This window comes from Balaenoptera ricei, chromosome 5 (genome assembly GCF_028023285.1).
Source record: "Balaenoptera ricei isolate mBalRic1 chromosome 5, mBalRic1.hap2, whole genome shotgun sequence".
Classification (NCBI taxonomy): domain Eukaryota; kingdom Metazoa; phylum Chordata; class Mammalia; order Artiodactyla; family Balaenopteridae; genus Balaenoptera; species Balaenoptera ricei.
This window is the reverse complement of record NC_082643.1, coordinates 56,250,117-56,322,205: the sequence shown is the minus strand read 5'-3', so window position 1 is coordinate 56,322,205 and position 72,089 is coordinate 56,250,117. Positions and strand designations below refer to the sequence as shown.

The window sequence follows — 72,089 nt, the reverse complement described above, 5'->3', positions numbered from 1 at the left end:
ACCCAAATATTAAAAAATTCTAACAATTACCAAGGAGACAATCCTGTTTAATTTGTATAGAGAGATATATACCAGATTTTTAACATTGTTTACTTGGGGTGGGTGGGGCAGGGAGGCAAGAAAGGAGGTACAGTGAAAAATGGGGTTGAAGAAAGAAAAAAGAAATGTACAAGTTAAGTAAAAATGTATTAGTTAAGGATCTAAAGCAAGAAAGACATTTCAACACAAACTAGATGAAATAAGTTAGTAGGAATGATAGAATAGAGAATCTAGAAATTTACTGAACTATTCTCTCAGAGCTGCTAGTTAAGGGTTATTACCAGTAACTTGGAATAAGTGGAGACTGAAACCAGAACCCCATATGTATTTATCATGGTTAGTTCTATTTAACTATATCCAGTAAATGATAATTGTTCTCATAGAAAAAAAGTAGCTTCTAATGAATCATGGACCAAACCCAAGATTAGTTGTTTCAAATGCTCTTGAGTAACATTTAGTTACATCAATATATTTTTAAAAACAACATCTTGTACTCAAACCCATCTGAACTTAATCCTAGTGGCTTCTTGCCCAGATTTTCCAAAGAAGCAGGGGAAAGAATTGAGATTCTCAGTATCATTTTCCCAGGATGATTTTGTGTCATAATGAAATTAGCAGAGTTCCAAGATCTCTGACACTAGTGTTTTTGAAGCCTACATAATAGAATATATTCCTCAGAACTTAGTAAAAATGCTGCAGATATATCTCTCACCTTGGGAAGCAGTATACATAGTGGGGTGTAAACACTGTTGAAGAGATCAGAAAAGCTACTTGACATTAGGCAAATCCCTTCTCTGGACTTCAGTTTTCTCCTTTGTCATTGAATGAAGAAACAGTGAGTTTCCTTATCACCTTCACAGTGTTCTTTCCTTTTCCCTGCTTCACATGGATGGTTCCTTCCCTCTCCATGACCACTCTGTTAGGTAGATTCTCTCATGTCTACTACACACTCTCAATTTTTGCAAACACTTTATTCCCTTAAGAATGTCTGCTTACATGTTCCTTATCTATCTCCCCATCCCCACATCACCTCTCTCCCCTCCCCAGTAGACTAAGCTCTGTGAAAGAGGCTGCGGTTGAGAGCACAGATTCTAAAGTGGACTCCATGGGTTCAAGTTCCACTTTTGCCATCTACTTGCTGTGCGAACCTGGGAAGTTACCTTACTTCTCCTCATTTCCTTATCTGCAAAATAGATGTGACAATAGTACCTGCACCTCGAGGTTGCTGTGAGGATAAATAAGTTAAAAATTTGACATTTGACCCTATGTCAGTGTGTGGTCAATCAAATAAATGAGGGGAGGGACTGATTGTGATTAGTTCTCCATTGTATCCCCTGAAGTTTTTGATGGTCTGTGTGTTAAGCGTATCTGCACAGTGAGAGGGTGGATTAGGTGATGGAAGTGAGACCCTGTCTACTCTGTGAACATTGCCATGGCTTCTAACATGGGCATGAAGATCCATACATATAAGAGATTCCTTTCTGTCTCATGAACAAATGTATCTATTTATTCAGGGTTTTTTTTTCTATTTTTTTATAAGTAATATAGAAAGATAATATAGTACAATAATGCCAATCACAAGTTTTGTATTCAGACAGACACAATGTGACCATATGCAAGCAACAAAAGCTGTAGTTTCCTCATTCATAAAATGGGGATAATCACATGCTTCAGAGGGTTGTGAGAATTAAATGGGGTCCTGTTTGTAAAGTATTTAGAACTCTGGCCTGTATTCAGTAAGTGGTAAATTCTACATTCCTCTTTTAGGTAGAACCCAGCTTTAGCTGCAAATAATATCATTTTTTTGTAATGGCATTTTGTAAGAGTAAAAACATTCTTCAGCATCACAGAATGTTAGCAGTGGAAGGGAACTTCAGGAATATCCACTCCATCTTATCCATTATCCATATGAATCGACTGATCTAAAGAGAGATTAAGTGGTGGTACGAGATGCCTCTGCATTTTTTTTAATCTGTGGTTTTTTTCTGAAGTTTATTTATTTATTTTTCAACCCAGGACACGGTGGGCACTGTATTAACACAGTGTTTATTGAATGAGTGGTGGAAAAATCAATAGATATTGAGTACTTATTATGCCATTCTGCTAGCCACTGAGGACTTTAAAACAATGGCCAATTGTCCTTGCTTTAAGGCACTCATGACTTTCTGAGGGAAGATAAGATATAGCCTATTAGCAGGATTTCACACCCTTGACCACTCCTTTTTATTGAAACACTCTCTTTCTATTAATTTCCATGATTCCACACTCTTTTTATCGTTTTGACTCTTCTTTTAAATATCTTTTGCTGGTTGCTTCTCCTCTGTTCAAACTTAAGAGTCTAGTGTTGCTCCATGCTCTGTCTTTGGGTGTTCACTTTTCTCTCTAGTTGATCCCATTCAGTCAACTTCAATTACCATCTAAGCTAGCAGTTCTCAAGTTTTTGTGTGTGTAAAAATCAGTTGAGAAGTTTGTAAAAACCATGGAACTGGATGGAATCACACAGAAAGTAAGCAGAGCTACAGAAGAAAAGAAGTTATACCTCAAATTACTTAGAATTTGGACAACAGTAAAATAAGAAGTATCCAGTAACATAAACTCAGAAAGTTTGACCAGTGGGATAGGAGAAAAATCAAGAGAATGATGTTTTGGAAGTTTTGTGAAGACTGTTTTTCAAGGAGGGACTGATCTGTTGTGAAGCTGTTAAGTAAAATGAACTCTGAGATCTGACCACTGGATTTTGCATGATCACTGGAGAGCTAGACAAGAGCAATTTGAGAGCTGTGGAGATGAGAATCTGTTTGTAATGGGAAAAGAGAGAATAGGTTGAAGATAAACATGCATACATTTTATGGTCCAGAAAATTCATTTTCAGGAACATACCCAAGAGAAATGCTTGCACATTTGTACCATTGGACCCATTCAAGAATGTTCAGAGCTGTGTTATTTGTAATGGTAAAATCCCCAAACAGTGGATATGTAGGTTATATTATACTCCTACAATGGGATATCATATAGCTGTGAACACGAACAGGTTATTACTATACATCTTATAAAACCTAATTTTGAGCCCATGTAATGAATTTAAAATATAGGTAGAACTAAACAGTATGTTCTTTAGGGAGATATATATATACACACACACACATATATATATACATATATACATATATATATATGTACATATATATATCATAAAGATAATCAAGGAAATTTAGATACCATGACAGATAACAGTTACAAGGGCAGTGTTGGGGGAGGGCAGTTAGTGAACAAGATGTAACTGGGGAGGGGCCCAGAGGGTCTTCTAAAGTACAGTGATACTATTTTTCTTAATAAATGCTGAGTACTCAGAGGTTCATTTTTAAATAAGTCTTTATGTGTGATATATTTCATAATAAAAAATTTTTTAAGTAAAAAAAGTGAATGGGAGAAGAAAACAGAAATGGAGGCAGTGGGTCTAAACAAACTTTTACAAGAATTTTGCTGTTAAGGGGAGAAAATGAGAAATGAGGCAATAACTAGAGAAGAGTTGTGGATCAGGGAGGAATTTTTTTTTTTAAACTGAAGATAGCATGGTATGTCTTTATACTGATAGGAATATTCCAGCAGAGAAGGAAACTATATGTTTTAATTTGTTTAATTCAGAATAAAAAAATGTCTAGGTTAGAAAAATGTTCAATGGATCTATTTATCCACTGACTTGAAATTTGAGATCACATATCCTTTTATTAATCATTGATACACTTGTTTATACTTCTAGCACATGGATATTGAAAATATCGTATTGAATCTGCCCTTTCTTTCTGCTGAGTTATTCATCAGTGTAAACTTTTCCAAAGTCAGTTTTATTTTCAATGATCTTAGTTACCCAGTGAATGATTTTAGACTTGGGATGGTACTTTAATTTTATATATCATGAGCACATGCTAAATTTAGTCTTAAAGAATACTCTGAAAAACTGAAATTATGGCAAGTTTTCTTTGCTCAGGAGAATGAGACCCTTCAAGTTGGAGCAATACCTTTTAAAGAATTGGATTGGGTATCTTTAGTTTCCCTTACAACAACAGATACTGATTCTTGTCCTCATGACTTATTTTAGGGGTGTCAACCGTAGCCACCCCTATGATGGCATGGAGTGGCATGAGTCAGATAAGTAACAAATTTCTGAGGAAGTAACTTGAGTTCCTTCTGGAGGACAAATTGGCAGTGGATGTAAGAGAATTTGCTAGAAAATACATGATTCTAGGGGACTGATTGCAGTCACCATGTATTATAATGCCATCACCACTCCCCAGCCTGTACCAACATTAGAAAAACAGTCTGGCCAAATGGGCAACTGGTTTAGCATGTGGCTTGAGGCTTTTATGGGCAATACCTTGTACTTTAAATGTACCATTTTGGGCTCCATGACTGTAAAGGTAAGTTGGTATCCACTTGTCTAATTTCTATTAAGAAATATGTCCTTTGCCTACTGATTTACAATTTTAAGCATGGTTTTTGAAAATTAAAATAGCAATTCATAAACCAGAATTGAAACAACAGGAAGAATTTGGAATACATTTTTGACAGTTACAGCATTTTTTTTTCCATGGCATTTGATTGGCTTTGGCATGTCTCTCTGGTCAGTTAATCATATCAAGAGCACAAACAAAAAGGAAGAAAATGGAAATAAGATTTGTTATGGTGGGAGGAGTCCTGCTAAGACTGTCTGTTCCTGAGCTGAGATATGCTCATTTGCCTTAAATCTTTCCTTAAACTACATTCTGAATTCCAGCTTTTAATCTTCATCCTGTTTTCCAAACTTCATCTCATACTTTTTATGTAATCCAGTGCAAAAGACACTCTCTTAGAGGACCTAAGAACATCTGGAATACTTAAGGATTTGAAATGAATAATAATTATATCATGATAACAGAGCTGCCCAGGTTCCTGGGTCCTCTGATAGGATTTCCCTCTTCAGAGAGGGGTGAACAGATAGGTAAAGAAAGAAACACACCATCTTTGCAACCTTCAGGAGAAGACAACCTAAAAAAGGTCTGGAACTTTAATTTATACATAAAAGTAATCAAACCATTCAAGAGACCCCATTCTCAACAAAAGGTATCACAGAATTACCTGAAGATTTACCTAAAATTACCTAAAAATGACGTAGAATTACCTAAAAACATATTACTTTAATTTCCCTTCCCCTACCCAATTTGGATACCCTGCTCCCTCAGAGCATATGGAGGAACTGGAAAATAGTGAAGTTTGACTTTTTTCTTTTAAATTGAAGATAGCGAGGTGTGTCTTTATGCTGATGGGAATATTCAAGTAGAGTAGGAAACTATGTTTTAATTCATTTCTTGCACTATTAAACTCAGGCATGTGTCCTGTCAAAATAAAAATTTGGGATTTCCCTGGCGGTCCAGTGGTTAAGACTCTGCGCTTCCAGTGCAGGGGGCGCGGCTTCGATCCCTGGTCAGGGAGCTAAGATCCCACGTGCCTCGAGGCGCGGCCCAAAAAAAAAAAAAAAAAAAAATTTGTCTATTTTAAAATTATGCAAGCCATTTGAGTATACTCTCCTCTTCCCACTAAAAATTCTACTCTTTACTCATGTTGACAGAAGGCATTGTTTTCTAGTCATGGGTCCTCAAATTGATGAACAAGGTCCATAAGTTATTTTCAAAATTTCACCAATTTGTCACAGTGACTCTGATTAACTTGTTCCGATAAAAATCAACCAACCGGGCTACCCTGGTGGCGCGGTGGTTGGGAACCTGCCTGTCAATGCAGGGCACACGGGTTCGAGCCCTGGTCTGGGAAGGTCCCACATGCCGCGGAGCAGCTAGGCCCGTGAGCCACAACTACTGACCCTGCGCGTCTGGAGCCTGTGCTCCGCAACAAGAGAGGCCAGGATACTGAGAGGCCCGCGCACCGCGATGAAGAGTGGCCCCCACTTGCCGCAACTAGAGAAAGCCCTCGCACAGAAACGAAGATCCAACACAGCCATAAATAAATAAATAAATAAAATAAAATAAAAAAACAAAAACAAAAAAACAGGTTGTTCTTTAAAAAAAAAAAAAAAAAAAATCAACCAACCAACCAACCAATGAACAAACCTAATTGTGAGCTATATATTTTTAGGTTAATAAAAAAGGAAAAACTGATTATATGTAGATGCAGCTTATTTTTAAGAGATAAAATATTTCAAAGTGTGATCCATAGAAACCAAGTTGCAAAGAAGAGTTATTTGTAATTTTAAAGTTTGGTTCTGATTGAGTGTAAGGATGGATCAATTTAGAAATTAGCTTGATTCAAGGCATTATGAAATTGTACATCACTTTCATTACTTCCATTATTTACATGTTTCCCTTTATTTTCCTTTGAATGACATTTAGCTGTTTATGAGATTCAATTTCTTTAAAAAATCAGAGAAATTTCTTTGCAAAATTAAAAATGTTTCAGCAAAATACATTTCAAACTCTATTGTGTTTACCGAAACAATACCAGATTGTTATAGGAGGTTTAGGAATAATGGGGAAAATATAATTCATAAGCTCACCACTGTAATACAACAAACATGATTAGTATTTTATATTTCTCGTAGACTTTTTCAAATGTATAGTTTTACAAAGTGTTAATCAATGAGTGAATACAATTTTGTGATTTATTTTCACATAAAATGAGAATACATAATATATAAATAATTTCATAGATTTTAACCTATTTTAATGGGTTATTAAACCTATCCCTTCTATGAATATGAAATAATTTATTTTTATTATTTTCTTATATTATTACTTGTTAATTATTTATTTTTGGAAAATTAGATTGCTATCCATTTTTTATTCTTTTATATATATATTCTAATGCACATAATTGTACATATATTTTATTAAAATTATTTGAATTTTGATTGAGTTTTCTAAAGTTCAGGAGATTTAAAATAAACACAACTACACTTAACATGGCCAACAGATTGTCCATATTTTATTTATTCCTCTTTTAAAATGACTTACCAGTATCATACTTTTCTTTTTCATGGGAAAACAAAATGAACAATATAGTCATAGATGCAGACACAAACACATCAAATTATGTAATTTTGAGATTGTACCATCTAACTCTAGATTGTGCTACAATTTGTTTCTTTTTTTTATGTGAAAGTGTATGATCATAAGTAGCTATTAATTGAAAAGAAAACTAGGCAAATACTATTTTTTTCTTAAGTATCAACAAGAACTTACTTGAAATTAATGATATCATAGTATATAATAGGTAGACAAATATAGTCTTTGCTTTCTTAAAGAGGACTTCAGGATTCACTGCATATTTAATAGCTAGTAATAATATTGCGACAGGAGTGAAAATAGAGAATCCTTAAAAAACTTTAAACAACAGAGGAATTTTTTACTGATTACATTTTAAAAGCCACACATCAGTTTTTTGAAAAGTTAAATATGAGAAAACAAAAACACTTCCTTATTCAAACATGTTTTCATAACGCTAAGCCATCTTTTTAGGTTTATTCATTTTGTTAAAAATTCAGTCAAGCAGTCAAGCACCTTATTTAAACAATATCAAGCATGTTATCTAAACAATATCTAAGAGTTTCAATGAAGTTTTGACAAAAGTAACTAAAAGATTGCTAGGCACAACCAAAATTTCTTAAGCTTCTGTACATTTTTCAAATGCTTTATGATAGAGTCAAAATTTCAGGACTACAATGGCAAAAATAGGACTTACCTATACATTTTAATCCTGAGTAATAAAGAGGTCCTTTTTTCTGCCTGTCCAACTGCTCTGAGATTTCCACTCAAATGAATGACTCTTGTGTGTTATATGTGATCTATGAAAGAACTGAAGACAAAGGAGGAAATCCCACACAATTAAAACCTAACTTGTTAAACAAGTCTGAAGGAATCAACTTGAACCAATCATGTGACTTGTGGAATGGAATCAGAAATAGACAGGAAATTTTACAAATCAGTAAAAATTTTATTTATACTGGTAACTTGTGATTACACATGATAACAGGTGATAGGTATTTTGTGAAAGCTTGAAACTACTCCACAGGCTGTAGTGTCATAGTTTTTAATTTAAAAAGGATGTGACACTCGCCCATATTATCATGTTGTCATACAACTTATTCTTTGCCACAGCAAGCCAAAGACTATCAGAAAATACTTTCCAGATATTAATTGGTAGTACTACCTTTGAATTCTCCCTTCTCTGTGATAAAATTCTGTTTTTCTCATAGCACTTGAAACAGAGATTCAGAGAAGTAATTGATTACATATACAAACTTGTGGGATAAGCAAGCAGAACAGTTGGAACTAAAATTCACTTTGTCTTTTTCACTATGCCTTTTTAAAAAAATATTCTAACTCAATACTGCTAGTGGATGAGTGGACAGCAGAGTATAGTACGAATATTCCATGTAGAATAACATGGAAGTGAGAAAGGACATTCCTGTTTATTGTGCTGGGAAGGACAGGAGATAAATTTGGAAGGGTATGCTGAGGTTACTTTGGGAGAAATAATGAATGCTAAATAATTGGAATGTGTAACAGAATTAGGAAATTTGAATTTTGCTCTCAACTTTTTCACCAACTAGTTGCAAAGCCTAAGCAAAAAATCACTTATTACTCTATGAGTCTCATTTACCTACTGAGAAAATGAGAAGCTGAATCACTTGGTTTTAGAGGACGTTTTTATCTCTAAAATTCTATGACTTTATCTTGTAAATCACTGATAGCTAATGTCTAATGAATTCACTCCAGGACTTCAACTCCAGAAGTGTTCAATTACTTATGCATTTTTTATATAATGTGCATACCATACAACAGGAACAGGAATGCATGGGCTCCTCCCTACCCTTGCCCCCTATATATTTTCATCAGATCCTATTTCTCATGCCTGATATTCTGACCTTTTTTTTTTGTTTCGTTTTTAGTAAAAAGAATAAAACAATATATTAAAAACATTTGAACAAAGTTACCTAAACAAACCATTTTCATTTTATATGTTAACTTTTAAGTACTTTTCACATGTACAGCTCTTTTTCACAAGTTATATCATAGTATATAGCTTTGTATTGTGCTTTTTATTATGCTCAATGTTATTTCATAAGCATATTCTTGTGTTACTAATTTTTATTCCTAGTAGTTGTATATATTATTTCTGGTAGCTGTGTATCTGTCTAATGGCTGCATAGAAAGTATAACTTTTTATTTTGATATAATTTCAAACTTACAGAAAACTTGCAAATATAGTACCTAGATTCATCAATTATTAAGAATTTTAATGGCTGCATTTTAAAAGGTGAATCATATCACACTGAACAGATACATCATAAAATACGGAAACCGTCTCCTAATGTGAAGTATTTTGACCACCTTCACGAACGTAGTCTTTTTTTTTTACCCTGCTGCTGAATTTTTCATTGAAATAAATGAAAAAGAAAAAATGGCATACTGGGGCAAATTATTTAAATATTTTAATGACCTTTAAAAATTTGCTTTTATTTTAATAATTTTTTTAAAGATGTGAAGTATATTGTCTTCTGGTTTTTGTTGACAGTACTTTCCCCCAACTATGTGTGCTCTTTCTTCTCCATCTTTGTATTTCCTGGAGCAATCAGCAAAGCCCTTTTTAATGAGAAGGTACTTAGTCAACACACATTGTTTGAATGTCCAGTAACTGAATGAATTAATGCAGATCCTGGTTTCGCAACACTGTTCACAACAGAACTTGGGAATGCGTCAGGGGAGAGGCATGGGGTAAACTGCATTCAGTCTGAAAGCAACTTCCTGCTTTCCTGTGATGAGCTCAACACAGGAAGAGAGGTGGGGCATGAAATTATGCTTTGTGAAAGCAGAAATAGAGTCACAGATGTAGAGAACAAACTTATGGTTACCAAAGGGGAAAGGGGGGCAGGTAGGATGAACTGGGAGATTGGGATTGACATATATACACTACTATGTATAAAATAGGTAACTAATGAGAGCCTGCTGTATAGCACAGGGAATCTACTTAATGCTCTCTGGTGACCTAGATGGGGAGGAAATCCAAAAAAGAAGGGATGTATGTATATATGTATAGCTGATTCACTTTTTTGCACAGCAGAAACTAACACAACATTGTAAAGCAACTATACCCCAATAAAAATTAATAAAAAATAAAAAAATTATGGTTTGTGAGGCAAAGGAATTGCTCTTAACACGGACTTATTCAAAAGATGTTGACTCTTAATTTTCAGATCCTCAGGGAGTGGCAGGATAGGCCTTGACCTTTTCTATTCTATAGGGGAAGCCATTGCAAGAATAAGGAATGTAGAATGACATTGTACAAAAAATATCAGAATCCTCTTCTTCCCTGCCATAGGCTTGATTTTATTCCTCCAGCTGTACATTCACAAAACCAAGACAATGTGACCTAAGACTGACAGGAACAAGCTTCAGGGAAATATCAATAGAAGAGATCATTTGTTGTGATGGAGTATAAATCATGTAGTGTAAACACTATCAAGATTGGTTCTTTTGCCTGCCTAGGCTGAGGGGGGAGATGATGGTAAAGACAATATCTCCAAATACATGAATGTCTGAAAATAGACCTAGCTTTAAAATAAGTATGAGTCATTCAGTGGAACCCGTCACAACAATATGAGCAGAAGAAAACAACCAAAAGGCAGATGATGTAAGAAGGCGTGGGCCAGAGTGTTTTCTTTGAATTTGGAGATTGTTTAGTCATCATGTCCAGGGCAGCACTGTCGTATGGCTATGGCTGGTAATGAATTTGTCATGACCTCCTTCACAGAGTTATTATATACATAGAAAAAGAAACATAATGGATGTGCCCACCATTTGAAAGTTGTAAAATGTTGTTTAAATAGAAATATTTACATTTAGTATAAGTGTAAATTTAAAAGTTGGGTAGTAATTGGATTTTCTAAGTGTGGCCAAGTCTATTTTATTTTATTTCTTACTATGTGCAGGTTCTTTTGTTTTTTTAATTAATTTTTATTGGAGTATAGTTGCTTTACAACGTTGTGTTAGTTTCTGCTGTGCAGAAAAGTGAATCAGCTATACATATATACATATATCCCCTCTTTTTTGGATTTCCTCCCCATTTAGGTCACCACAGAGCATTGAGTAGAGTTCCCTGTGCTATACAGTAGATTCTCATTAGTTATCTATTTTATACATAGTACTGTATATATGTCAATCCCAATCTCCCAATTCATCCCATCCCTCTTTCCCCGCCTGGTATCCATACGTTTGTTCTCTATATCTGTGTCTCTATTTCTGTTTTGCAAATAAGTTTATCATTTTTCTAGATTCGACATATAAGCAATATTATATGATATTTGTTTTTCTCTTTCTGACTAACTTCACTCTGTATGACAGTCTCTAGTTCCATCCATGTCTCTGCAAATGGCACAGGTTCATTCCTTTTTATGGCTGAATCGTATTCTATTGCATATATGTACCACATTTTCTTTATCCATTCTTCTGTTGATGGACATTTAGGTTGCTTCCATGTCCTGGCTATTGTAAATAGTGCTGCAATGAACATTACAAGTGTCCTTTTGCATTATGGTTTTCCCAGGGTATATGCCCAGGAGTGGGATTGCTGGGTCATATGGTAGTTCTATTTTTAGTTTTTTAAGGAAGCTCCGTACTGTTCTCCATAGTGGCTGTATCAATTTACATTCCCACCAACAGGGCAAGAGGGTTCCCTTTTCTCCACACCCTCTACAGGATTTATTGTTTGTAGATTTTTTGATGATGGCCATTCTGACCGGTGTGAGGTGATGCCTCATTTTAGTTGTGATTTGCATTTCTCTAATGGTTAGTGATGTTGAGCATTCTTTCATGTGTTTGTTGGCAATCTGCACGTCTTCTTTGGAGAAATGTCTATTTAGGTCTTCTGCCCATTTCTCGATTGGGTGGTTTGGTTTTTTGATATTGAGCTGCATGAGCTGTTTATATATTTTAGAGATTAATTACTTGTCAGTTGCATGATTTGCAAATATTTTCTTCCATTCTGAGGGTTGTCTTTTGATCTTGTTTATGGTTTCCTTTGCTGTGCAAAAGCTTTTAAGTTTCATTAGGTCCCATTTGTTTATTTTTGTTTTTCTTTCCATTTCTCTAGGAGGTGGGTCAAAAAGAATCTAGCTGTGATTTATATCATAGAGTGTTCTGCCTATGTTTTCCTCTAAGAGTTTGATAGTGTCTGGCCTTCCATTTAGGTCTTTAATCCATTTTGAGTTTATTTTGTGTATGGTGTTAGGGAGTGTTCTAATTTCATTCTTTTACCTGTAGCTGTCCAGTTTTCCCAGCACCACTTATTGAAGAGGCTGTCTTTTCTCCACTTATATTCTTGCCTCCTTTATCAAAGATAAGGTGACCATATGTGCATGGGTTTATCTCTGGGCTTTCTATCCTGTTCCATTGATCTGTATTTCTATTTTTGTGCCAGTACCATACTGTCTTGATTACTGGAGCTTTGTAGTATAGTCTGAAGTCAGGGAGCCTGATTCCTCCAGCTCCGTTTTTCTTTCTCAAGATTGCTTTGGCTATTCAGGGTCTTTTGTGTTTGCATACAAATTGTGAAATTTTTTGTTCTAGTTCTGTGAAATATGCCATTGGTAATTAGATAGGGATTGCATTGAATCTGTAGATTGCTTTGGGTAGTAGAGTCATTTTCACAATGTTGATTCTTCCAATCCAAGAACATGGTATATCTCTCCGTCTATTTGTATCATCTTTAATTTCTTTCATCAGTGTCTTATAATTTTCTGCATATGGGTCTTTTGTCTCCTTAGGTAGGTTTATTCCTAGATATTTTATTCTTTTTCTTGCAATGGTAAATGGGAGTGTTTTCTTAATTTCACTTTCAGATTTTTCATCATTAGTGTATAGGAATGCCAGAGATTTCTGTGCATTAATTTTGTATCCTGCTACTTTACCAAATTCATTGATTAGCTCTAGTAGTCTTCTGGTAGCACCTTTAGGATTCTCTATGTATAGTATCATGTCATCTGCAAACAGTTTCACTTCTTCTTTTCCTATTTGGATTCCTTTTATTTCTTTTTCTTTTCTGATTGCTGTGGCTAAAACTTCCAAAACTATGTTGAATAATAGTGGTGAGAGGGGGCAACATTGTCTTGTTCCTGATCTTAGTGGAAATGGTTTCAGTTTTTCACCATTGATGACAATGTTGGCTGTGGGTTTGACATATATGACCTTTATTATGTTGAGGTAAGTTCCCTCTATGACTACTTTCTGGAGGGTTTTTAACATAAATGGGTGTTGAATTTTGTCGAAAGCTTTCTCTGCATCTATTGAGATGATCGTATGGTTTTTATTCTTCAGTTTGTTAATATGGTGTATCAGATTGATTGATTTGCATATATAGAAGAATCCTTGCCTTCCTGGGATAAACCCCACTTGATCATGGTGTATGATCCTTTTAATGTGCTGTTGGAATCTGTTTGCTAGTATTTTGTTGAGGATTTTTGTATCTATGTTCATCAGTGATATTGGCCTGTAGCTTGCTTTCTTTGTGACATCTTTGTCTTGTTTTGGTATCAGGGTGATGGTGGCCTCGTAGAATGCGTTTGGGAGTGTTCCTCCCTCTGCTATATTTTGGAAGAGTTTGAGAAGGATAGGTGTTAGCTCTTCTCTAAATGTTTGATAGAATTCGCCTGTGAAGCCATCTGGTCCTGAGTTTTTGTTTGTTGGAAGATTTTTAATCACAGTTTTAATTTCAGTGCTTGTGATTGGTCTGTTCATATTTTCTATTTCTTCCTGGTTCAGTCTCGGCAGGTTGTGCATTTCTAAGAATTTGTCCATTTCTTCCAGGTTGTCCATTTTATTGGCATAGAGTTGCCTGTATTAATCTCTCATGATCCTTTGTATTTCTGCAGTGTCATTTGTTACTTCTCCTTTTTCATTTTTAATTCTGCTGATTTGAGTCTTCTTCCTTGTTTTCTTGATGAGTCTCTCTAATGTTTTATCAATTTTGCTTATCATCTTAAAGAACCAGCTTTTAGTTTTAATCTTTGCTATTGTTTCCTTCATTTCTTTTTCATGTATTTCTGATCTGATCTTTATGATTTCTTTCCTTCTGCTAACTTTGGAGGTTTTTTGTTCTTTCTCTACTTGCTTTAGGTGTAAGGTTATGTTGTTTATTTGAGATGTTTCCTGTTTCTTAAGGTAGGATTGTTTTGCCAGAAACTTCCCTCTTAGAACTTCTTTTGCTGCATCCCATAGGTTTTGGGTCGTCGTGTTTTCATTGTCATTTGTTTCTAGGTATTTTTAAATTTCTTCTTTGATTTCTTCAGTATTCTCTTGGTAATTAAGTAGTGTATTGTTTAGCCTCCATGTGTTTGTATTTTTTACAGATTTTTTTCCTGTAATTGATATCTAGTCTCATAGCATTATGGTCGGAAAAGATACTTGATATGATTTCAATTTTCTTAAATTTACCAAGACTTGATTTGTGATCCACGGTGTGATCTACCCTGGAGAATGTTCCATGCACACTTGAGAAGAAAGTGTATTCTGTTGGTTTTGGATGGAATGTCCTATAAATATCAATTAAGTCCATCTTGTTTAATGTATCATTTAAAGCTTGTGCTTCCTTATTTATTTTCATTTTGGATGATCTGTCCATTGGTGAAAGTGGGGTGTTAAAGTCCCCTACTATGATTCTGATACTGTCTTTTTCTCCTTTTAAGGCTGTTAGTATTTGCCTTTTGTATTGAGGTGCTCCTATATTGGGTGCATAAATATTTACAATTGTTATATCTTCTTCTTAGATTGATTCCTTGATCATTATGTAGTGTCCTTCTTTGTCTCTTGTAATAGTCTTTGTTTTAAAGTCTATTTTGTCTGATATGAGAATTGCTACTCCAGCTTTCTTTTGATTTCCATTTGCATCAAATATCTTTTTCCATCCCCTCACTTTCAGTCTGTATGTGTCCCTAGCGCTGAAGTTGGTCTCTTGTAGACAGCATATATATGGATCGTGTTTTTGTATCCATTCAGCCAGTCTGTGTCTTTCGGCCGGAGCATTTAAGCCTTTTGCTTTTAAGGTAATTATCGATATGTATGTTCCTATTACCATTTTCTTAATTGTTTTGGGTTTGTTATTGTAGGTCTTTTCCTTCTCTTGTGTTTCCTGCCTAGAAAAGTTCCTTTAGCATTTGTTGTAAAGCTGATTTTGTTGGTGCTGAATTCTCTTAGCTTTTGCTTGTCTGTAAAGGTTTTAATTTCTCCATCAAATCTGAATGAGATCCTTGCTGGGTAGAGTAATCTTGGTTGTAGGTTTTTCCCCTTCATCACTTTAAATATGTCCTGCCATCCCCTTCTGGCTTGCAGAGTTTCTGCTGAAAGATCAGCTGTTAACCTTATGGGGATTCTTTTGTGTGTTATTTGTTGTTTTTCCCTCGCTGCTTTTAATATTTTTTCTTTGTATTTAATTTTTGATAGTTTGATTAATATGTGTCTTGGTGTGTTTCTCCTTGGTTTTGTCCTGTATGGGACTCTCTGTGGTTCCTGGACTTGATTAACTATTTCCTTTCCCATGTTAGGGAAGTTTTCAATATAATCTCTTCAAATATTTTCTCAGTCCCTTTCTTTTTCTCTTCTTCTTCTGGGAGCCCTATAATTCAAATGTTGGTGTGTCTAATGTTTTCCCAGAGGTCTTTGAGACTGTCCTCAATTCTTTTCATTCTTTTTCCTTTATTGTGCTCTGCAGTAGTTATTTCCACTATTTTATCTTCCAGGTCACTTATCCATTCTTCTGCCTCAGTTATTCTGCTATTGATCCCTTCTAGAGAACTTCTAATTTCATTTATTGTGTTGTTCATCACTGTTTGTTTGCTCTTTAGTTCTTCTAGGTCCTTGTTAAACATTTCTTTTATATTCTGCATTCTATTTCCAAGATTTTGGATCATCTTTACTATCCTTATTCTGAATTCTTTTTCAGGTAGACTGCCTGTTTCCTCTTCATTTGTTAGGTCAGGTGGGTTTTTACCTTGCTCCTTCATCTGCTGTGTGTTTCTCTGTCTTCTCATTTTGCTTAACGTACTGTGTTTGGGGTCTCCTTTTCTCAGGCTGCAAGTTCATAGTTCCCACTTTTTTTGTGTCTGCCCCCAGTGGCTAAGGTTGATTCAGTGGGTTGTGTAGACTTCTGTATGGAGGGGACTAGTGCCTGTGTTCTGGTGGATGAGGCTGGATCTTGTCTTTCTAGTGGGCAGGTCCACGTCTGGTGGTGTGTCTTGGGGTGTCTGTTGACTTATTATGATTTTAGGCAGCCTCTCTGCTAATGGGTGGGTTTGTGTTCCTGTATTGCTAGTTGTTTGGCATAGGGTGTCCAGCATTGTAGCTTGCTGGTCGTTGAGTGGAGCTGGGTCTTGGCGTTGAGATGGAGATCTCTGGGAGATTTTCACCATTTGATATTATGTGGAGCTGGGAGGTCTCATGTGGACCAGTGTCCTGAACTTGGCTCTCCCACTTCAGAGGCATAGCCCTGATGCCTGGCTGGAGCACCAAGAGCCTGTCATCCACATGGCTCAGAATAAAAGGGAGGAAAAAAAAAGAAACAAAGAAGATAAAATAAAATAAAATTAAAGTTATTACAATAAAAAATAATTATTAAAAAAAATTTTTAAAGTAATAAAAAAAGAAGAAAGAAAGAGAGAGCCACCAAACCAGAAAACAAATCCACCAATGATAACAAGCGCTAAAAATCATACTAAAAAAACCCCAAAAAACAAAAAAACAAAAACGGACAGACAGAACCCTAGGAGAAATGGTAAAAGCAAAGCTATACAGACAAAATCACACACAGAAGCATACACATACACACTCACAAAAAGAGAAAAAGGGAAAAAAATACACATATCGTTGCTCCCAAAATCTGCCTCCTCAGTTTGGGATGATTCATTGTCTATTCGGGTATTCCACAGATGCAGATACATCAAGTTGATTGTGGAGATTTAATCTGCTGCTCCTGAGGCTGCTGGGAGAAATTTCCCTTTCTCTTCTTTGTTCCCACAGCTCCCGGGGTTCAGCTTTGGATTTGGACCCGCCTCTGCGTGTAGGTCGCCTGAGGGCGTCTGTTCTTTGCTCAGACAGAACGGGGTTAAAGGAGCAGCTGATTCGGGGGCTCTGGCTCACTCAGGCCGGGGGGAGGGAGGGGTACGGATGCAGGGCGAGCCTGTGGCGGCAGAGGCCGGCGTGACATTGCACCAGCCTGAGGCGGCCGTGTGTTCTCCCAGGGAATTTGTCCCCGGATCACGGGACTCTGGCAGTGGCAGGCTGCACAGGCTCCCGGGAGGGGCGGTGTGGAGAGTGACCTGTGCTCGCACACAGGCTTCTTGGTGGCGGCAGCAGCAGCCTTAGCGTCTCATGCCCGTCCCTGGGGTCCGCGCTGATCGCCGCGGCTCACGCCCGTCTCTGGAGCTACTTTACGCGGCGCTCTGAATCCCCTCTCCTCGTGCACCAGGAAACAAAGAGGCAAGAAAAAGTCTCTTGCATCTTCGGCAGCTCCAGACTTTTTCCTGGACTCCCTCCCGGCTAGCTGTGGCGTACTAACCCCTTCAGGCTGTGTTCACGCAGCCAACCCCAGTCCTCTCCCTGCGATCCGATCCGACCGAAGCCCGAGCCTCAGCTCCCAGCCCCCGCCCGCCCCGGCGGGTGGGCAGACAAGCCTCTCGGGCTGGTGAGTGCCGCTCGGCACAGATCTTCTGTGCGGGAATCTCTCCGCTTTGCCCTCCGCACCCCTGTGGCTGCGCTCTCCTCCGTGGCTCCGAAGCTTGCCCCCTCCGCCACCCGCCGTCTCCACCAGTGAAGGGGCTTCCTAGTGTGTGGAAACCTTTCCTCCTTCACAGCTCCCTCCCACTGGTGCAGGTCCCATCCCTATTCTTTTGTCTCTGTTTTTTTTTTTTTTTTTCTTTTGCCCTACCCACGTACGTGGGGAGTTTTTTGCCTTTTGGGAGGTCTGAGGTCTTCTGCCAGCGTTCAGTAGGTGTTCTGTAGGAGCTGTTCCACATGTAGATGTATTTCTGATGTATTTGTGGGGAGGGAGGTGATCTCCACGTCTTACTCTTCTGCCATCTTGAATCTCCCCCTACATAGACCTTTCATAGAACTTGGGTTTTTCCTGCTTTGGCCCTGGGAATGGTCAAAGCAAATTTCTTGATTTTGTTTTGTTGGATTTGTTTTTGTTGTCATTTTGAATAGGTTAACTTTCCATTTCTTTTTCTGTTTGTTTACTGCTAACTTCAAGGCAATCTATTGATTTTCCCCTCAGCTTTACTGAGATATAATTGATATATAACATTGTGTAAGTTTAATGTATATAATGTGATGATTTGCTACACATATACATTGCAAAATATTTACCACAGTTAGGTTAGTTAATACATCCTTCACCTTACATAATTACCATCTCATTGTTGTTGTTGTTTTGGGAACATTGAAGCTCTGCTCTCAGAGCAACTTTCAGGTGTATAATACAGTATTGACTATAATCACTATGCTGTGTATTAGATCCTGGAGGTTATTCATCTCATAGCTAAAAGTTTGTACCCTTTCACCCAACATCTCCCCATTTCCCCTGCCCCCAACTCCTGGCAACCTAATGTTTAGCATAGTGACTATAGTTAATTATACTGTATTGTATACTTGAAATTTTATGAGAGAGTAAATCTTAAGCATTTTCACTCAAAAAAGAAAAAAAGTAACCATGTTAGGTGATGGATGTGTTAATTAACTTAATGTGGTAATAATTTCACAATGTATATATACAATCAAGTTATCGTGTTGTATACTTTAAATACATACAGTTTTTTCAATTATATTTCAGTAAAGCTGGAAAAGTGTTAATATCACCCAAAACACCCTCACAGAAACATCCAGAATAATGTTTAACTATTGATACATATCTGGGCACTGTGGCCCAGTCAAGATGACATGTAAAACTAACCATCATAGAGCTCAAATAACACACCCATAGTCACTCAGCTGGTAGGCTATGGAGCTGGGATTCAAATAAATTCTTTTTTTTTTTCTTTAAATAAATTCTTTTTAACTTCATATTGTTTACTTCTGTGTTTTGCTACTCACTATCCAGCAATTGTATGATTTGGTAGTGTAATCTTTTACAAACATTTTGAAAGATTTTTTAAACCTATATTTAATAATCCAGTTGATTCAAATGAGCATCAATGGCCAGGTTTTGTATTAGTGTTGAACTCTTTCACCAATCTGTGAAATATGTGATTGTAGGGAGGTACGTGAACAGAGTTTGAGGTCATTTGTAACCATGAAAGTGCATGATGACATCATTTTGACACAAAGATAACAATTCTCACTTACTGTTCGAAGAGAAAGTACTTGAGTTGTTTTTTTTAGTAATACTGGTGCATTTCCGTGATTTATCCTTATTTGTTTTCCAAGGCTTTTGAACAAGAACATTTAATACTATGATAGTTTTGAGGATTAGGAATAGTCTGTAGTCATGGAACAGGGAGAAGCTACCAGCTCACCTTGGAATTCAGTCTGTGTTTTTTTTTTAATGTTTGCTTTATTTGTCTTGTGCTTGAGTCTGTTAATCTGATTATTTTTTCAGAGACATCTAAATGAGAAGGAAATAAGGAATGTGGCTCAAATAGGAGATGGTATAATTATCTCCTATTTGATGGTTAGGTTCTTAAAATGGCCCAATGAAAGGCAATGTGAGGGCTAGGCTGTATTTAGAGTGGTTTTCATGGAAAGCCAGAAGTAAAGTTTATGCTTTTGCACCAAGAATACTGTCCATTGCCTCAGACACCATGAGAGAGAGGAAACAGAGCTGTGGTCAGCTGTGGCATGACTTCTGACCTAGAATGGTCTCCATCCTACTTCCCAGTTGTCCATCCAGGGAAAGCAGGAAGAGTGTTGGAGGCCTAGCTAAAGGTTTGTGCTGGACCACCATTGTGTAGTGTATCATGGAGCCAGATTATGTTACCACTTTTAGTACAGTTTCAAGAAGAGCACTGACAGGAACCCTGAATGTTCTCTCTATCCAGACATGATCCCAGCCAGAAAACTGATGACAGTTTTATAAGTGGGAATCTTCAAGGTTGGGCAAAAATATTTAAGGTCCCCCAGTGATTCATTTCATACTTTTCTGCCATGGTCACTTAAACAAAACAAAACAATAACAAAACTTTACATGGGAAGGAGGTTTGTCTGGAACCCCAGAGACAACTGTGTACTTTCTATAGACAATGACAGAAATTACTCCAGTCTCCTCCTCTAAACTCCCCCTACCTTCTGTCATTGAAATTGGACTTTGCTCAGGGACCAACATTATATATGATTCTCCAGGAAAGCATTCCCACGAAGGTAAAATACCTTATTTATTCAATATCAAGCACACTTTTAAGATTTAGAACTATCCCTTTGAGGGGGGCCAACATCATGTCTCTAGACTTTCATGGCTTGTTCTACCATGGTTACTGCCGCTGTCCTTTTTGGTGAGTTGCTTTTGCTGAAGTAGATAAAGCAAACCTGCCAGATGGCTCCTCTAATCCTGGAAGCCAGGTTAACAGAGATTGGTAAGGGAAATTTTTCCTTGGGAAATCTTGAGAATTTTGAAGTCATCTAGTTCCCAGGTTCCAACTAAAGCACATGATCCCTTAAAGGATAGCAGGAGAATCATGTGGATAATAGTGCCTCACTGAATGGCAGAACCTCCTGAGATGGCCCTGGGAGGCACAGGGTACATAGGTGGTCCACTCTATGAGGGCAGTGACCGCATAACTCAGTCAGAGACGTGCTCAGCTTAGTGTTTTTTCTGTACCATGTTGTTACCACAGTTGATCATTGTAGCCCATACAGAGTGTTCAACAGGTTATGCAGGAATTTTCAGGGGCCCTGTATATGACATAATATCATCTATATGCCTAAACCCATAACACCTATTTCAAGGCTAAACACAGTTTAGGGTAATCTGAGGAACTGCTGTTCATTTGTTTCTTTTCTTTTTTCTGACTCCTGAAAGCCTGCATTTTAATCTTTGATTTTCCCTCACTAACATTGAAGGTCTTCACTACCTTCATGAAGTTGTTAATCCCTATACTGAAGGTCTTCACTACCCTCATGAAGTTGTTAATCCCTGTACTGGACCTCTATCCTCACCATCACTATCAGTTTCCACAGAATTTTTAAATATAATTTTCAGCTATTCATTTAAGAAAGATACGTTGAGTTCCTCTTTTTTGCCTATACCGATTGATAAAAAGACTTTCAGCTTGGTAATTAGAAAACTCTCCTGTTGTATGTTTCCTGCAAACAACACAATTCAGCTACAGAAGAATTCCCTTATACTAACTCCCTGTGAGTCAGAACTCAATATTCCTTTATATTTTACCACATCCCCAAGGGCCTCTGAGGCTCTAGCAGCTTTTGTTAAAAAATAGAGAAACAGCGTTTATATTTAGAGAAATTTTAGGTTCACGGCAAAATTGAACAGAAAGTACAAAGAGCCCCCATATACCAGCTACCCCCTGATGTGCACAGCTTCCCCACTATCAACATCCTGAACCAGAGTGGTACATTTTTTACAATCAATGGACCTACAGTGACACGTCATTATCACCCAATGTCCAAAGTTTATATTAACATTAACTCTTGGTTTTGATAATCTATGAGTTTTGACAACCATTAGAGTATTATACTGAATAGTTTTACTACCCTAAAAGTCCTCCATGCTCTACCTATTTATCCCTCCCTCCCCTCAATCCCTGGAAACCACTGATATTTTTACTGTTTCCATAGTTTTTCCTTTTTCAGAATGTCATCTAGTTGGAATCATACAGTGTGTAGCCTTTTCAGATTGGCTTCTTTCACTTAGTAACACACATTTAAGCTTCCTCCACGTCTTTTCATGGCTTGATAGCTCATTTGTTTTTATCACTGAGTAATGTTCCACTGTCTGCTTGTAACACAGTTTATCTATTTACCTATTGAAGGTTGTCTTGGTTACTTCCAAATTTTTGTAACTATGAATAAAGCTGCTATAAATATTCCTGTGCATGTTTTTGTATGGACATAGATTTTCAACTCATTTTGGTTAAGTACCAAGGAGCACAATTGCTGGATTGTATGTAAGAGTATGTTTAGTTTTGTAAGAAACTGCCAAACTTTCTTCCAAAGTGGCCATACCATTTTGCATTCCGCTGGTAGCTTTTTAGCACTTGAGAAATGTACAGGCCATAAGGAAGTGACACCACCGTAGTCTCCATGGCATCAAGATCAGGTGCAAATGTTCTGGCATTTGTGTAGCATCTTTAGGGATGCAGAATTTTTAAACTTAGGGAAGATTACTATGTAGAATATACTCTTTGATGTCCTTCTAGCCTGTGTTATGTTTTAAAGTTCTGTGGGACTGCTTTGAGGTGTTAGTAACTAATAATATTAATCTCATAACTTTCAGCTTCAATTTGCCTCATTCATTGACATCCCTCCTTTCTTCCTCAGCTCTCCCCTATGCCAATTAACTGCTCTCCCCTATGCCAATTAACTAAGACCCCACTATAGCTTATACCGACATATCCCAACAACATTAACCTGAGGCAGAAAACCCAAGTATGTGAAGAGGTTCCCAGCTGACTTCTATTTTTGTCTACTGAAAAGTGTACAGGCTGGAGGAAGATGCTGTTGTAGCACCAACCTTAGAAATGTAGCAAGCACCTTTGGGTTTTTCAATGGATAAACCTGAGATAGTCTCTTTAACTCATCCATCATTATTTTTGCAAATAATATTGTTACTCTAGTAAAATCAGCTTCATTTTTCCATTAGTTGGTCTAATAATTAGGTTTTGAATTTCCAAACTTTCCTTTGAACTTATTCTCTTTCAGACTTTCCTTGTTTCTGTCTAAGTGGATTTGTATTTAGATTCCTCTCCCCACTGGCTTTAATCTTCAGATTAAAAATCTATAAGATGTCTTTCGATTTGGCTTCTCCCTAAATCAGGACCTCAGAAATTCCAACTTTAGCTCAAAATACCACAGTTCATGGATAAGTTACTGAGCCTAAAATGTAGCATCTTTATTCAAGCTTAGATGTCCCAGGCATGTACTTATACAAGCAGTCTTGACACTCTTACTGTCTCTCCTCTTTTAGCCCATGAGCCCCTGATCATTTTCATTAGTATGTATTTAGATTTCAGTGCGACATTTGGGATTTTTTTCCCTTTATTTAATTTAGTGACTTCAGGTGTAGGAGGAGTCTCCTGAACTTGGAAAACAACAAAATCAGTTTTAAAAGGTTAATCAGTTAAATCTTGATTACTAATGGATATGAAAGGACAGGCTTATGGATAATTAAAATCACTGAACCAAATGTCATGTTTTTCATGAAATTCTAATCCTTTTATTTCTGTGAGCTTTCAAAAATAGATATTGTATATGAGTTTTAGTTTTATCTCCATTTTTTCCCATTGGGCAAATTCAACAAAGAAGGGCTTTGATCAGAAAAATATAACCATGGATATCTAACAAGGCTTTTTGGAAGTACCCAGACCTCTTTTGTGACGTCCATGAAAGAAAAAGGAGGAAAGGACTGTCCTTGTAGATCAAATAAAAACAAAAAAAGGAAATGAGAGATTTGCTTTTTGGCCTTATTTCCAAATATCCCTATGGGTTTGGAATGTGCTCATTTAAGGGATATAGGGAAAAGTTTTTGATTTAGAGGGGGTCCTGAAATGTCAGAGACTTGCCTTACTGTATTTTGATTGCTTCGGGTGTAGGCAGAGAGCAGGAGACCTTTAGAAACGTTCAAGAATATGCAAAGCAGGACCAGCACAGATTGGAAAGCAGTGTAAAAGAAGGTGACCTGGGGGAAGCAGTTAACAACTGAGAACTGAGGTGTCTTTCCTTCATAGAAATCATAATTAACCTCTATTAATTTATTCTTTCACTAAACACAATATATACAGCATATTGTCCTAAATACTGTAGGGAATACAAAAATGAGCAAAGCAGTCTTTAATGGAACTTAAAATGTTTGCAGAGATAATAAATTTACATATAAGCTGTAATACAGAGTAAAGTACGAGAAATGCTCTAGAAGAACAAAAACATTCAAAAAGAGTAATTTTGTCTGGGATAATAAAGGTATTCTCAGTAGAGGTGATATTTGAGCTAGATCTTGTAGAGTGAAGAGAACATTGCATGCCCCACTATATATGTGTTCAGGAAATAAAGAGTAACATTCAGTGTTATAAGAGCACTGAGTACAAGTGAAACAAAAATTTTATTGGTTGTTGGCAGATTGTAAAGGACCTTACAAGCTATGGTGAAGTGGATTTAGACTCTATTTGTCAGGCAAAGGGGAAATCAGTGAAGATTTGAGTGCGTGAGAATAGCATTATTCAATAGCATTATAATCTAGCTACAATTTTCTAAATGGAGTAGAGAGATGTTGAAGGTGGGGAACGCAGTGGGAAGAGGTGAGATAATAACAATATGGTGTTAATAATAGTGAATGATCATTCCAGAATGTGTTATAGGAACTGCAGATTCACAATCTGCACAAACTGACTTGTTAGATTGTGAAATCAATTTAGTTGGTGGGGCAAGCATTTAAAAAAATGAAATAGAATAGAAATATTAGATTTTATTGTATTTAATAAGGTAGGTATTGTTTTATGAAACTTCTGTTTCATTTTTTCATACATAGTATTTTGTTACATATTTATGGAGCTGTGATGTAAAATATATTTCTTGCTGTGGATTGTGGTCAAGATAGAGAAACTCTACTAGAGGGTATATTCATAGAAAACCTATCTTCATAGCAGTGGCTGATGGTTTTCTATGAATATACTGTAGGCAGGAGTATGAGAGAAACGCTAGGCACATTGTGTGTGGGAAGATCACTCTGTATTTGAAACAGCCACTGACTAGAGCATCAGTCACTTATTCTGCTGTTTCTTTTAGGAATATGATAGTGAACATACAGTTTGACCAGGAGACTATAGTTTTTGAATGCTCAGTGTCATAATTTTGAGATATCGCTGGCATTTCTGAAAATAATCAAATGTCTTTGGAACAGTAGATCTCAAAAGGGAACAAGTTCACCCCTTAGGAGACATTTGCCAATGTCTGGAGACATTTTTCGTTATCATAATTTGGCGGGAAGGAGTGTATTTCAGGCATCTAGAAGGCAGAGGTCAGGGTTGCTGCTAAAATTCTACAATGCATGGAGTAGCCACTTAAAACAAAGAACTATCAAGACCAGAAGGTCAAAAGTGCCAAAGTTGAGAAATTCTGCTTCAGAGTGACCCAAACTAGTTTTTAAAAGAAATGTAATTTTTAACAGAAGTTGAAAGAAAGATTCATGCTATTGGCCTAACACAGATTCAATGATATTATTTGTAGAATGCTCTGATCACCAACTTTATTATTAGATTTTAAATGATATATCAGTATTTGTTTACATGTGACCCAGGATTAAGTGCTTCACAAAACAGTTTAGAAATATAAAGTTATAACTCTAAGATCATTTCTTGAACCTTAACACTAGAAATCAGAATTATATCTTGCCACCATAATATTGAATAATTTATATGCCTATGTGTATTTTTATATAAGAAAAAGCAGCTTTATCTTGAAGTGAGTTCAGAGAATTGGCAGCCAGCCCCCTAAGTGAATCACACCGTTTAAAATTCTTGAGTTTCTTACTTTAAAACAGATTCAATAGAACTCACTGAAATTTTTATACAGCTGATGATTCAATAAATATAGACAGTCATAAAGATACTTTGTAAGAAAAGGGCCTGTGAAATTTGTATCTGGGTTCTAGGCCCCCTGGGGATACAAATTACCTACAGCTTCACAAAGTTATTTACTTTTCCTGGCTTCAGTTCGCTGAACTCTAAGTGTACTGGCCCACATGACGTGTAGTCTCTCCTAAGCTTTAAAATTCTGTGAGTCTAAGTTATGGATCAATTTTTATGGTGAATAAATTTTAAATCTCTTTTAGATTATTTTAGGATTTTTAAAAAATTTTTATTTATTTAATTTATTTATTTTTGGCTGCGTTGGGTCTTCGTTGCTTTTAGGATTATTTTTATGCCTTATCAATAGCACATGGGGGAGACTGTTATAAAATAACTCAATTTTCTAACAGTTTGGTTTACATTTGGACTGCATGCGTAAACGACGCCCCACCTATAACCCTGATGTTTAGTCAGCATTGTCACACAGAGTAACAGTTTCCACAAAATCTTCATTTAATTGTATCATGGAATACATGAGCCTGACTCACCCAATGTCTTCATGAGACACTTAGGGGGTTCATTTAATCACTTTGTTCATGTGTTCTGTATGGTTGGTCCTCAAAATTTATATTTATTAAACTAAAACAAAAACTGTTGTTTCGTGGTTGCAATAGTCAGGCTATTGCTGCAAGCCTTAGGAGGTAATTGGCTGCAGCAATACAAAGGAATAAACTTTTTCTTTCTGTGTGGAAGGATAATGCTCATTAATTCTTCAACATATTAACAAATTCTCATTTTTTTCTAGGCATTTAAGCTTACAACAGTAATGTACAAAGCTGCCTCCTGGTGGTCCAAACATGTAAACGCATCTATAAAATATCCAATTTTTGTGCCATTATTTTCGGACTGCTCATGAAGTTACTATCACCTTCCCCCAAATTTTTGTAACAAAAATACATCTTTGATTAGCTAATTACTGTATATATTCATTAAGCAGGCTTTTTCTGGGTATATCTGAAGGTAGGGATATTCTCTGTGCGTGTGTGTGTGTGTGTTTGTGTGTGTGTGTGTCTGTGTATGTATGTTAAAGAATCACTGAAAAATTAGGGAGATTTTGTAGCAGACAAAAGTTATAAGATCTCTGGCTTGATTTATCACCATACTTTGTTTCCTAGGTATAACTTTTTTAAAAATTAGGATCCCTCCAATGGATTTATAAATAGAAAGTACAGAAAATTTCTTTGGAAAACCTGTAAGAACTAGAAAATGTATTTGTGACCTCTGGAGAAATGATAGAAAATTATATAAGGGTTTCCTAAACTCTGAGATTTCAAAAAGTTTCTCACTTAAGGGAAAAAGACACTCTAAAAATCTTACAGATTATCCTAAAAAATTTGCATTGCTCCTCTTTTATACTCTAGCTTGCTGATTTAAAGAGCACAGTATCTCTGCTGTATTTTTCAAGCCAGGCTAAACTGACCCACTACCTTATCAATTTAAATCCTTTACAAATTGGCTATGGGATTTTGATTGATTAAAGTGATTCTGAAATAAATCATATCATTTAATCTCACTTCATTGTACTACAACAATGTAGTACAATATATGGATTCTCATACATGTATGACCTGCATACAGCTCTCAATGTTTAACTTGTATAGTGAATTAGAGGCCCGTTCTTGAAGTAATCCAGTTTCGGTAATAAGCCACTTTTGTGTAGACTCCAGGTTTGTTCTTTTGCCCACAGTTATCTCCCCAGCTCACAATTCCAATGAGATACCAGGTATCTTTAAGATCCTTTCCAACTAAAGGTCCCCCAGAATCACCCTGAAAATAAAAAAAGAAAAAAGAGAAAGAAAATTAGCTAAATGTAAAGCTTATTACTTAAGATATTTTGATGAACCACATATTTTATTATTAGACAGTATATGTATAGATTACCAATTCTAGGATAATTAGTTGAAACATGGGTTTCGAAAGTTATAAAAGCCTTAAAGTTCAATTTCCACATTTTATTTTTTTAACTTTATAGATGTATAATTCACAGATAAGCTTATATATATTTAAAATGTACATCGTGATAATTTGACATATATACTTTGTGAAATGATTACCACAATCAGGTTAATTAACACATCCATCACCTCACAATACTTTGTGTGTGTGTGGGGGTGTATGTGTGTAGTAAGAACGCTTAAGGTCTACTCTTAGCAAATTTCAAGTACACAACACAGAAAGTCAATCTGATGTTAGTTTTTTCTGACTCCAAGTAAAGTGCCTGGGCTTCTGTTTTATCAGACAGACGAAGCACCTCCTGATGTACCCCAGTAGCAATCCCTGTATTCCTGCTTAGACCCCTGTGCCTGAGTCACTTCCTCGATAACTTCTCCAATTTTTCTATGACTAGAGCTTTGCCTTATTATGCACTGAACAGTCATGGGGCAGGAATCTTACCTCTGCTTCCCAGTCCAGTGAAAGCTCTTCATGACCACCAATCTTTCCAGAGGCTTATCACTGATCTCACTGTTCATCTAGATTCCCATTTTCAGTGTGTTCCTCTCACCAACTCCCACTTGCCTGTCATGGCATGAACCTCTCTTTGGATTCCCTGAATTCTAGATACCTCCTCCACATTCTCAGCAACCAGGGCTAGATTCTGCTCTTGCCCAGCGTGTATGCTGCAAAACTCCCTGCTATTTTTCTGACAGAGGTTGTCTATGTTGTGTCATTTGTGGGACTCTGGGCAGGGCTTTCTGCCACCTGATAACAATACAATTCCCATCATTTTAGCATGTGGAATCACCTCCTTGGAGTTTTCAAGAATCTCACATTATAAAGCAAGTGCCTCCAGGAAAAAACACACTTTACTCCTTTGTCCAAAAATATACATGCAGGATAGACGCTGGACAACACAGTAGGCCACTGGAAAGGGGACTAGATATTCACACCATTGCCTAATCCACCTTCTCAGCATTAACAGCTTCTCACCTCTCATCCTCCTTAGGCTGAGACCCAACATATTACTTGGAGTTGCCTTAAATATGAATTATAATTTCACACCTTCAGAATTTTAGCTATGCTTTTTCTCTTTTCTATAATAGTCTCCTCTTATTCTATAGGGTAAGTGCTCTTTATCCTTCTGGCCTCATTGAAGTATCATCTCTCTAATACTTGTTCCAAAAATGTTCCTTCAAGCTAAAAGTGTTTGTTCTCCACACTTGAAACTAACACAATATTGTAAATCAACTATACTTTAATAAAAAATTTTGTTCTCCATTATATAATTTATAACATTACACCGTAGTTCATTGTTGATGATTGTTTCCTTTCTAAATGTGAGCTCTTTAAGGAAAGGGACTCTGCTTTATGAACCTGTGGATTTCTGGTATTAAGAAAATTTAATTTTATTAGTTGTTTGATAGCATCAAAGAAACTCTTTGCTTATTTTGTTTTGCTTAATAAAACATTTAAAAATATGTTTGTGTTTGAGATTTGCATTTATAAATTTTTGAACGGACAAGATCTCTGTATTTTACTAAAATAAAGAGCATTTTGAGCCAGATAAATTTTTTGAGTTCATGATATCAAAATAATCTCTCTCCACCTACCCCACAGGCATCATAAATTCCTTCCAGATAGCCAGCACAAAACATTCCAAATTTTATATCTCTGCCATACATATGTGGCTGCTTGCACACATCATCACTTATGATTTTCAGTCTGGTTTCTCGAAGATCATTTTGGGATTCCCCTTAAGGAAAAACAAAGTAATTTTAGTGTTTACAATAAACATCCTTAGCTAGAATGAAGTGTGGACCTTTTCCTGATTTTTTTTTATACTAAAATTGTTGATACAGAATGAGGTTAATGTAAGCAGTTCCTAAAGAAAAAAATTCTGTTTAATATCTGTCATATGTAAATGATAATCGTCCTTATCTCATTTTTATAAATACCTATACTAGCAAGAAAAACATTTTGTTTCTTTTTCTGGAAAACCTTTGTACCTTTACTTAAAAAACAATCAGTTAATGTATTTAGGAAGGCATTTTAAAAAAAATAAAGTTTGTATTTGTAGATTCCAGATTGTTCCCAGAAACTTTGCAGGCCTAGTTTGCTCCCCTGGCTTGATAAAATAACTATATACATTTATTTTATCCTTTACATTTTATGAAGAACTTTCACATACATAATGACATTTAAAGGCAATGATTTCATTACCTCTTACAATTTTGGGACTCCAGATCATAAACTAGATCCTGAGTTATAGAAACCAGTATTAATGCAGAAGACAACTATTTATGATGGAAAACAATAATATCACAAGCATTCAGGGTTTCTTTATATCAACCATACGCTGATTGGGAAACTGACCGTGTAGTAGACAGAATTCTACTATGATCCCCAAGATTCCTATGTGATCTCCTTTCTCTGAGGTATGGGTGGGATATGTGAATATTATGGATGTCATCCTCATGATTAGGTTATGTTCTGTGGCACAGGAGAGGGAATTTTGCAGATTAATTAAAATGTAGTCAGTCTGACAGTGAGTTCATAAAATGGGAGATTTTCCAAGGTGGGCCTGACCTAATCCTGTGAACCCTTTTAAAAAGGGCTTAGGCCTTCCCTAAGTTCAGAGAGTTTTCCCTAATGGTGTTGGAGAAGCAAGATGCCATGAGCTCTGCAGCTGCAAGAAACTGAGTTCCATCAACAACCAGCTTGGAAGAGAACTCAGAGCTGTAGATGAGACCACAACCCCAGCCAGCACTTTGATTGCTGTTTTGTGAGACCCTGAAAATAGAACCCAACTAAGCTATGTCTGAACTTCTGACCCATGGAAACTGTGAGATAATAAATGTGTGCTCTTTTAAGTTGTTAAGTTTGTGGTAATTTGTTACACAGCAGTAGAAAACTAATATAGACACTAATTTCTGTAGAATGCCAATTCAGGATTTATTTCTGGACAGGTGTGTTCGCTAAAATGTTTAAAAAATGCTCAAATTATTCTGTTCTTTGAATATAATTGGTGTAATTTTTTTTGCCTACTACATTATCGATTAAAAATAATTCATGTCCAGTGCCGGGAAGGGTAAGATGAAATGCATATTGTAGGTGACAGTGTAAATTCGTAAATTTTTCATAAAACTAGTTGGCAAAAAGTTATAAAAAGTATAGTCTAACACAACATTGTAAATCAACTATACACCAATAAAAATTAATTAAATTAAAAAAAACCCATAGGAAACAAACAAACAAAAAGTATAGCCTATAAGTCCTATACATCCGTGAACTGTTTCTCAACTATTGTGGGAATGCTTAATGACATTTCTCAGAAAGTGTTGATTTTTTTCAAAGAATCAGCTTTTTATTTCATTAATTTTCTCTATTTTTTGCTTTTGATTGAATTCATTTTCACTCTTACCTTTATTATTTCCTTCTTCCTGTTTATTTTAGGTTTATTTTGCTCTTCTTTTCTAATTTCTTGAAATGAGAACTTATGTTATTGATTTGAGACCTTTCTTGTTTTCTAATGTATGCATTTGCTATGTTTCCCTCTCTCTTAACTGTTTTAGATGCATCCGGCATGTATTGATACTTTTTCATTTTCATTTTATTCTATGTATACTTACAGTTTTCTTCAAGGTTTTCTCTTTGACCTATGAATTATTTAGAAGTGTATTGCTTAATTTTTAAGCATTTAGAGATTTTCCTGTTATCTGTTACTCGTATCTAGTTTGATTCCATTATCATCAGAGAGCATACTATGTGTGAGTCCCATTCTTTTAAGTTTGTCGAAGATTGTTTTATGGACCTAGATATAGTCTGTCTTGGCGAATGTTCCATGGGTGCTTAAAAAAAGTAGGTATTCTGTTGCTCATTATAGTGTTCTACACAAGTTAGATTCTTTTGCTACTCAAAAACTATTATGGCAGGTATATTTCTATGCCAACCTCAAACTCCAGGCCAGAAGTGATTCTTTCCATCAAGCCAAAGGGAATCTGAGATGCCCCTCCCATCAAGCAAAGAATGCAACTCTATCTTAGGAGAAAATCCATCAGAGAGAGTGAAGACATAGTGGTGTCAGGCTCACAGCTCTACTAAGTCAACCTTAGGATTATTAAGCTATGGATAATAATTTCTGTGATTGGTAATATGACCTTAAAGAAAGCAATACATATCTCAGCTTGTATAATATGGAGTGAAACCACATGGGACATCTGGAGAAAATCTAGAGACCATCAAGCCCATTCTCAGCCACATTAGTGAAAGGTATTCCTGGTTCCTTAGTGGAGAATGAGAACTAAAGGCTTATTCTTTAGAGTTTATTGTATATAAATTGTACAGAGCTCTGTGAATGAATTTTTTCATTCTCAAAAAGTCCTTTTTTACCTCTCAAGCCCAGAGTTAAAGAAACCCTCTGGCTGTTGTTACATGTATGCCCCTGGCCCAGATTTTAGAATCCAGAGTGTGTCTGACCAAATATGCCCCTAAAACATTAAAACATGAAGTTATTTTTATTTCTTAGGAGATTAAGTTAGTATATCAAGTTAAATCATTTTAGAGAGGTCAATGGAAGCTTTATTATGAGAGATGACATCTCTATACAGTATTCTTATCCCTGATAACACCTAATTAGCCTCTTTAGTTCTGAAGCAGATTTTGCTGCAACTGAAGATTGTAGCTGAGCAAAGAAAACATTTTTGAGGTGATTGAGGAAACTGAAAAAGTGATGGAGCAAACTAAGGGGAAGAGGAGATGAAAAAAGGGAGAGGAGGCTGACAGAGGTGGGGCTCAAAGTGAAAGAGTCTTGGAGTGGAGGTGGGCATGAGGGTCATAGCATAACCAATATATACCTGGCATTGCATAGAGAATGGTACATAGAGATAGATTTTAGTGTTGCTGAGGGAACCTCTTTTCCTTTATCTTCCTTGAAGCTTTCCCTTTGGAGCTGTCTTTCCCTTGTTCCATGTGATTCTGACTAGGCTGCCAATCACACACCTGCCTTTCTTGCTATAGGCGTAGGAGTGAGTATTTGAGTCAGCCAGTCAATCTGGTACTCCTGGACACAAGCTGGGCCAAAAGAGACCTTTTCAGGGATTAATGTAGTTCTGGCAAAGAGAAGGCACATGCTCTTCCCTGGCATTGACTAGGTGAAGATGTACACCCTGAGCTGCTGTTGGCTACCTTTACCACTATGTGGAGCTAGAATCCCTCTATATGAAGGTGACCTGGGGAAAACAGAACCAAGTAATGGAAAGACTCCGAGATTCAGAGCCTTATGACATCATACAAACTCCTGAATCCAACTGTATCTGAAGCCAGACTCATCTCATCTCTTGACTTCCAAATGACAAGGGCCAAATTTGCCATTTTATTATTATTTTTTACTTCAGTTAATTTGAGTTGAGTGTCTGTCACTTGTAAAACAAGAGCCCTAACTAATCCAACCAAACTGTGTGGAAAAGTCTGACAGAATAATATTGATGGACATTAAATCACACTGCCATAAATAGGGCTTAGTGCTCCATGATTCATTTTGGGATACCCACCACCATAAAAAAGTGCTCCAAATCCTGTGACATAGACAGTTGAATTTGGTTGGAAGGACACAGAGGCTTCTGGCAAACAAACTCTTCGGATCTCATCAGTAAAGGTGACGCTGAGTGATAATTGCACAACAGCAATGTCGTATTCTCTTGCTTGGGAGTGATACCTCTCATGGACAATAATTCTTTTGATATTTCTTTTCATTAATGGAGGGTTGATTGTTGTTCCAAAGCTAACAGTCCATTGATGTGGATTTGCTTTACTGGAAAAGGTTAGAAATGAACAGAATATATGAACTGCATTACAATAATTGCATGCAGGCTAATAAAGGAGAAAATTCCACCCTAAAACACTTGATTGCAATGATAGTTTTCTTTGACCATATAGTCTTTTGCTACTGTTTTGAAAGATAAAATATATACAAACGGCATCTTTGAGCTGAAATTCAGTATAGAATTATTGAATTTTAGAACTGTAAAGCACATAAAATATTATTCATTTATTTCTTCAGCAAATATTTGTTAAACATCTGCATGTTGAACCTTATATGAAGTTCCGGGGATAAAGTGGCAAACAAGATAGAAAGGTCCCTGCTGGTGGGTGTATTTAATTTCAGTGAAGGAAAAGGAGCAAAACAAATTAATGAATAGATAAATAATTTCCCACAGTGATAAGGACTATGAATAAAATAGGGCAATGGAATAGAGTACAAGGGGGTAGTTAGATAAGTCTCTTGAGATCATGGCATTTGGGTTGAGACATGGTTGATGAGGAGTCAGCTGTGAGAAGATGGGGTGACAAGTTTTCAGGCAAACATCTCAAGGGCTTAGACCAGACAGGCTGCAGTTCAGGACACAAGGGAATTATGGTGGGGGATGAGGTCGGCGAGGTAGGCAGGGACCAGATTTTAGAGTGTCTTATAGGTCATGAATAAAGTGCTTAGATTTTATTCAAGTGATATGGCAATTCACTGGATGATTTTAAGCCAAGCACAATGTAGTCTCATGTTAAAAAAAAATCACGTTGGTTCTTTCCAGAGAGTAGATTGTTAGAGGGCAAGAGTGAATGAGGCAAAGCTGTCAGAAGTCCTATGAGAGATGACCAAGTGTGGGTGACTTCTAGCTTATGGGCTTGAGCAGCTGGTAGATCATGGCACATACAGGGACTGGGAAGGTCATCTAGTAATGAAAGGTCCTCTGATAAAGGCTTTGTTTTATACTTAAGGAAAATAGGGCCTAGATGGTTTAAATTATATGCATAGTATCACATGTCTGTTTGTCTCTCTCTGTTCTTTATAGGATACCATCTCCCACCAAAATGTATTATTAATAATGAGATTAATGTTCCTTAACTAATTAATTGAACTAACATCATCCAAGAGGGATAAGCAAGGAGACAGATACTGCCTATGTAGATACTTGTTTCTCAACCTAATTCTTTCTTTTTTTTTTTTAAATTGAAGTATAGTTGATTTATAATGTTTCAGGTATACAGCAAAGTGATTCATTTTATATATATATATATTTATATATATATATTCTTTTTCAGATTCTTTTCCATTAGAGTTAATTACAAGATATTGAGTATAGTTCCCTGTGCTATACATAGGTTCTTGTTGTTTATCTATTTTACATATAGTAGTGTGTATCTGTTAATACCAAATTCCTAGTTTATCCCTCCTCCCTTTCCCCTTTGGTAACCATAAGTTTGTTTTCTATGTCTGTGAGTCTATTTCTGTTTTGTAAATAAGTTCATTTGTATCTTTTTTTTAGATTCCACATATTAGTGATATAATATGATACTTGTCTTTCACTGTCTGACTTACTTCACTTAGTATGATAATGTCTAGGTCCATCCATGTTGCTGCATGTGACATTATTTCATTCTTTTTTTATGGCTGAGTAGTAGTCCATTGTACATATATACCACATCTTCTTTATCCATTCACCTGTCGATGGACATTTAGGTTGTTTCCATGTCTTGGGTACTGTAAATAGTGCTGCAATGAACATTGGGGTGCATGTATCTTTTCGAATTAGAGTTTTCTCTGGATATATGCACAGGAGTGGGATTGCTGGATCATATGGTAGCTCTATTTTTAGTTTTTTAAGGAACCTCCATACAGTTTTCCATAGTGGCTGCACCAATTTACATTCCCACTAACAGTGTAGGAGGGTTCCCTTTTCTCCACACTCTGTTCAGCCACAGTTTCTTTATTTAAAACCTTAAGGACCTGATACTAGGATAATGACTACTACCCCTACTGACTTTCCAAATAAGTGTAAGTATAACACAATTTTAGAAAAGAAACTGAAAGAAGTTTTTCTCATTTTACCTCAGTAATATTTGGGGACATTGATTATTACTCAGAAGATGATAAAACTCAGAGTTTTTTTTTTAAGCAGTAGTAGTAGCAGTAGTAGTAAGTTAACGTCAATCACTTACTTCTTAAAGCAGTGTGCTGCAGTAACAAGCCACGTATTACTAATCAGGGTGGCCCCGCATTGATGTGTGTTATTATGCTGAAGGGAAGCTTGCCAAGGCCAGGCAGACTTGACCACAATCTCTCCAGACATTATTCTGTTCATTATTAATGGAACAACTCGTTTACCACAACCTGAAAGAGATGAGATCATTAAGTTGTAAGAAACATCTCTATAATCCCTGATACAGAGAAACTAGTAGAGTACTGCAGTGCAATATTTGCATGTCATTATGTAAACATGTACAGTATTAATATCCATCCTCTGTATTTCCTGATAGTTGATATTTTGCTTACTCCCTCCCTTTATAGATGTGGATATATATTGCCTACTGAAGCTATGTAAGGTTGTAAAGTGTTGACACATCACAAAGTGTATGTCCTGAGGACCTGCAGTGTCAATTATCCAGATGTTCTGGGAGCTCCTACTAAGATTATTGTTTCCCAGTTTTAGATGTTCCCACCATGTTACTTTGACATGAAGTCCTCACCAGAAGAACTAGTCAGAGAAGTAATTGCTAATTCCTTGGAACTCCCACCCCCATACATTTTTCTGAGTGACTAGTTCCTAAAGTGAGCACAGGTTAATGTATCATGACCAGTCTCTTACTCTTTGGGATGGAGGGTTCTATGTTTCCACATAAACATCACATTCACTATTGGTAGGAATAAATATGTACTTTATTATGTGCATCAGATCAGAGATTAGTTTGATGCTTAGGGTTCCTGCTAAGAATTAAGCCTGTTTAAAGCATGGTGCTCATAAAGAAAACATGGTAGGTTCAATTCTTGTTCCAACAAATTAGGTATCAAAAAGGAAATTCACTTTACTGGTACTGATTACACTCCTTCTGTGGCCAGTCATTTTAGAAATCCCCATCACTCTGCCATCTCTAGTTTAGACTACCATTTTTCTCATCTGAAGGACTGCAATAACTTCCCTGTTCATCTACCTGCCTCCAGCTTTGCTCTTGCAGTCCGTTCTCCACACTGAAAACTGAGTGACCTTTCTGATGTGTGTAAAACCCTTCAGTGACTTCTCGTTGCCCTCCAAATGAAGTCGAAATGTTTCAGCATGGTTCTGGTCCTTGATCGTTATTAATCACACCCCTTTCCCATGCCCACCCCATTCTATATTACAGCCACACTGATATTTTTCAATGACAAGAAATGACCGTGTTCTTGCTTTTCTGAAGACATTTTTACATTCTGCTCCCCCTGCCTGAGACACTCATTCCACTTGTCACTTGATTTTCCATCCTTCCTTTCTCCTCAAGGATCACTGTCTGACCCCACAAGACCAGGTTAGCTGTCTCTGATTGACTCTCATAGCACTGTGCTCTGTCTCTGTCATAGCGTTTATCACACTGTTTTAACATTTCCTGATTTATTTATGTCTTCCCCTACCTTCAAACTGCTAACTTTAGAGGAGGAATCATGTCTTGTTGACACTTGTATTCACTTTCTGGCACTTGGTAGATGTTAAAAAATTATTTATTGAATGAATGAATAAAATGTATAGTATGTTTGCAAGACACAGATGAAAATGAATGAACAACTTTCCTAAAATTCATCACTGCTATTATAAAATATTTCAAAATTTAGGTCACACTGATATAGAGTGAGTGAGTGGAGCTGCTGTCAACCATCAAGATGGGTATAATAAGTAAAATTTATAGGTCAGTCACAAATTATGGAGTCTATCTCTTTCCCATTTATCACTTTCTCATTTTATTTCTCAGCAGAAAGCATATTTCATAGCATTCAAAAAATTAGCAAGGCAAGTTCATTTATTGCAAACCAGAAATATATAATTTCTTCAAACTGCCCCCCAATTCCCACCACGTAAAATGTTTTTCTTGAACATTACAAAAAGGTCGGTCTTAGGGAAAAAAGTATTTTCATCTCTTAATTGTTGTTCTCTCCCAAAGAAAATATGGGACATGGGTGGGAGATTATGAGCTAATATTTGAAGATATTATCCTCCCTGATATGGAAATTGAACTTGTTTTTATAAGCTAACTAGACTTACATGCTTGGACAGTTAGCTTCCCTGTCGATGAGCTCATTGCTGAAAAACAAAATAGAGCAAAGAATGATAATTTGATATTCTTCTGGTTGGTCTCAATGATCAGAAATTATCAGAGGATACTGACCGCATATGGATTCTAGAAACTTGAGCATATAGATCAGTCAGGAAAATGGTTATCTGATATAACAGAATATGTGTACAGTTTTTGTAGAGATTTATAGGCAACCGCTAATTAGGTGGGTAATACAAGCAGTAGGTGATTAAGGCACAAATATTGTATGATCAAAACCCACAAATCATTTGTATTAATACAGAACAGTGGTTTTCCAATGGTGCAGGATAAAGCTTCTTTGGATTTTATTTAAGGAAATAGAGAAAGTGGGGAAAGAGGGAGAAACTAGATGGGGTCTTCAGGTTCAAACCCAGGCTCAACCAGAACAGGTCTGCTTTTTCTCTTCTCTTTATTTAAGATTTCGCATAAGCCTTTCTTTGGTCAAAGGGTTTGGGAATGGAAAAAAAAAACTTTGAAAACTACCACATAAACTATATTTAAAATACTTCTAAAACACGGTTCCTAAATTATTAAAATGATTTTTTTCTGAGGAATAAACTACTGTATATTCTTATCAAACTCCTTCTGGATATTGGTAAAGGCCAATTATTGGACAGAATCTAAGATTAAATTCTGTCATTTCCAACAAAGTTAGGAATCTGATAAAGGAAATACAAACATTTAAACTTAAGCTGATGGACGGTTGCATGAAAACTGTGATGGTTTTCAAAATAAAAGGGCTTAATGAGTAGAATGAGGGTAGATTGGTTTTACTTATTTCTACCAATGCCATGTTTCTCAGACTCATATTCTTTGTATCTAATTTCTCATTATGCACAATAAGAATGTTTCTTTCTACTTACCTTCTATAAATTTCACTTGGGAAACTAGTGATGATGAACTCTACAAAGTGGGAGCTCTTGAGAATATCCAATTCAGGGATACCCTTAAAGGCATACCTAAATCATTATATGGTGAAGAATCAATTTCTCAGGTCAGATTCTCAGTACTTACTTATGAAAGGAACTCAATTTTCAGTCAAATATAGTTTTAAGGTAGTAAATTTCTTATTTTATATTTTTAAATGTAGGCATACCTTGGAGATATTGTGGGTTCAGTTCCAGACCACTGCAATAAGGTGAATATTGTAATAAAGCAAGTCACAAATTTTTTGATTTCCCAGTGCAAATAAAAGTTTACTTTTACACTATACTGTAGTCCATTAAGTGTGCAATAGCATCACATCTTGAAAAAACTATATATATATATATATATATATATATATATATATATATATATAATTAAAAAATACTTCATTGCTACAACATGCTAAAAATTATCTGACACTACAGGGTTGCCACAAACCTTCAATTTATAAAAACACAACATCTCTGAAGTGCAATAAAGGGAAGTGAAATAAAAAGAAGTATTTTAATATGCCACATGTTAGTAATAAATTAAAATGGAAAATAGTATAATGTTAGACTTCTTCAGTTAAAACTTCTTCAGCTGAGTTTGAGCAAGATGCAAATCACCCCTTTCCAGGAATGATACCAGGGTGAGTGTAATAGTTGGGAGTGTAATTGGATTTTTAAGGAAAGAGTTTTAGAGAGAATGATTACACCTGTAACTAAACTACCCCTACACAAGTAACTAGCTGTTTCACATTTCCAGTTTTGACCAAATACTTTTACTTTCCACATCTAGAAGTGAAAAGAAACATTAACACCTTAGTTTTGAAAGTGACCCTCTAACACACTTCTGAGTTGGGAGTAATCATATTCAGGTCAGTACATGCTACACGTAACATGATGATAACTGGAACCCACATCAACATGTAGGCGGTGAGCCGCTCTTCCACAGCCATGGTGTTTGCAATTCAAAGGAGCTGATTTTAATTTTGCTCCGACACATTACATCACATGAAAGACCCACACCACACACTTATTTGTCAAGCCAAAACACAGATCCTTGACAAATTATGGATAAATCTTGGGCTGCAGTGTTGTATCTAGACTTGGTCTAGAATTTCTGCAGTTCTCCATTCATTTGAAGTCCCCCAAATTAAGTTTTGCTGGAAAGCAATGTTTTTGTCTGTAAGAATTGCCTTGAGGATTCTACTGAGCTTTCTACTAAATGGGCCTTTCCTAAGTGCTAGTAAACACTGCTCTTTTTATATTTGGAAATTTGGAAAACTTCAAGGTTATAGCTTTTTCTACCACCAGTTACTCACATTAATGCTTTCAGGTTTCCAACGCATATGCACAATTTGCTAGCTTTCTAAGAGGTAATGGCCTATAGGTTCCATATTCTATTTTCTATTTTCTTGTGTATCTTCATGCTATTTCTGTGACTTCAGGAATAACAAACATTATCATTGCAAGTTTATAGATGAGAAGATGGAGGCAAAGGCATGGGCCAATTACTTGGGTGTTCCTGCAGTGACTCAGTGGAGTTAGAATTAGGTAACTCTCAAATCAGGTTCTCCATCAGCACATCCTGCCCTTTAATCTACTATAGTCATTAAACTAAGCTGCAGGTCACAAACTGAACCTATAAGAAACAAAAAGCCCAGACAACTGATGACCATTTCATACTTCATTTCTGGTTTCAGATAGCTCAGGCTTTTAAGTTCCTGGCAAATTAACTGGTTGTTGGAAATTACATAGAACACATCATGTAATTTATCAGAGCTTCCACTATTTCACAACCTCGATTCATTTGTTTCCCCACAAACAAGAAAACAAAGAAGGTGGATTAAGCCCATGACAGGTTCTTCCCTCCTGGGTTGGGAGAGGTCCCCAGGTTTATTCCTTGACTGGCTGACTCTTTGTCTCATCAGCAAACTTCTGCCCATCCCATTCCTGCAGATTTTCACTTCCTGGTCAGGTTTCCTCTTAAAGGGTCAACCAGACCCTTGCAAGGGCAGGGCCTTCTGTTTCACATCTGATATTAATCACACCTACTCTGAATCTCTTCTGTGACCCATAAGTCTGGTGTCCCCTGGAATTTGTACGGGAAATCTGTACTTGTCTTCCAGAAATAGATGCTTGTGGAAGCAGCTTAATGTACACGGTTGAACAGGTTTCTGTTTAGCTGGTCTCCTCAGAGTCTTTAGTATGCTAATATAAGGGATGAATTTCCAAGAGGTGAATATCATAGACTGAATTTCTGAAATGCGTTTGACCACACCCTTTTTTCACAAGCCTTTCAAGAAATTAGTAATCTAGATTTGAATGTTTGCTCCTTTTAAAAAAAAAGTTATTTATTTATTTATTCATGGCTGCACTGGGTCTTCGTTGCTGCACGCGGGCTTTCTCTAGTTGCAGCGAGTGGGGGTTACTCTTCGTTGTGGTGCACAGGCTTCTCATTGCAGTGGCTTCTCTTGTTGCTGAGCACGGGCTCTAGGTGCACGGGCTTCAGTAGTTGTGGCTCGAGAGCTCTAGAGAACAGGCTCAGTAGTGGTGGTACACAGGCTTAGTTGCTCTGTGGCATGTGGGACCTTCCCGGACAAGGGCTCGAACCCATGTCCCCTGCATTGGCAGGCGGATTCTTAACCACTGCACCACCAGGGAAGTCCCGAATGTTTGCTCCTTTTAATTATTGGAGTCCTTAACCTTTTTTGCCCCTCTTTCACATCTATAAAGGTGAATTTGCCTAATTCATAAGAATATAGAAATTAGATGCTGCATGTAAAGGATATAGAGAAGTGCCTTGATAAAGATTACTTCTTTTTAGAGAAGCAATAATGGTATAATTGTTCCTATGATTTCTTTTCTAGTTTAGTGATTTTTAAAGCATTACTTATAAGAAGGCTTCAGTGGCTCCAAAGTTGATTTACCATTTTCTCAAATGCCCATAGGAAAAAAAGTTAACATAAACTTCATAATTTCACTGTTTACAGAAACTATTCATATTTTAAAAAGGCAACAAGTGAGTTTATGTTTTAGAAACAGAAAAACAGTTTTTGCTAAACACTTGGTATTTTCACTTGCTTAGTCATGGAGGAAGTGGCTGGCTCAAATTGACTCTCTGTTAGTGGTAAAGGTTTGATTTTATTTCTGGATGAGTGCCAGTCAGTTACTACAGAAAAAATCACTTGACAACTAACTTCAGACGTGCTTTCATCAGAGGATAATAAAACCTTTAAAAGTCACTTTTTTAACTTGAAATTTTTTCCATCTGAATTCTAGCTATTATTTGGAATGGAAATAATGGTAAATAAGTTTATGATTAGACATAAAATGGACTTAATAGAGAACTTCACATCCCATAGAAAGGTACCTACTTACCATTAACTTCAACTGACGAGGCATTTATTGACAAAGCTCTGGTGTTACTTATCTTCTCATTTAAGATGCTATGGATTTTCCTTTTTCTCACTGCCCTTAACTCAGCAGAGGGGAACTGGAACACCATAATGACATCTGCTGTCACACCATCTTCCTCTGGACTGTGACACACAAGAGAAAGGTACTTGTTCAAAGAATACATCCAGTATTATCTAACTCTCTTTTCTGTATTGTCTTCTCCTGAATTATGCCTTAGTTGTTGAAAGTGTCAAGAACTAATCATCTCACATTGATAACTCATATATGTCACTTTCTGACTCAAGATCATTTCATATGTTCCCTCTTCAAGTTTTCATTATGTTCTGAGTGAATTTTCCCCATTAATTTGAAGGCTTGTTATAGCATTTGAGTAAGACTCAGACACCAAAATTTTATCATCAAAATTATAAACCCTGAGGATTGGAAAAAACTTTAATGGTGTTGTTGGCCAGTCCCTCGTGTGATACCTTCATCAGCTCTACAGCCTCCATGATAAGTGGTCATCTAACCCCAGCACAGTAATTAAAAAGATTTACTTCTCTAAAGAGGGTATTTCTCTTTGGTCAGCTCTGATTTTAAGAGAGCTCTTCACTTGGAGTTGAAATATGTCTCCCTAAAGCTTACGTTCCATAGGCTTAGGTCTACCACTTGGGACATACATAAAACATCAGTTCCCTCTTCCACATAAAATATTTGAAGACAGTGATATTCTTGGTGTCTGAGTCTTCTCCAGATTACACATGTCCAGTTCCTTGAACTTTTTTCATATACACAAGTTCAAGCCCCTTCACTTGTGGGGTTGAATTTTTCCATACTCTTAAAGTAGGAAAACCAAACAATTAAAGAGCTTTAAGAAAAATGGAAACCTATGTGTTGATCTGCCATGTCTTTTATTTTAACATTTCAAAAGATCCAAGCTCTAAAAAGCACTGAAGCCCTATTTTCCTGAATTCTTTGATTTAAAAAAAGAGGGAATCATATCAGTTTGAAGGCATTTTATATATTGTGGTTCATTTAGGCTTTGGAATGTGAAGATATAAATAAACAGAATTTTATGTCAAATTGGTAAATATACAATCTAGTAATTTTCCCTCTTTTTAAATCAGAGGGAAAACATTGTTTACCAAGTGGGATTTCTCTGGACCCACACAAAGCTTACAAAATGATAGTGGCTACAAATTCAAAGGAGTTCATAAGGCTATGAAAATTTTGCTAGGATGCTATGGCAAGTCAGAATTTAAAAATGGAGGGCATGAAATCTAGAAAATTTCAGAAAATACATGCTTTTTATCTCCTAAATATTGTAAAATTTATCCAATATATATTGTAAAATCCTTCTGGAGGTCACTAGTTACTCGATAAAGGTATAAGGAAATTGGAGTAAGTCTGCCAATAAAGCATTAGCCTATTGATGAGAAAACCGATTATTATTTCCTTCAAATAGATCTGTCTGACTATATTCATTTTCTTTAAGAAGATGAGTCACACAGGCCCATATGTTTGTATCTGTTATGTATATGTTCTGCTATGAGCTTTCCAAATAACACAATTGAAACCTCTGAGCAATTTCTGCAAATGACAGGAGACTTCCCTCTCCACCACAACAAGCAGAAATTCATTAAAACAGGAACATCTTTTTGTTTGGGCATGGCTCCTGTAACTAGGGCTTCATTACAGGTAAGACTTATGATCCCATTTTGTAGTCAACCTTGCCTTCTTAATACTTTTGAAATGACATGTGTATTGAAAGAATACAACTTGGTGCATGCAGTGACATGCTGCTGGGTTTTCCCAAAGCTATGGTTTCTGGTAGTCCCAGGCCTTATAATCAGTTGATGGGATTTGAATCCTGGTTCTGTCACTTGTGGAATTTTGAACATATCACTTAACCTCCCAGAGTCTTAGTTTTTGTGTTTACAAACTGGTGGTCGGCCCTGTATCTCGAGACTGTTGTCGAAATAATATTTATAAGAAATCCTAGCCAAAAGCCAAGCTCATAGAGGCAACAGTATATGAGGGTTCCTATCTCTTTTGCCCTTTGTCACTCCAAGATGTGAATCCACCTTTGCCCAAACATACATACGTCAGTCTGACTACTTGGTTCTTGATATAATGCTTGTTCAAGGCCGAATCTATAAATATCTCATCCACCTGTTATTACAATAAGAGAGAAACTATGTGTTAATAAGATATTTTATAAGAAGAATATACCCCTGATTAAATGTTAAAGCGATAGAAAAATGTTTTAACATGAGTTATATCATGATTTAAACCAGTGGTTCTCAATTCCAACTGTGCAACAGAATCATTTGCAGAATTAAAAAAAAAAAAAAAGACTTAAGATGCTGGGGCCCCTCTCCCAGAATTTTGGTTATAAATCGTCTGGACAGAACCTAGGCATTTGTATTTGTAAAAATCTCCCCAGGTGACTCTAATGTGCTGACATAGGTATCTGGGGTAAAGGTTATCTTCCTAAAGCTCCACAGAAGGTGAAGCAGAAAGCTGCAGAGCAGAGATGGGACATGCAGGGAGGCCTTGAGAAGTGGTGGAGAGAACCGTGGCTCAGTGCTGGGTTTGAAGCCTGCTTATCCTGCTGCTCATGAACTGGGTGACCTTGGAAAAGTTGCTGAACCAAGCTGAACCTCAGTATCTTAACCTCTAAAACAAAGATATTGCTATGCTACTCATAGGGTTGTAAGGATTAAACACATATAAAATGCTGGGTATATTTTGGTAGTAGACTGCCAGTGGATCAGGTTAGTCCCCATCCTGGCATCACAGGTCTCAGATTTCTCTGCAGGTCTTTGGCTGTAAGTACAGGGAAGAGGCATTAGAGATTTAGGAAAGAGCTAACAATTTTCTAATTGTTGTTGATTCTGAGCCCTAGGGTAGGTCAGGAAGGAAGAAAGAGTAAGGTGGTTTTACAGGTTTAGGTCAAAGTTGTGTTCCTCAGTTTATGTCAACAGGGGAGGAGAACAAAAACTACTGTTTGGGGTCCATTTGCACAGAATTTTAATTGCCTGCCAAGACGTTATGATGCTGTGACTTTTCACACCTAGATTTTTGCTTGCAGTATCCCCTAGTGACCACTTGGTGGCAACAGTGTCATCTGAATGCAGGCACTGCATTTCATATTTGATAGTAGATGAGCCAAATGTGCAAAAATTATGTCCTAAATCCTTAAGAAAGAGACAAGAAAACCAACTCTCATTTTGAAAAACCCAAAGAATAGAAATAAAAAAGAAGACTGTTTCAGAGATCAAGGAACAAGTTGTGACTTCCTTAGCAGTATCAGGCATTTGTAAAAAGCTTAATTGGGAAACAAAATATATATCCCCCTTACTCCTTATAATAACTGTATGAAATAAGAATTATTTTGATTCTTATTTCATTTGAAGAGGAAACTGACACTCGGAGACATCATGTGAATTTCCCTAGCATCATGTGGATTAATAAACTGGGACTTAAATCTAGGTCTTCTGTCTCTAGGTCCATCTCTTATCAATCACACAACCTCCTTGTTAAATGTGATGTGCATTTTACTTCATTTTCTTTCATAGAACATATGACAATAAGTTATAACATAAACAGTCGATTGACTTAAAGTATAAAACTTTTAAACATAAATTTGGTAATATATTTTTGAACTTTAGATCAAAGACAGTATTTAGCAAATAGAGAAATTGCTTGTATCCAGAATATACACTTACTTGTATTTAAATAAGAAAAGCTTAAATGGGTTGAAGAAATGTGGGGTTTATATGTTAGAACTGAAATTATTTTGTAAGATACGTTTTTGCAAGACCGATAATTGTTTTAATCATTTCTCTTCCGACATACACAGCCAGTCCTATTACTCAGTATCTGGGGGAAATCCAAAAGAAAAGAAAAGACTAACCAAAACAAAGGGGAGAAAAATGACCAGTATTAAAAGGAAAAAAAGTAAATAGTGTTTGAGTATCTAAAGAAGTTTGGTTTGTAATTATCCCCTGAAATTCTACCCGCAATAGATCCCTTGGCTGTTTGTGACTTGTTGGTGAAGGTACTGGATTAAGTTTTTGACTCTGGATGACATCATTCATCTGGCAGAATGCCTGCTGAGAAGAATATCTAGCTCCAGCGTCCATTCCATCTTTGAATAGTTCAGGTGTCTGGGAAGATAGGAGCTGAAAGGATAACATAAGAAGAATCTAGGTAGAAGTAACTTTGGTCATCACAGAAATATAGAAGTCTCTTCTCTATATTTCAAATTCCAGGACCGTGTCCCTATAAAGCCTCATTGGTTGGGTCTGGGGTGAAGCCCAGGATCTTTATGTTTTCCTAAAAAATGCTGGGGCACAGAGACTAGCTAACAGGGTTCCTACACTAAAGGGATTTAAAACAGGGGAAATTAGAGAAAGCATGAATGTAAACTTTATTGCTGAATGGAGTTTATGTAAGAACTAGCTTTCTAGAGACCCCCCCCCCCCCAAAAATGTTTCCCTGGCAGATTAAGGCGTATTTCATCAGAAACATTCTGCCAGCACTTTGGCATTCTAATTCTAAATTCTCAGAAGTTTCAAAGGACACTTTTTTTAAGCTGTGTGCCAGCTTGTTCTAAGTTGATTATTTACATATCTTAATAGAGTTAGTGATTTATAAATCTATCTTGCTCCCATTTGGAGCCATTTGTAGAGTTTTGTAGTTGGAGTTAGTCCCTCATATTGAACAAAAGACCTCCTTTCAAGGTAGTGCCTCTTTATGTTTGATGATTTTGAAATGCTGGAAGTTGCACTGAGACTAAGTTCTAAGAGGACAATTGAAGGTTAGTTGGGTGTTTAATGGAAGAGTTAGGGAGAGGCCTTCAATTCAAACAAACAGACAGGCCCAGCCATTTAACTCTCATTCCTAAACTACCTCTGTTCACACACATAGCCTGCATTTCAGTTTAGATGCTTCCCAGCTTGCTCCTCTCACAGCAGTCTTTGTATTCACATAGGGGTGTTTCAGAGCTGAGACCACAAACTTCAGAGAGATATGCCACTGAAGACTGGCCAATGGAATATGAAGGCAGTTTCTACCAACATCACACCAGATCAGAGTGCCTGAGAACTAAAAGTTTAGAGCCAAAACATGCCAAGAAAAAAATTCAGATCCTGTTGCTTTCTCCTAGTTATAATAAGGGTGGCACACAAAGGATGGTATAAGAGATGCTTTTTAAAAAACACACCTTTAACCTCAAATAAGGTTTAATTGAAGTTGCTTTACTCCAGGGCTGAACTCAAGGTAGAAATAGAGATTAGAGCACAATTGCATTTGAGCCTCTGGTCACAGAGTCATATGTTCAAGGGCCTCACCATCTCTCATTGATCCCCGCACCCACAACCCCCATCAACACCACCATTACCTTTCATGCTTGGTAGTGCTGTTTGCAGGCATGTCTTGTTTCCCTGTGTACTTGCCCTTCTCAGGCTATTCCTTTGGTCTGTAGTCCCCTCTCTGATTCTGCTGGCTCTGCTTTTCTGAATCACAACTCTCCTTCAAAGTCTATTTCAGATAAGACCTACTTTGGGTTTATTCCTTGAACCTCAGAGTAATCTTTCCTCTTCCTGTCCTAATTGTTCTTATTCCTCTTATATCTTCTACTCCTTAATATAGTTATTTATGAAAATATATTATCTCCTCTAGTAAACTGCAAACCTTTTATGGATAGGGACAGTCATTCTTCTTTTCATACTCTACAATATGTAAGAATTCAGCATGCTTTTTTGAATGAATTAATAAAAGGAAGTGAAAATTTATTTATCAGAAAGCCTTGCATTTATCAGGAAGATTTTATTAGTGTTTTTAATGAAATTTACATCAGATTGAGATCAGTGCTCCTAGAGAAAAAAGAAAACTGCCCATGAAGTATTTGAGGGGAATTTTTTCTCCTTGTTGACATTTTCAGTAACTTGATTCCTATGGACTAAGAGCTCCTACCCACTGATATGTACAAGCAACATGTAATGGTTACCCCTCTCCAAAGGCAGCCTATATTCTTTGCCCTCTAAAAATAAGGACCATAATCTTGATCGTTCTTATTGCAATCCTTTAAAGTTGTTATTCTATCTATTTAAAATCCAGATTTTTGGCAAAACCCAGGATTTAAGAAGTCAGCTGTGAATCATTATCCTAAGTTTATGTAGAACATGGCCAACCTGAGCACTGATGGTGCTCACAGGATTTTGAGGCTTATTGGTCTTTTGATCTCTTTACCCCTCAAGGAACTAGAAAAAGAACAAACTAAGACCAAGGCTAGCAGAAGGAAAGAGGTAACAAAGATAAGAACAGAAATAAATGAAATAAAGATCAGAAAAACAATAGAAAAGATCAACAAAACTAAGAACTGTGTTTTTGAAAAGATTAACAAAATTGACAAAGCTTTAGTGAGACTATCTAAAAGAAAAAAGAGAGAGAAGACTCAAACAAAATCAGAAATGAAAGAGTAGACATTATAACACAAAAATACAAAGGATCATAAGAAACTACTATGAACAATTATAAACCAACAAATTGGATAATCTAGAAGAAATGGATAAATTCCTAGAAAAATACAACCTACCAAGACTGAATCATGAAGAAATAGAAAATCTGAGACCAATAATGAATAAGGAGATTAAATCAGTAATCAAAACCCTCCTCAAAAGGAAAAGCCCAGGACCAGATGGTTTCACTGGTGAATGTTACCAAACATTTAAATAAGAATTAATGCCAGTCCTTCTCGAACTCTTCCAAAAAATCAAAGAAGAAGGAACACACCCAAACTTATTTTGTGAGGCCAGCATTACCTTTATACCAAAGCCAGGTAAGGACACTACAAGAAAATAAAACTTCAGACCAATATTCCTGATGCAAAAATTCTCAACAGTGTATTAGCAAACTAAATTCAACAGCACATTAAAAGGATCATATACCATGATCAAGTGAGATTTATCTCTGGGATGCAAGGATGGTTCAACATATGCAAATCAATAAATGTGACACAACACATCAATAGGATGAAAGCTAAAAATCATATGACCATCTCAATAGATGCAGAAAAAGCATTTGACAGAATACAGTGTTCTTTCATGATAAAAACACTCAACAAATCAGGTATAGAAGGAACGTACCTCAACATAATAAACTCCATATATGACAAATGCACAGCTTACACCAAACTCAACAGTAAAAGATTGAAATCTTTCCCTCTAAGATCAGGAACAAGATAAGAAGGTGCCCACTCTCACCACTCCTATTCACCATGTTACTGGGAGTTCTAGCTAGAGCAATCAGGCAAGAAAAAGAATAAAAGGCATCAAGATCAGACAGGAAGAAGTAAAATTGCCTTTATTTGCAGATGATATAATTTTATATATAGAAAATCTTAAATATGCCACCAAAACACTGTTAGAACTGACCAATGAATTCAGTAAAGTTGCATACATATCAACAGAGAAATCAAACATATAGAATCAACATTCATAGTGTATAGAAATCAGTTGTGTTTCTATACAATAACAACAATATATCTGAAGAAGAAATAAAGAAAACAACCCGATTCATAATAGCATCAAAAACAATAAAATACTTTGGGATAAATTTAACTAAGGAGGTGAAAGATCTTAACAATGAAACTTCAAGACTTTGGTGAAAGGAGCACGGTTGGTGGGAGTGTAAATTGGCATAGCCACTGTGGAGGAAGTATGGGGGGTCCTCAAAAAACTAAAACTACCATCTGAGCCAGCAATCCCACTTCTGGGTATAGATCCAAAGGAAATTAAAACAGGATCTCAGAGAGATATCTGCACTCTCATGTTCATCACAGTATTATCCACAATAGGCAAGATATGGCAACAACCTAAGTGTCTGTCAAAAAATAAATGGATAAAGAAGATGTATATACATATATATACAGTTGACCCTTGAACAATGTCGTGGTTAGGGGTACTGACCCCTGTGCTGTTGAAAATCCCCATATAGCATAACATCCCTCTGTATCCACAGTTCCCATATGGTTCTCTGTATTCATGGTTCTGCATCTGTGGATTCAACCAACCATGGGTCAAATCATATAATCCTACAGTATTTATTAATGAAAAAAAATCTGCATATAAGTGGACACTTGCAATTCAAGCCCATAGTGTTCAAAGGTCAGCTGTATATTCCTCAGCCAGGAGAAAGAATGAAATTCTGCCAGCATGGATGGATTTTGAGGGCATTACACTAAGTGAAATAAGTCAGACAAAGACAAATACTTTATTCCAGTTTTATGTGGAATCTAAAAAGTGGAATTCATAGAAACAGATAGTAGAATGGTACTAAGGCTAGGGGATGGGAAAAATGGAGAAATCTTGATCAAAGAGTACAAACTTCTGGTTACAAATTAATAAGTTCTGGTATCCCATGTACATTGTAATGCTTATACTTAATGACACTGTGTTATATACTTGAAAGTTGCTAAGAGAGTAGATCTTGTGTTCTCACCGCACAAAAAAAATGGTAATTATGTGACATGATGGAGGTGTTATAGTGGTAATCATTTTGCAACATAAGTGTATCATATCATCACATTTTACACCTTAAAGTTACACAATGTTATATGTCAATTATATCTTAATAAAGCTGAAAAAATTGATACAAGGAAATGAAGAAACTAAGGATGAAGACATCTTTATATAATTAGTAATGTAATCCCAATGTGTTGGCTAAGTAAAAGTGGTCTGACAGAACATATAGATTTATAATCTTTATGGATTTAAAAATTAAATGGGAGAAGAATTGATGTAGAACTGAACTTTCTATTATAGCTTAGTCCCTTCCTGACAAAAAGAACAATTTAGTGGAGATAGCACCTGTTGGAGTTAACCTATATGGCTTCAAATCTCTCCTCCTTGATTTACCAACTGTGGACCTTAACTTCAGAGGCTTAGTTCTCTTATCTGTCTATAAAGTGTGAATAACAATGCCTCCTTTGCAGTGTTATATTGAAGATTAGACATGAAATATACAACAGTTAGCTTTTTCTTTCAGTATTCAAATTTAACACATTGAAGGCAGAGATTGTGATACACATTTTCCTCTTTTAGTCATACCTAATCTTCAGTTATGAAATGAACGTGAGTTTGAGCTCTCAAGTAAGAACTCAGTCACATTCTACACCCAATTTTTCTAATCTCTGAACACAAAGGTTTTTTTTTTGCTTTTTAAAGTAATTGCTGCTTATTTTCTCTCTAAGCTCTCAAATTCATCTCTTCTCTAGGCATAGGACCATAGGCCTACACCAGGCATTGGGCCTCTTACTTCTCTTACATTATGCAACTCCAAACTTTAGGTAGTCTAATACCTTTGCTAAGTTGTTTACCTTGACCCAGTTGCCTTTTCTCAAGAGAAGAGCTTCCTGCTTCAGAGAGCCAAGTCTCTCACTGGTGTCTTCAAGTTCCTTTAGAGAGTGTTCCTAAACTACATTTTCTCCTTACATCACTTCTGTTTCCAAGTTCTTTGTCTCCACAACTCTAGACACATAATCTAAAGGGTAGTTTGAGGGTCATTTCAGGAGCTGTTTCTGGTGTTCTTGGGCACAAAGAAGACAAAATTTAGGACTGCTTTGGGCACAGGAGAAGTGGGTTTTTTTGGAGACAACACTAAGAAAATTCCTAACTGGTGCCATTGTTAATTCAGGTGGTGGTCACTGGCACATGCTAACACTATACAGTATTCAATGACCATTGAACTATGTGGGGGGTTGTGTCAAAAATCTTCATATAACTTCATAGTTGGCCCTCTGTATCCCTTGTTCTGCATCTGTAAATTCAACCAACCACCAATCATGTAGTACTGTAGCACATATTTATTTATTTATTTATAGCACGTATTTATTGAAAAGATTGCATGTAAGTGAACCTGCGCAGTTCAAACCCATGTTGTTCAAGGGTCAACTGTAACTGAAAGAGAATAATGTACCAGGGATAATTATTTGATTTCTGGTGTTTTGTGGGATGGTAGATGGGAAGTAAAATCACACAGATGACAAAAATGTATTAAGAAAATGTAATCTAAAACCCTAACTATATCGTTTACTAGCTGAATGACCTTGGGTAAATTAACTTCTCTGTACCTTGATTTTTCAATTTGTAAAACTGTGATAATAATTATACTTACCTCATAAGTTTGTTTTTGAGGATTAACTAAAATAATACAGATACAGTGCTTAATGTGCTAAGCTAATTGAGTGCTTGGCATTCAATATATGTTAACTAGTGTTATTGCTATAGTGTTACAAGTTTTTAACTTTCACATTTGTAATGATCCTATACTTTAAAAATATTTCTGAAATATATTTCTTCAAATGAAGTGCTCGTTCAGTCAGTGATCCTACTCAAACTTATAATAATAATAAAATTGACCTACCTATTTAGGAATATCATGGTGTCTGGTTACTGGAGTATTCTCTGAAGAATGGTATGAAAGATGAGATATGTCTGTGCTACTATCTCAAGGAACTGGAATGGGTTTTAGCAGTATCTGAGCATGAACTCATTTTATTTTTGCATCTCCATTTCCATTCAAATCAGTAAATCCCCAATTATGAGGAAGAACAGGACCTACAACCTGTATTTCTTGGCTGTCTAATTAGCACCCACATAGGTCAGAGAGAAGAATCTGGTTTCACTCATTGGGATTTAGCAACAATAAAAAGGAGTGGCTCAGGATGAGGCATGAGCACTTCCTGTAATTCTCCTGAAGGTAAATTGGTGGGGATGGGAGGGAAAGGGACATTGTCTCACTTAAACAGGGCTAAAATAATACACAGCCTTTCCTGACCATGTGAACCCTAGTTGATCTTCCTTTTCTTTGAAGTTCTTCTGCACTTATAGTCCTCAACATACAATTTAGTCCTTAACTATATCACGTCATGCTGTTCAGTTTCATGTGTGTTACTATCATCTCTCCAAGGAGATGGGAAGTAGTTTGAAGAGATGGATCATGGTTTTTTTTTTTTCTGTAAGACTCAGGGGCTAAGAAGTGTCATAAGCTGAATAATCATACCATATATTGGTGAGACAGATTGTTTAGTTAATTACATTGGGAAAACTGGATCACTACCTGGGTTCCTACTTAATATCACATTCAAAGGTGGACTTCAGATGCATTAAAAACCTTCTGTAGAAGGTAGAAGTATAGTTTAATAGAAGAAAATACAGTAAAATAATTTTATAACTTAAAAGAGGAAATAACTTTAAAAAAAAATTTTAAAAACACAACCATAAGGCTGAGAAAACTGATAAATACGATTACTTTAAAATTATGGATTTTTGTTTTATGAAGGGCAATATGGTCCAAGTTAATAAAAGATGGAATGGATAAGTGCAATGTCTACTACCAACAAACTGTTCCTATCTAGAAATCATAAAAGTCAGGGCAGAAATAAATGAAATAGAGATGAAGAAAACAGAAAAGATCAATGAAACTAAAAACTGGTTCTTTGAAAAGATAAAGAAAATTGATAAACCTTCAGCTAGACTCATCAAGAAAAAGAGTGAGAGGGCTCAGATGAATAAAATTAGAAATGGAAAAGGAGAAAGTTATTATACAATGGACACCACAGAAATACAAAAGATCTTAAGAGACTACTCTAAGCAACTATATACCGATAAAGTAAACACCTAGAAGAAATGGACAAATTCTTAGAAAGGTACAATCTCCCAAGACTGAACCAGGAAGAAATAGAACATATGAACAGCCCAATCACCAGTACTGAAATTGAAACTGATTAAAAAACTCCCAACAAACAAAGTCCAGGACTAGATGGCTTCACAGGCGAGTTCTATCAAACATTTATAGAAGAGTTAACACCTATCCTTCTGAAACTCTTCCAAAAAAATTGCAGAGGAAGGAACACTCCCAAAGTCATTCTATGAGGCCAGCATCACCCTGATACCAAAACCAGACAAAGATACCACAAAAAAAGGAAATTACAGGTCAATATCACTGATGAATATAGATGCAAAGATCCTCAACAAAATACTAGCAAACCGAATCCAACAATACATTGAAGGGGTCATACCCCAAGATCAAGTGGGATTTTTCCCAGGGATGCAAGAATTTTTCAGTATCTGCAAATCAGTCAGTGTGATACACCACATTTACAAACTGAAGAATAAAAACCATATGACCATCTCAATAGATGCAGAAAAAGCTTTTGACAAAATCCAACACTGATTTATGTTACAAATCCTTCAGAAAGTGGGCATTGAGGGAACCTGCTTTAACATAATGAAGGCCATATATGAAGAGGTGCGGCCTTTGGGAGGTGATTAGGTCATGAATGGGATTAGCACCTTATAAAAGAGACCCCGGAGAGCTCTTTAGCTCCCTGCTCTCCACCATGTAAGGATACACCAAGAAGTCTGCAGTCTGCAACATGAAAGAGGGTTCTTGCCAGAACCTGACCATGTTAGTGTCATGATTTCAGACTTCCAGCCTCCATTACTATGATAAGTAAATTTCTGTTGTTTATAAGCCACTCAAACTATGGTACATTTTTAAACAAGGGATTTATAACACAAAGAATAAATTAAAAGCATGTGCTCTGCACAAAACAAGAAAATGCATTTTTGCAAGAATGAATACTAATAAAAGAATACATGTGAAATACAGTATGGTTGTCTGCAGGGGGAGGAGAATGAGAGTGTGGTATGAAAATAAAAGAGAAGAAATAAATAATGACAACTAGAGAAAGGCCTTGTAGGTCCTTATGATGATAATGTTTCATCACATACCTCAGCCTTTGTACCTGAGGTTCTTTCACACCTAAAAACGTGTGCTTTAGTGAAGCTTCAAAGTCCACCTTCAAACACATAATGTTATAGACGTACCTCTATAAGTGAATTTCTTTCACTTTTTTTTAAAAGACCTGCTTCATTCCTGTCCATTTATTTCAGTAGAAACAATGTCTTAGTTAGCCTAAAACAATGCCAACAATGTTGGCTGTAAAACATAAAGAAAACAAATTTTAAACTTTCCTGTTAAATTATAAATATTTTTTCAATGTTCAAAGAAATTGTATATCTTTTTAACTAAGATTAATTAATTTATTATTCATATTTTTAGATTGAGGAGGCTATGTGGAGTCAGGGTCAGAGGAATAAAAGAGATACTAAGGTATGTATCCAAGTTTTTTCTGCCATTCCTCAAGAAATGATCACAAACGCTATTTTCTAAGGTGCTCTGAATATAAAAGAATGGAGGATATATATCAATCTATAAGTGTAATTCTTGATTTGGGGGGATGAGACTGCAAAATAAAAAAAATGTGCATAATTTAATGAGAATTGGAAATACAGATTAAAAACTCCATCTGTGATGTGGCTGTGAATATGCTGCAACTGGGTATGCATGTGGACAGATCAAATAGCGGCATGAAAAAAGGAAAATGGTTTGAGAAAGAAAGGAAATGTTTTGAGTAAAAAAAAGATTCTTTGACTAAAACAAACCAACACCTGACATTTCCACCCTTTTAAAATAATTTTATGCTCTGTGCTTCTTTGTCAAGGAAGTTAACTTGACCTTAGTTTTTGAGTGAGGGTTCGCACGCATCGTGAGCAGAGCTGTTATGCAACTGAGTTTACTTTTTTTTGGGGGGGGGTGGGGGGTGGGACAGTCTTGTATTTCAGTTTTAACAAAATCGTTAGCAGGTCATTTGAATATTGCACAATAGGTCTGGGTATTTTATCTTAATTAGTGTGTTTTTGAGATAAAATGAACATTTATAATCCTCTTTCTTCATGTATTTAACAAATCTTTTAAGTCTTAAAATGTGGTCTAACAAAAAAAAGCATGTGGTTTTACAAATAACCACTTCTGGTATGTTTAAGCTTTTCAGTTGGGTAGTATTGTGGTGGAATGGGGGAGCGATGGGCTGGGATACCTTGGCTTCCGTTCTCTCACTTTTAAATGAGGTGGTTTAAAAAGTGGTTTATCAGAATCACCAATTTGCTAGAATGCAGATTCCCTTACTCCCCTCTCCCTACCCACCCACCCCATCATACACTGATTCAGAAGATCTGGAGTGGGACCTGGGAATCTGTAAGATGATTCTGATGCAAATTGTCTGAAAATCATGTTTTAAGAAATAGTGGGGAAAATGATTTACAAAATCCCTTCCTCCTGCAATATTTTATGATAGAAACAATTTTATCTGACTTACCAAGTTTTCACTCATCTCCTGTAAGTCCTTAAGCTGGTGTGGGCTGCTTTGTCCAGAATTACTTTTGACTCGTAGATCTGAAATTTTAAAGGTGCCATGATAATACTCCATTTTCTGGTCTGTGATGAAAAAAAAAGTAGGAAATTAAGTGGTTTGAGGGTAGATTTTGGGATCTAAGGCCCAACTATAATGGGGCTAATATGAAGTCTTGAATATATCTCTGAGACTTTAATTTAGTTTAATAATAAATATAATAAAAATAATGATTAATGTTGTATGTTAATAATAGTAGCTGGTATTTATTCAGTGCCTACTATGTGCCAAGCTCTGTTCTGGGCACTTTATATGTATTAATTCATTTGACTCTCACTAAGCTCTCTAAGACTGGCATCACCTTCATATTACAGATGAAGAAAGTGAGGCAGGAGGCATTAAGTAACTTGCTCTGTGCTATACAACTAGTTAGTGGCCTCTCCAAGTTTAAACCCAGACAAGTGTGGCTCTAGAGCTGGAATATTTAATTACTGTATTGCTTCTTGCTGTGGTGAAATGTATACCACCTTGTACTCTACTGGAAGTAGAGGTAAATAAGTGTTCTTGTAAATTTTGGTTTTTAATGGAAGAGCCAGGCACACTAAGAAAGGTGTGAAAAGAAAGGCAGGGAAAAAACTGCCTGAGGTTGGAGGTGAGAACAGTGTGTAAAAGGGATGAATCAATCAGATTTCTGCTCGTCTCTCAGGAAAGTTTATAAAAAACAGAGCAGTGGAGGAATGTGGTAATCTTAGGAGTATGGCCCTGGTGGGGCAAGAAATCTACAAAGAGTTAAAGATAGAAAATGGAGCAACCACAGAAGCACATCTCTCCTTGGGAAGCTGTGGATCTAGGAAAGAAAGAGGGCCTCAGGATAGTCTATCTCCTAGGGACATCTCTGGACTCTGTAGTGCTTTTTTGGTCCCCCCGATTACTAATCTATATAGTCCATTTGTAATTGAACCCTCTACTCATAGTAAAGGGACTTCTATACATTAAATTAGCTGACCTGAGAATCTTTTGCCATTGGTGTAAACTACAGATGGGGTCATTATATGGGCCCCAGAACTATGTTCTTAAGCCCTTTAAAGCTCCTAAAAGAATCTTCACTCCCCCATCAAGTCTGAGGAAAGAGACAACAGATAAGTCTATTCAAATAAGTCTCCTGAACTAGTTGTCTTATCACATACATCTGTGTGAGATTGACATTGTGGACGTTTGTCAAAAATGTAAATGGTTTGCACTCTGCAGAGTGATGCAATATAAAAAGAGAATTCTGCAATGAATTTTTGTGGGATTATAAATATATCAGGCAATAGAAAAATAATCTCTCGATATTGTTTTGGAAAGAGTAAAATTTTTTCTCTAAAAATAAGTAATAATATTGTATCATATTTATACTTTACCAATAATTTCAAAATTCATTATTTCATTGGACATGTGCTTTTCTTTTTTCCCTAGAAATGTTAGTGGGCAGAAAATGCTGAGTAAAAGAGCCAATTTTAATAACTAATTCATCATAATTTTTCACTTGCATATACATGAATGATTAGAGTTTATTGTGATTACTAGTAAATTTTAGACAATTACTGTTTTGGTCTTTTGTATAGATTCTGAAAAGAATACTAGATTGTGAGCTCCAAGGAGGTGGGAAATTTATCTGCTTTGCTTAATGCTGTTTCTTGAGTGCCCTGAAAAGTACTTGGACATACTAAACATTCAGTAGTTATTTGTTGATGAAATGACTGAATAAATTAAAAAATTCAAAATGTGGACATTTACTGGTGAAAGTACATTATTTTTGGATGGAAATAAATTTATATTTATTCAAATGAAGCTTTACAGAAAACTGAAATCAAACTGAGCAAAATCCACAATTTTACCTACCAGAGACTAAGAAGTGAGCCAGAAGACCAGTGGCCACAGTTACCACTGTCAGTAATAACACAATAAGGGCAATCATCCATGGTTTCAAACCTCTGCTTTGGGTGCCAAATCCTACCGATCTGCAAAAAGGAAAACTCACCAGTTACTCTCATGTTGTAATGGTTACAGGCTTTCTGCTTCTTCTTGGATAAGTGCACGTTGCTTTAGCCCACCTTTCCCAGCAAGAAGACATTTGTCTTCAATTTTGGTCAAGGTCATCTCGGCATGAAGGGAGGTATTAAAAAGATCAGTATCTGGGAATCCATGCTATTGCTCCTGGTTTCTATTTCTAGAGGCATTGGGTGGATCTCTGTGGTGGCCAGTCCTGACTTCTCTTAGCAGTGTGGTCCGAAGTAGCACATATGCTTGAAAAAGAACCATTCCTTCTTTCTCCAACAATTTCTTTAAAAAAAAAAATCTCTTTTATCTATCCTTTCAAAGTTTACAAAGTGATTTCAAATATATTGTCTCATTTATTCTTTATCTTTCATTTTTAACTATTATGAAATTTTTCAGACACAGAAATTTAGAAAGAATGGTATAGAACACCCCTATATTCATCACATCATTTTGTCAGTTGTTAACATTTTTGCTATAATGGCTTTATTCATTATTTTCTGCTGTATTTTAATGTAAAATAGGACTTCATGAGTTTTTACCAAATCATTATTATAAGCAATTAGGATATTTACAATATAACCACAATACCATAACAATCCTAAAAAATTAACAGTATTTTTCTAATCTTTTTATCTTCTAATACAAAATCCATCTTCAGATTTCCTTTATTGTCCCTATTTACAGATGGACTGTACAAATCAAGGACCTCATAGTACCTTGGTTGTTATGTCTTTTAAGTCTTTTTTAATATAAAAGAGTCCAGCTTGCTTTTTAACTTTTAATGGCATTGACTTGTTGAAGAGATCAAGCCAGTTTTTCTTGAGAATGTCCACCTTCTGGACTTGTCTGAATGCTTTCTTGTGATCTCATTTAACTTGTTCTATCCCCCTCATTTCTTATAAGCTTAAATTTAGATCTAAAGATTTGATTAGATTTAAACTCATTTGGCAAAAATACTTCAAAAGTGATGCTATATACTTTATATTGCATCACCTCTGGATTAGAGGAAATTTCCACAGTTTAGGAGAAAAAAAATAACTCTTTGCTCTTCCTCTAGTTATGCTCAACAATAGTGATAATCACATTGTAGTAACTTTATTTTCAAGTATATTAACCTATACATAACAGTGAACTCAATGGGTTAAACTAGTCATGTTCATCTTTTTATCATTAAGACCTAATAAGGTACCTGGTACAGAGTAGGAATTTTATAAATCCATGAGAATCAGGCAGGTATTATACCAACCTTACATATGAAACGACAGAGGCTGAGAGAGAAGATGCCTTCTTTGTTAGAGCCAGGAGACTTAAAAGGACCCAGGTCATCTAACTCATTTTCTAGTGCTCCTTCTCTGCAACTTGCCATTGTAGTCAACTTAATTTATCCCTTTCATTAGAATTTATCTTTGTGTGTGTGTATTGAAAAGCTAAATTCTTTCGGGGCAGAGGTATTTTTCATGTTTCACAAGATTTAGTGCATTGATTTACTCTAAGTAGACTTTTAATAAATATTGATTGATTTACAGGAATTTTTTTTTAATATAAAATACTTTTATACATAAATGCCAGCATGAAAGATATAAACTATTTGGACCTAAATAGTTAAGAAGGTAATAGTTTTGGCATCAGTAATACATTTAGCCAATAAACTACTTAATCCTATATGAATAAACTTTCAACTTAATATCAACTTTTATGAATGTGAACAAGCAATGCATGAAAGCAAATATGCATCATCAACCTCCCATTCTGGAGAGGTCCTATTAGTGATTTGCATAATATCACTTCAGATTTGAAAGGAAATATACTTAGTAAAGCCTTTGGAATCTAGCCTGTTTATAGGTAGAGATGCTCAAGCATTCTTTTCCTGCTTTACCTGCACCCATAAAACAAACAATGGTATATTAATCTTCTGTTGCTTGCTGTGTAACAAATTACCACTAGTGAAGCTTGAGAGACCTGAATTCTATTGTGTATGGAAAATACTGACAATGCACATTGACTGATTTAAAAGAATCTAGACAACTGGCTGTTGAAAGGCAGTTTTTGATGGAAAAGACCTAAGGTTCCAGAACATAAAAACAACAAACAGGAGGAGCTTCAAGATGGCATAAGAGTAAGATGCGGAGATCACATTACTCCCCACAAATACATCAGAAATACATCTACATGTGGAACAACTCCTACAGAACACCTACTGAACGCTGGCAGAAGACCTCAGACCTCCCAAAAGGCAAGAAACCCCATGTACCTGGGTAGGGTAAAAGAAAAAAAAAAAAAAAGACAAAGAATAGGGACGGGACCTGCACCAGTGGGAGGGAGCTGTGAAGGAGGAAAGGTTTCCACACACTAGGAAGCCCCTTCACGGGCAGAGACTGCGGGTGGCGGAGGGGGGAGCTTCAGAGCCGCGGAGGAAAGTGCAGCAACAGGGGTGTGGAGGGCAAAGCAGAGAGATTCCCGCACAGAGGATCAGTGCCGACCAACACTCACCAGCCCGAGAGGCTTGTCTGCCCACCCGCCGGGGCGGGCGGGGGCTGGGAGCTGAGGCTTGGGCTTTGGTCGGATCGCAGGGAGAGGACTGGGGTTGGCTGTGTGAACACAGCCTGAAGGGGGCTAGTGCGCCACAGTTAGCCGGGAGGGAGTCCGGGAAAAAGTCTGGACCTGCCTAAGAGACAAGAGACTTTTTCTTGCCTCTTTGATTCCTGGTGCGCGAGGAGGGGGGATTAAGAGCGCAGCTTAAAGGAGCTCCAGAGACGGGCGCGAGCCGCGGCGATCAGCGCGGACCCCAGAGACAGGCATGAGACGCTAAGGATGCTGCTGCCGCCACCAAGAAGCCTGTGTGTGAGCACAGGTCACTCTCCACACCGCCCCTCCCGGGAGCCGGTGCAGCCCGCCACTGCCAGTGTCCTGTGATCCAGGGACAACTTCCCCGGGAGAACGCACGGCACGCCTCAGGCTGGTGCAACGTCACGGAGGCCTCTGCCGCCGCAGGCTCGCCCCGCATCTGTGCCCCTCCCTCCCCCCGGCCTGAGTGAGCCAGAGCCCCCGAATCAGCTGCTCCTTTAACCCCATCCTGTCTGAGTGAAGAACAGATGCCTTCAGGCGACCTACACACAGAGGCGGGTCCAAATCCAAAGCTGAACCCCGGGAGCTGTGCGAACAAAGAAGAGAAAGGGAAATCTCTCCCAGCAGCCTCAGGAGCAGCGGATTAAATCTCCACAATCAACTTCATGCACCCTGCATCTGTGGAATACCTGAATAGACAATGAATCATCCCAAACTGAGCAGGTGGACTTTGGGAGCAACGATATATATATATATTTTCCCCCTTTTCTCTTTTTGTGAGTGTGTATGTGTATGCTTCTGTGTGTAATTTTGTCTGTATAGCTTTGCTTTTACCATTTCTCCTAGGGTTCTGTCTGTCTGTTTTTGTTTCTTTGTTTTTTGGGTTTTTTTAATTACTTAAAATTTTTTTTTCTTAATAATTATTTTTTATTTTAATAACTTTATTTTATTTTACTTTATTTTATTTTATCTTCTTCTTTCTGTCTTTCTTGTTTTTCCTCCCCTTTTATTCTGAGCTGTGTGGAGGACAGGCTCTTGGTGCTCCAGCCAGGCATCAGGGCTGTGCCACTGAGGTGGGAGAGCCAAGTTCAGCACACTGGTCCACAAGAGACCTCCCAGCTCCATGTAATATAAAAAGGCGAAAATCTCCCAGAGATCTCCATCTCAACGCCAACACCCAGCTCCACTCAACGACCAGCAAGCTACAGTGCTGGACACCCTATGCCAAACAACTAGCAAGACAGGAACAAAAACCCACCCATTAGCAGAGAGGCTGCCTAAAATCATAATAAGTCAACAGACACCCCAAAACACACCACCAGACGTGGAACTGCCCACCAGAAAGACAAGATCCAGCCTCATCCACCAGAACACAGGCACCAGTCCCCTCCACCAGCAAGCCTACACAACCCACTGAACCAACCTTAACCACTGAGGACAGATGCCAAAAACAACGGGAACTATGAACCTGCAGCCTGTGACAAGGAGACCACAAACACAGTAAGTTAAGCAAAATGAGAAGACAGAGAAACACAGAGCAGATGAAGGAGCAAGGCAAAAACCCACCAGACCTAACAAACGAAGAGGAAATAGGCAGTCTACCTGAAAAAGAGTTCAGAGTAATGATAGTAAAGATGATCCAAAATCTTGGAAATAGAATGGAGGAAATACAAGAAACGTTTAACAAGGACCTGGAAGAACTAAAGAGCAAACAAACAGTGATGAACAACACAATAAGTGAAATTAAAAATTCTCTAGAAGTGATCAGTAGCAGAATAACTGAAGCAGAAGAACGGATAAATGACCTGGAAGATAAAATAGTGGAAATAACTACTGCAGAGCAGAATAAAGAAAAAAGAATGAAAAGAATTGAGGACAGTCTCAGAGACTTCTAGGACAACATTAAATGCACGAACATTCGAATTATAGGGGTCCCAGAAGAAGAAGAGAAAAAGAAAGGGACTGAGAAAATATTTGAAGAGATTATAGTTGAAAACTTCCCTAATATGGGAAAGGAAATACTTAAGTCCAGGAAGCACAGAGAGTCCCATACAGGATAAATCCAAGGAAAAACATGCCAAGACACATATTAATCAAACTATCAAAAATTAAATACAACAAATATTAAAAGCAGCAAGGGAAAAACAACAACACACAAGGGGATCCCCATAAGGTTAACAGCTGATCTTTCAGCAGAAATTCTGCAAGCCAGAAGTGGATGGCAGGACATATTTAAAGTGATGAAGGGGAAAAACCTACAACCAAGATTACTCTACACAGCAAGGATCTCATTCAGATTTGATGGAGAAATTAAAAGCTTTACAGACAAGCAAAAAGCTAAGAGAATTCACCACCAAACCAGCCTTACAACAAATGCTGCAGGAACTTCTCTAGGCAGGAAACACAAGAGAAGGAAAAGACCTACAATAATAAACCCAAAACAATTAAGAAAATGGTAATACGAACATACATATCGATAATTACCTTAAATGTAAATGGATTAATTGCTCCAACCAAAAGACGTAGACTGGCTAAATGGATACAAAAACGCGACCCGTATATATGCTGTCTACAAGAGACCAACTTCAGACCTAGGGACACATACAGACTGAAAATGAGGGGATGGAAAAAGATATTCCATGCAAATGGAAATCAAAAAAAAGCTGGAGTAGCAATTCTCATATCAGACAAAATAGACTTTAAAACAAAAACTATTACAAGAGACAAAGAAGGACACTACATAATGATCAAGGAATCAATCCAAGAAGAAGATATAACAATTGTAAATATTTATGCACCCAACATAGGAGCATCTCAATACATAAGGCAAATATTAACAGACATGAAAGGGGAAATAGACAGTAACACAATCATAGCAGGGGACTTTAACACCACACTTTCCCCAATGGACAGATCATCCAAAATGAAAATAAATAAGGAAACACAAGCTTTAAAAGATACATTAAACCAAATGGACTTAATTGAAATTTATAGGACATTCCATCCAAAAACAACAGAATAAACATTCTTCTCAAGTGTTCATGGAACATTCTGCAGGATAGATCACATCATGGGTCACAAATCAAGCCTTGGTAAATTTAAGAAAACTGAAATCGTATCAAGTATCTTTTCCGACCACAATGCTATGAGACTAGAGATTAATTACAGGAAAAAATCTGTAAGAAATACAAACACATGGAGGCTAAACAACACATTACCTAATAACCAAGAGATCACTGAAGAAATCAAAGAGGAAATCAAAAAGTACCTAGAAACAGGTGGCAATGAAAACACGATGACCCAAAACCTTTGGGATGTAGCAAAAACAGTTCTAAGAGGGAAGTTTATAGCTATACAAGCCTACCTTAAGAAACAAGAAACATCTCAAGTAAACAACCTAATGTTACACCTAAAGCAATTTGAGAGAGAAGAGCAAAAAATCCCCAAAGTTAGCAGAAGGAAGAAATCGTAAAGATCAGATCAGAAATAAATGAAAAAGAAATGAAGGAAACGATAGCAATGATCAATAAAACTAAAACCTGGTTCTTTGAGAAGATAAACAAAATTGATAAACCATTAGCCAGACTTATCAAGAAAAAAAGGGAGAAGACTCAAATCATTAGACTTAGAAATGAAAAAGGAGAAGTAACAACTGACACTGAAGAAATACAAAGGATCATGAGAGATTACTACAAGCAACTCTATGCCACTAAAATGGACAACCTGGAAGAAATGGACAAATTCTTAGAAATGCACAACCTGCCGAGACTGAACCAGGAAGAAATAGAAAATATGAACAGATCAATCACAAGCTCTGAAATTGAGATTGTGATTAAAAATCTTCCAACAAACAAAAGCCCAGGACCAGATGGCTTCACAGGCGAATTCTATCAAACATTTAGAGAAGAGCTAACACCTATCCTTCTCAAACTCTTCCAAAATATAACAGAGGGAGGAACACTCCCAAACTCATTCCGTGAGGCCACCATCACCCTGATACCAAAACCAGACAAAGATGTCACAAAGAAAGAAAACTGCAGGCCAATATCACTGATGAACATAGATGCAAAAATCCTCAACAAAATACTAGCAAACAGAATCCAACGGCACAGTAAAAGGATCATACACCATGATCAGGTTGGGTTTATACCAGGAATGCAAGGATTCTTCAATATATGCAAACCAATCAACGTGATACACCGTATTAACAAATTGAAGGAGAAAAACCATATGATCATCTCAACAGATGCAGAGAAATCTTTCGACAAAATTCAACACCCATTTATGTTAAAAACACTCCAGAAAGTAGGCATAGAGGGAACTTTCCTCAACATCATAAAGGCCATATATGACAAACCCACAGCCAACATCATCCTCAATGGTGAAAAACTGAAACCATTTCCACTAAGATCAGGAACAAGACAAGGTTGCCTACTCTCACCACTCTTATTCAACATAATTTTGGAAGTCTTAGCCACAGCAATCAGAGAAGAAAAAGAAATAAAAGGAATCCAAATAGGAAAGGAAGATGTAAAGCTGTCACTGTTTGCAGATGACATGATACTATACATAGAGAATCCTGAAGATGCTACCAGAAAACTACTAGAGCTAATCAATGAATTTGGTAAAGTAGCAGGATACAAAATTAATGCACAGAAATCTCTGGCATTCCTATACACTAATGATGAAAAATCTGAAAGTGAAATTAAGAAAACACTCCCATTTACCATTGCAACAAAAAGAATAAAATATCTAGGAATAAACCTACCTAAGGAGACAAAAGACCTGTATGCAGAAAATTATAAGACACTGATGAAAGAACTTAAAGATGATACAAGTAGATGGAGAGATATACCATGTTCTTGGATTGGAAGAATCAACATTGTGAAAATGACTTTACTACCCAAAGCAATCTACAGATTCAATGCAATCCCTATCAAACTACCACTGGCATTTTTCACAGAACTAGAACAAAAAATTTCACAATTTGTATGGTAACACAAAAGATCCTGAATAGCCAAGGCAATCTTGAGAAAGAAAAACGGAGCTGGAGGAATCAGGCTCCCTGACTTCAGACTATATTTCAAAGCTACAGTAATCAAGACAGTATGGTACTGGCACATAAACAGAAATATAGATCAGTGGAACAGGATAGAAAACCCAGAGATAAACCCACGCACATATGGTCACCTTATCTTTGATAAAGGAGGCAAGAATACACAGTGGAGTAAAGACAGCCTCTTCAATAAGTGGTGCTGGGAATACTGGACAGCTACATGTAAAAGAATGAAATTAGAACACTCCCTAACACCATACACAAAAATAAACTCAAAATGGATTAAAGACCTAAATGTAAGGCCAGACACCATCAAGTCTTAGAGGAAAACATAGGCAGAACACTCTATGACATAAATCACAGCAAGATTCTTTTTGACCCACCTCTAGAGAAATGGAAATAAAAACAAAAATAAACAAATGGGACCTAATGAAACTTAAAAGCTTTTACACAGCAAAGGAAACCATAAACAAGACCAAAAGACAACCCTCAGAATGGGAGAAAATATTTGCAAATGAAGCAACTGACAAAGGATTAATCTCCAAAACATACAAGCAATCCACAAGAGAAATCTTTCGACAAAATTCAACACCCATTTATGTTAAAAACACTCCAGATCCACAAATGGGTAGAAGACCTAAATAAACATTTCTCTAAAGAAGGTATACAGATTGCCAGAAAACACATGAAAGAATGCTCAACATCATTAATCATTAGAGAAATGCATATCAAAACTACAGTGAGATATCATCTCACACCGGTCAGAATGGCCATCCTCAAAAAATCTACAAACAATAAATGCTGGAGAGGGTGTGGAGAAAAGGGGACCCTCTTGCACTGTTGGTGGGAATGTAAATTGATACAGCCAGTATGGAGAACAGTATGGAGGTTCCTTAAAAAACTAAAAATAGAACTACCATATGACCCAGCAATCCCACTACTGGGCATACACACTGAGAAAACCATAATTCAAAAAGAGTCATGTACCAAAATGTTCATTGCAGCTCTATTTACAATAGCCAGGACATGGAAGCAACCTAAGTGTCCATCAACCGATGAATGGTAAAGAAGATGTGGCATATATATACAATGGAATATTACTCAGCCATAAAAAGGAATGAAACCTAAGTATTTGTAGTGAGGTGGATGGACCTAGAGACTGTCATACAGAGTGAAATAAGTCACAAAGGGAAAAACAAATACTGTATGCTAACACATATATATGGAGTCTAAAAGAAAAAAATAGTTAATGGTCAGAAGAACCTAGGGGCAAGATGGGAACATAGATGCGGACTTAGTAGAGAATGGACTTGAGGATACGGGGAGGGGGAAGGGTAAACTGGGACAAAGTGAGAGAGTTGCATGGACATATATACACTACCAAATGTAAAATAGATAGCTAGTGGGAAGCAGCCACATAACACAGGGAGATCAGCTCCGTGCTTTGTGACTATGTAGAGGGCTGGGATAGGGAGGGTGGGAGGGAGGGAGACGCAAGAGGGAAGAGATATGGGGACTTATGTATATGTATAACTGTTTCACTTTGTTATAAAGCAGAAACTGACAGACCATTGTAAAGCAAGTATACTCTAATAAAGATGTTAAAAAAACAACAACAACAAACAGAAGCTTCATGGGATATGACATTAATTAGCCTCTTAGTTGGCTTAAAACCTAGATTCAGAAGTGAAGCATAATTTACAGACTATTTAGTACAATGTAACACATTTTCCAGTTGGGGAAGCTGAGGCCTAGAGATGATTAAGTGCCTTCTCCAGTATAATAAAGCTAGTAGTCATCTCAAACTCATGTCTTCTAACTTATAGTATGCTATTTTTTCTCAGTGCCAGAGTACCTCCCCATTGATTGTATTTTAATTCTTAACTAGATTTATTATTTATATATTCATCTCTTCACTTATTCATTCTTCATTTATTTGACCATTTATTATCTTAGAGAATCTTATCAGTGTGTCTTCAAGTCATTCAAAACCAATAGTGGACCAGAGGAGAAAGGCTAGACCTCAAGCAGATTTATAAGCTTTCAGATCTATCTTCCCATGATAACACAGTTCCTCTGAGTAGGACAAATGGAGAAAGTAGACGCAGGAAGATCACATCCCCGCCACCAAGATGCACACAAACTCACACTATTACAGGCTGTGAGACACTAGGCAGAAGAGTGGTTCAACACTCACTGATACACTGCTTCAAGTGCCATGGCAGTCTTGTTCACAAATGGCATACAAGGAGCTGTTAACATCTAGCGGGAAATGGTGGCCAACAAACACCATTGATCAGCTGTCAGAGTGTTTCTCCTTTTGAGAAAACTTTTGGGGAATGTAACAGGTGCGCAAGGCCAAATTACAAAAGCTGCAAGAGCCATGGGTTAAAGCTGTAACTACTTAATCGTATATGAGTAAACTTGCAACTTAATATCAACTTTTATGACTATGAACAAGCAAGGCATGAAAACAAATATGCATCATCAACCTCCCATTCTGGAGAGGTCCTATTAGTGATTTGCATAATATCACTGTAGATTTGAGAGGAAATATACTCAGTAAAGCCTTTGGAATCTAGCCTGTATGTAGGTAGAGATGCTCAAGCATTTTTTTCCTGCTTTACCTGCACCCATAAAACAAACACTGGTTTATTAATTTTCTGTTGCTGTGTAACAAATTACCACAAAGTTAGCAGCTTAAAACAACAGTCACTTATTCGCTCACAGTTCTGTATGTGGCATGGTTGAGTTTTCTGCTCAGGATCTCAGGAGGGTGAAATCAAGGTGTCGATTGAGGCTGCAATCTCATCTAATGTATGTGACCCTCTTCCAGGCTCACTTAGGTTTCAGGCAGAGTTCAGTTCCTTGAAGCTGAATTGGGGTTCCTGTTCCCTTGCTGGCTGTCAGAGGCCTCTCAGCTCCTAAATGTCACCCACATTCTTTGCCATTGTAGCCCACTCCATCTTCAAAGCCAGCAATGGGGAATCTCCCTCCCATCAAATTTCTTTCACATTCGGAATCTCTTTCTCCAGGTAGAGCCTTGTTCTATTTTAAGGTGTCACCTGATTAGGTTAGGCCTAAAAATTAGAATCTCTCCATTTAAAAGTCAACTGACTTGAGACCTTCATTATATCTGCAAAATCCCCTCACAGCAGTACCTAGGTTAGTGTTTGAATAACTGGGTGAAGGAGTGTATACCCCAAGGGTTGGGAATCTTGGAGGATCTTATAAGTTTTTCACAACTGAAAATATTATGACTTTCATAAAAAGGGACAGAAATCTACAGCCTTCAAAGAAAAGCATGTGAGATTTAAAACCTTCTCTAATTTTTGTGGAGTTGGGGCAGAACTATTTCATTAAAAGGGAATTCTATTTTAAGCATAAAATTAGAAGATGACTGTTTTATTCAAGTAACAACTTGGGGGAATACAAAGTGAACTCTTCTAAATTAAAGTAGGAAAAAAGCTAAAAGTAATCCCTGATCATGACGTAATTAGCACTTTGCATTCCTTTAAGGAGAGGGCAAGTACAGAAGATATTTATTCAGAGTAACGTAACCTATAATCTGCGTGAAATCCAATTTATCATATCCATTACACCTTCATTAACTTTGATTATTCAGTGTTTAGAAGAGTGTATTTATGGCATGATTTTTCCAAAGATGTTATCAATAAAAACATAGTGATAATATTAATAATTTTGTGACTTTGCTTTCTGCAATCTTGAAGACCGAAAGATATACACCTTGAAGAATATATAGAGCAGTATGAATTGTTAATGATCAGAGTTGGGATATTCATTTCCTTAGTAACAGAACTCTAAGCTGGGGACTTCCCTGGTGGTCCAGTGATTAAGACTCCATGCTCCCAATGCAAGGGGCCTGGGTTTGATCCCTGGTCAGGGAACTAGATCCAGCATGCCACAACTAAAGATCCCACACGTGGCAACGAAGATTCCACGTGCCACAACTAAGACCTGGCACAGCCAAATAAATAAATAAATATTTTAAAAAAGAAACAAAAAACAAAAAAACCCCCTCTAAGCTGATGACTTCTATATATGTGAGTTCAAAGATGACTTGAGTTAGCAGAAGACATCATGGACCCCCTATTCCACATGGATCTTCCTTTTCCTATAAAGACCTCCCTTGAAGGCAGTAACTTTGGCTCACTCCACAGTCAACTACATGCCCTTTATCATTTTGCTATAAGCTCCAAATCTTTCCTTTTCAGGATTATTTTTCTGCTTTCTTGTAGTTACATGTTACCATTATACAAATGTAGATACATGTGATTATTATAAAAATGCCAATTTACAGACAGGTTATGTTCCCATAAATCTTCATAGAGAGAATTTTCTGGTGTTTAAGATATACTATCTGATTTAAAAAGAAATTATTGGTTAGTTTCCCAGGCCAACCTACAAGTCTACTGAACTCCTAATATAAACTGTCAAAGGTGCTAAACGCATTGAATTCCTGGGAGACAGTGCAGAAAATTTGCTCCTCTTTTCCTAGCCTGGCTCCCATCCCTGGAGGAAAGTTCTTATAGAACTAAAGTGCCAAACTCTCCTTCCACCAACGAAAATTGTCATTCCCTTTGAGTGGCTGAACTCAGTCATTTGTTACAGAAAAGCAACCTTTTGTGGTGACCTAATATACTCTGATATTCCTGTGACTATTTTAGAATGACCATTTAGTACTAAAAGTGATAAGAACAAGAGCTACTATTTAGAAAGTACTGACTTCGTAGGATGTGTTGATTTTATCCTTTAAATGCTCTTGTCAGTAGAATTATTTATCTTCATTTTACGGGTGAACAACTTGCTCAATTCATGCAGCCAGAAGCAGAGGCAGAACCTAGCTCAGGCCACTGTGACTCAGAAGCCCTTTTATTCTGTAGTATCATATATTTTCTTTTGAGAGTGATTTTTTTCCTTTTACAGAACAGGCTTCCTATTAATCCAAATGAATAATGTGTGGAACATCAAGAAGCATAAAAGGCAGGTGAACAGCTTTATGAAGTGAAAGCAGAGATTGGTTTACTGACCAGAGGGACCACCCATGTCCATTGTGGTCAAGTCTTGAATTTGTTTTTGCTTTTACTTCTTCTTCCTTTCTACTGGCTTTAAATTCTTGTGAACTCTCAAGAAGTTAGCATTCCCTTATCCCTCTCCAGACAGTAGCAGAGGTCATCTAGAAGGGAGGAGGAGGAAGGAAAGAGGGCTGTGAAAGCAGGCATGTACGAGGAGAATTAATTACCATATTTGGGCTTGTCTGTAAACTTTGGAGGCTTTAATTTAATTTGACACTTTTTCCATGCTGCCACATGTTCCCTATAAGTTTTATTTCTTGAGATATTATGTGTACACCTATCTTCTTGCCCCAAAGTGTGGAAGATCTTGAATACAGTGAGTAAGTCATATACAGCATTGAGGCATTTCTCAAGAAGTGTTCCCAGGTAGTGGGGTAAAGGGAGGTTTCCCATATTTAAGTAGGTTTGGAAAAAAATGGGTTAAAGAAAGTTAAATAGGATTCTCACTTCTAGAAGTCTTAGAGCCTTTAATGGTTTTAAAAGGGAGTAAAGGTGAGGCAGTATTTCTGCCTTGGTTTTGCATATATCCTGTTCTCTGATACAACCCCAGTACCAAATACATTATCTGACTCTTGGTAAATACTTGAATACTATTTAATGAATTGGACTGAAATAAAAGTTTTCCAAATGTGCTCATTAAAAATCACCCTATCTAGTAGTATCTCATGGGATTCTGATGTTCCACAGAACACAGTTTTGAAAACATGGCTCTAGATGTATTTACACCAGTGTGCTAATCCATGGAATGCTTTATTGTCAGGAGGTTTAAAAAAAAAAAGAAGAAACAAAGAAAACTTCTGATATTCCTTCTATATTTAACTCCCAGATATGAATGGAGTGA

At 36.7% G+C, this 72,089-nt stretch overlaps 1 protein-coding gene across 1 annotated transcript; it reads right to left on the bottom strand.

Annotated features, from left to right (window-relative positions):
• Positions 1-27,469: 27,469 nt before the first annotated feature.
• Positions 27,470-58,448, bottom strand: TMPRSS11A (transmembrane serine protease 11A). The gene is made up of 8 exons (XM_059924070.1): positions 58,373-58,448; positions 56,456-56,574; positions 44,330-44,397; positions 42,208-42,368; positions 35,795-35,966; positions 33,352-33,611; positions 29,413-29,555; positions 27,470-27,631 (listed from the first exon to the last, which is right to left on the bottom strand). The coding sequence occupies exons 1-8, from the start codon at positions 58,446-58,448 to the stop codon at positions 27,470-27,472; spliced, it is 1,161 nt and encodes a 386-aa protein (XP_059780053.1).
• Between the last annotated feature and the right edge of the window lie 13,641 nt (positions 58,449-72,089).

Excerpts from the sequence above, each read along its gene's own strand:
- TMPRSS11A (XM_059924070.1), bottom strand. The coding sequence starts at position 58,448 with ATGATTGCCCTTATTGTGTTATTACTGACAGTGGTAACTGTGGCCACT. Across the intron at positions 35,967-42,207 it reads CTCGTCAGTTGAAGTTAATG|GTTGTGGTAAACGAGTTGTT; the intron begins GTAAGTAGGTAC and ends CATCTCTTTCAG. Across the intron at positions 29,556-33,351 it reads TGGAGCACTTTTTTATGGTG|GGGAATCCCAAAATGATCTT; the intron begins GTGGGTATCCCA and ends TTTTTCCTTAAG.